The sequence below is a fragment of the Tursiops truncatus genome, chromosome 9 (genome assembly GCF_011762595.2).
Source record: "Tursiops truncatus isolate mTurTru1 chromosome 9, mTurTru1.mat.Y, whole genome shotgun sequence".
Lineage (NCBI taxonomy): Eukaryota > Metazoa > Chordata > Mammalia > Artiodactyla > Delphinidae > Tursiops > Tursiops truncatus.
Genome location: NC_047042.1, coordinates 16538498 through 16610586, shown reverse-complemented (window position 1 = coordinate 16610586; position 72089 = coordinate 16538498). Strand labels below are relative to the sequence as shown.

At 42.5% G+C, this 72089-nt stretch overlaps 1 protein-coding gene across 3 annotated transcripts; it reads left to right on the top strand.

The window, feature by feature from the left end:
• Positions 1 to 31165: 31165 nt before the first annotated feature.
• PIK3CG (phosphatidylinositol-4,5-bisphosphate 3-kinase catalytic subunit gamma) lies at positions 31166 to 67594 on the top strand. 3 transcript variants are annotated; one of them, XM_019940602.3, is made up of 11 exons: positions 31166 to 31295; positions 33381 to 35387; positions 38468 to 38533; positions 38646 to 38871; positions 40363 to 40466; positions 42913 to 43059; positions 44459 to 44549; positions 45472 to 45602; positions 46582 to 46693; positions 47889 to 48046; positions 63768 to 67594. In XM_019940602.3, the coding sequence occupies exons 2-11, from the start codon at positions 33393 to 33395 to the stop codon at positions 64044 to 64046; spliced, it is 3309 nt and encodes a 1102-aa protein (XP_019796161.1). In that variant the 5' UTR covers positions 31166 to 31295; positions 33381 to 33392; the 3' UTR covers positions 64047 to 67594. The 3 variants fall into 3 exon arrangements, with proteins under 3 accessions (XP_019796161.1, XP_073665680.1, XP_033718786.1); XM_073809579.1 differs by having other exon boundaries at positions 56122 to 63860; XM_033862895.2 differs by lacking the exon at positions 31166 to 31295 and adding an exon at positions 31366 to 31661.
• The last annotated feature ends 4495 nt before the right edge of the window (positions 67595 to 72089 follow it).

The following is a 72089-nucleotide window of genomic DNA, read 5'->3' as shown; positions in this document are numbered from 1 at the left end:
TAGGCAGCTGGGAATATATTGAATGAAAATGAAGTTTAGGGGAAAGGAACAGGGCAGGTAGATTTGAGATCACCTGAGCACAGGAGACAGGGGATGCCATGAGAGGATACAAGGTCTTGCACAAAAAGGCGTCGAGAAAGAAGAGAGCTGGTGACGGTAGCCAGGAGGAGGAAGCGCCCTTTAAAGGGCTGCCAGAGAAAAAGGAATCAAGGAGACTTAGGGGACAGTCAGAGAAGAAGGGAACCAGAGAAGAGCTTGTGTCAGATGAACCAAGGGAGGATATTTTCGAGAGAGAGAATGGCCAACACATGCAGATACAGCAGAAGGCTTGTGACAGGAGGACTAGTGAGGGGATGCCCCAAGGAGTTTCTAAAATGTTCCCATTGTGACATGTTTAGCAGTGTTTACAATTCAGAGAATTTGCTGTAATTTCTATGACTTGAGTCCTTGTTTTCTGCCAGCCTTAGAGTAATTAGATCCACAGATCTAGAGACCAAAATTCTATTTCTATAGTTGACAGCCTCTGTGGTCTCTATGAACAGATAAATCCATGGTAAAGGGATTTTAATAATCCAAGCCATTTTAATAATACCACAACTACAGACTACCTCAGCTGATTATTAGGCTGTACGCTCACTGGCTAATAAAATCCTGTCTTGGGTAATTAACCAAAAAAATGGAGTCTTTGTTTTGAGTATGAATTACAGATGCTAATAGATTGACTTCAATCTATTAGTGTCTGTAATTGACACTAACAGATTAGTTGATTGAAGTAAATGAGGCATTTCAAGGGAGCCAGCAGTGAACTCTTGGTTAAAGATGCTCAAAATTTTCTCGGAATTTCAGCCAATGTTTTTATTCCCTCTCCTTCATCCTCTCCTAACCACTGTCACCTCGATGTGACATCTATCACCCCCTGAAACTGTTCTCTCCACATCAGAACCAAACACTTCTGACCGAATTCAAAGATCCCTTCGAAGTTTTCATTGTCTGCTTCTCACCTGCTTGGCCACCATCTACCTTTACCCTCTCCTAGAATGCTCTCCTCTGGTTTCTCTGATACCAGGTTCTCCTGTTTCTCTATATATTTCTTCTTTATTTCTGTGAATGGCTGGATTTTCCTTCTTCTTCTGTCCCTAACTGTAGTTGTTTCCTAAAATCCCGTCTTCGATCTTCAATTCTTTTCCTAAACTCATCCTTGTCTCCTCTGCTTCTCTCTTCTACAGTTTTCTCCCTGGTCTTATAGTTTATATATTCTTTGAAAGATGTAGTTATACAGAACATCAGCACATATAATTATTCAATATATTATACACAATGTATTGGTAAGGACGCTGCCTGTTGAAGTCAATGGTCAGTTTAGAGAATCCCTTTATATTGGAATTAAAGAGGATATGCTGACCTAGGATATAGATAGACAAAGCATCTTGAGAGAGGCTATCTGAGGATTATCTAAAGATGAGATTGGGCAGAGTTTAACTCAGACTGAGGACTAGACTAGTTCAATTAAAAAAACACTTATATTCTATTATAATTATATTATACTAAAATTAAATTTTATTAGGACTAAATCGCTAATTTGGGGGCACTATGGTAGGTGCTAATGGACATATATAAAAAAGACAGTCACATTGAAGCTAATTAAAGCATCTCTACAATAGAATTCATCACAGAGGTTAAAGGTACATTATTTATTACACACATTTTCTTTAATAAGAATTTAATTTGTTTAATACTGCATAGGCTTATTTTGCTATGTATTTAAAGTTTATCGTTTGCCGCAAGCATTAAGATTCTTAAGTCTTTCAATAAATCTTTTAGAATCTAAAGTATAAGTATACATTATACATTGATAATATTACCAAATTTTCCATCCTTCCTATCAAATACTAAGTTGATCCCGGCACATGCTGTCAACGAATCCCTAGAGACAAAGTGAAACATTCATTTGTTTCAAGGAATGGATGAAGTCAGTTGAGCCCAGTTAAAAATAAACTTGAAGCCCAAATACAGTAAGTGATGTGAAAGAAGTTGGCCCTTCCATTGAATCCTTTTCCAACTTTTCAATTTCTGCGAAAAGTATCATGATTTGACTGGTTCTCAGGCTTGACACCCTGGAGATTCCTTTGCCTCTGCTCACGCCTTTGTTGCTTATCTCCGGCTTGTCTCCAATTACCACTCCTGCTCTTCCTTTATTTTCCGAGCCACTACCTGATCTAGACTGTGTACTTCAACGTGGAGAGTGAAACGGCTTCTTCATAGCGCTCCTGCTCCCAGTCTCCCACTGCTCCAGTTATTTCTTGCCTGGTGAATCTCTCATATGATCGCATAACTCCCCATGTTTAAGAGTCATCAAAGGCTTTCCTACAGTATGACCCAGCAATCCCACTCCTGGGCATATATCCGGAGAAAACTCTAATTCAATAGGATACATGCACCCCAATGTTCATAGCAGCACTATTTACAATAGCCAGGACATGGAAGCAACCCAAGTGCCCATCAACAGACTAATTCATAAAGAAGATGGGTATACATACACAATGGAATACTACTTAGCCGTAAAACATACACAATGGAATACTACTTAGCCAAGTATATTAGGAATATACGTAGGAATGAAATAATGCCAGTAGCAGCAACATGGATGGACTTAGAGATTATCATTCTACATGAAAGAAGTCGGAAGGAGAAAGACAAATACCATATGATATCACTTATATGTGGAATCTAAAATATGACACAAGGGAACTTATTTACAAAACAGAAACAGATTCACAGACATAGATAACAAATTTATGGTTACGAAAGGGGATGTGGGGATAAATTAGGAGTTTGAGATTAAGAGATACAAACTGCTATATATAAAATAGATAAGCAACAAGATCCTGCTGTATAGCATAGGGAACTACATTCAATATCTTGTAACTTATAATAGAAAAGAAACTGAAAAATTATATATATATAAATAACTGAATCACTTTGCTGTACACCTGAAACTAACACAACATTGTAAATCAACTATACTTCAATTTTTTTAAAAAAGAGCGATCAGAGGCTTTCTATTGCCTGTCATATGAAACCCACACTGAGAATCCAGGCTATGGTTTCTTCAATTGTAAAGTGGCCACGTTGTTCTTGAGGAGTGGTTTTCAAACTTTTGAGCAGCCCAAAACATAAACCAGATTAAAAGTGGGATGAATTTAGGAGATTAGGATTGACATATATACACCACCATGTGTAAAACAGATAGCTAGTGGGAACCTGTGGTCTAACACAGGGAGCTCAGCTCAGTGCTCTGTGATGACCTAGACGGCTGGGGGGTTGGGGAGGCAGGTGCAAGAGGGAGGGGATATAGGTATACATATAGCTGATTCATTTCATTGTACAGCAGAAACTAACACAACATTGTAAAGCAACTATACCCCAATTTCAAAAAAAGAAAGAAAGAAAGGAGAGCTGCTTAGACTAAAGCACACAAAGGAACAAAATCCTACCACTGCCACCACTGCTTTTTCCCCCTGCCCAGCAGCCTCCACAGAAAAATCACTGATCGGGAAGATCTCTAAGTTCCTTTCTTGCTGTTGTAATGCTCTAGGATTCTCTCCTGAACTTAGATTCAATGTCCTCTGTCACAAGGTCTTGTCTTCCCTTACCAAACTCAGGTTCCTCCATCCCCCTCAGCGTTCAGGACACAAGCCCAAACTGCCCGTGGACAGGGTGGAGATTCAGACAACTCAGAAGTCCAACCTCATCCAAAGAACTTCTTTCCATTTTTCCAAAGAAGCTAGAAATCTGGCTCTTCCTTTTAAAATCTAGAGGGGTTTTTTGATGTTGGTAGCTGTGATGGTTAACTTGTGTGTCAGCTCGGCTAGGCTATGGTACCACATTGTTTAGTCAAACACTAGTCTAGGTGTTGTCATGATGGTATTTTGTGGATGTGATTAACATTTACAGTCTGTTGACTTTAAGCAAAGAGATTACTCTCAATAATGTGAGAGGGCTTCATGCAATCAGTGGAAGGCATTGAGAGCAAAAATCTTCAGTTTCCTGGAGAAGAAAGAATGAGAAATTCTGCCTCAAAAACGTAACATGGAAATCCCATCTGAATTTCCAGTCAGCTGGCCTGCCCTACGGATTTCAGATACCATCCCCACAATCACATGAGCCAATTCTTAAAAATCAGTCAGTCTCTTTAGATACACACACGTGTATACACACACACAAACACACACACATATTGTTAAATAAACAAAATAAGAAATGAAAAAGGAGAAATGTCAACCGATACTGCAGAAATAGAAAAAAAATAAGAGAATACTATGAACGATTATATGCCAACAAATTTGACAATCTGGAAGACATGGGCAACTTTCTAGAAACATACAGGCTACCAAAACTGAATCAAGAAGAAACCGATAATTTGAGCAGACCAATCACTAGAAGTGAAATAGAACCTGTAGTATATACATATTCTTGGTTCAGTTTCTCTGAAGAACCTTGTCAGATAAAGTAACTGACTCAAATTTTTGTCAAACTCTATAGGCCAAAGAAAACATACGCATGAACCCTACTGGCAAGCCACCGCCACGTAACTCAGTTTCCTACGACACAGCCCATCTCCTCGGGAGCCACTGCTTCACACACACCCGGTCGTTGTTACTATTGTGCCCTTCTCCCACCAGGCCTTTCTTCCCATTTTATCTTCCCAACCAAATGCAATGCTTTTTAAAGGCACTAGGCTCAAGGCTCTTCTCTTTCAGGAAGCTTCTATGGTAATTTGATGCCATGGTGATCTCCACGCGTTACTTTTAATTCCGTCTACATTTAATGTTCATAAATAGGACATACTATGTTATGTTAGATTTATGATTTTTTAAATTGCTCTCAAAATGTTACCCACGTTGTCTTTCAAATAATAATAAAGATCTCACCTTTAGAGGCTGTCTGCCATCATTCTGCAGCTTGAACTTAAAACAAGTCACTGTGGAAATTAGGAGACATGAGTTCCAGTCTCATCTCTTTGGGAAGGTCACCGAGCATCTCTAGGCTGGATTTCCTTCATCTGTAAAACAGGAAAGAGCTAGTTAATGGCTAAAATTTACTTACTGCTTACCATGTGCCTGGCACTGTTCTATGAGCTCAACATATATTCATTCACTTAACCCTGAAAATTTTATGAGGTAGGTACAATTATATAGAATAAACTAAGACTCAAAAGTAGGAGGTAACTTGCCCAAGGCAGACTTGCAAGCACTGGAACTGGGATTTAGACACAAGCAGTCTGGTTCCTAAGTCCATGCTCCTAACACGAAACAGACTCATAATACATATTGCATAATTCCCAGCAGCTCTAAAACACTATGATTCTAATATCACCTTCAGTGTGCTCTTTATTATAAGCCACAATAAGGACTCATTAAATGTTTATTTAAATGAATCAACTACTTTTCAGTTCATTTGCATTTCATTACCATGATGGCCTGTCACGTTGTACAAGCGTGAGGGAGTAGATTTGACTGAGACCATTTTACTGGTCACTAGTGATACGTTCTAATCACAAGGACTGACTTGGCCACCAAATGTCCTCTCTATGCTTCATCCTATATGTAGACTTTAAATCACTCACAGCTCAGATTTTTTTGAACATGACTGTTTCCTGCAACGCAAGATGAACAGATGTCTTTAGAATTAATCTGTGAGCAAGCCTTTCAAAATGCATCACTACTGATCATACAGTCGGGATCAAAATAGGCAGTTCCAGCTGGTAGCATAACCCCAGAACAAGAGGTAACTTTTTGCCAATAAGAGCAGAAACAATGACCTTAAAAGATGGGAGTTAACTTGGATATAGCAGACACTGTCAATGACCCACTCGTATGCCCTTGGCCCACCCCCGAGGTCTTCAGGAAACAGTTCCCCAACACCAACATCTTCCAACCGCAGGTACCTGTCTCTCTCTGCCCAAAGACATGCTCACCCCAAGCATGGCATAGGCCAGAAATGCCAAAGAATTTATGCGGCCAGGAGCAACCCTCAACCAATGAGGGATAAATAAACAACTTCCTCCTCCGTCAGTAGGATGGCGAGGGGGCATGTTCTACACATTTTCTTGGAGCAGCCCAGAGGGTTTGAGCCCCCATGCCCAAGGTGGTCATCAGTATAGCGCTTACTGATTTCCCCCCCTACTCTGCCTGCCCATCTCGTTCTTTCACCGTGCTTCCTGGGATCATCTTCCAAATAAACTATTTGCACCCAAATCTTTGTCTCAGTTTTGGAGGAACATAAGTTAAGATATTGAACCTTCCATTCCAAGTTTCTTCACTCCATTATCTCAGTTTCTAAGGCTGCAATCTTCAAATCAACATGGCATCATACTCCCCATAGCAGCCGTCTAATAGTCAATCCTTTGAGTCTCCCACTTGGGGAAGCCAACAATTGTGCATGACAATGCTTTGTGGGTTTTTTGTTTTGTTTTTTAACATTTTCATTAGAGTATAATTGCTTTACAATGGTGTGTTAGTTTCTGCTTTATAACAAAGTGAATCAGTTATACATATACTTATATCCCCATATCTCTTCCCTCTGGCATCTCCCTCCCTACCACTCTCCTTTTCCCACTCCTCTAGGAGGTCACAAAGCACTCGAGCTGATCTCCCTGTGCTATGCAGCTGCTTCCCACTAGCTATCTATTTTATGTTTGGTAGTGTATATATGTCCATGCCACTCTCTCACTTCGTCCCAGATTACCCTTCCCCCTCCCCATATCCTCAAGTCCATTCTCTAGTAGGTCTGCGTCTTTATCCCCGTCTTGCCCCTAGGTTCTTCATGCCCATTTTGTTTGTTTTTTAGATTCCATATACATGTGTTAGCATACGGTATTTGTTTTACTTTCTCACTTACTTCACTCTGTATGACAGACTCTAGGTCCATCCATCTCACTACAAATAACTCAAATGCGTCTCTTTTTATGGCTGAGTAATATTCCATTGTATATATGTGCCACATATTCTTTATCCATTCATCTGCTGATGGACACTTAGGTGGCTTCCATCTCCTGGCTACTGTAAATAGAGCTGCAATGAACATTGTGGTACACAACTCTTTTTGAATTATGGTTTTCTCATGGTATATGCCCAGTAGTGGGATTTCTGGGTTGTATGGTAGTTCTATTTTTAGTTTTTTAAGAAACCTCCATACTGTTCTCCATAGTGGCTGTATCAATTTACATTCCCACCAACAGTGCAAGAGGGTTCCCTTTTCTCAACACCTTCTCCAGCATTTCCTGTTTGTAGATTTTTTGATGATGGCCATTCTGACCAGTGTGAGATGATATCTCATTGTGGTTTTGATTTGCATTTCTCTAATGATTAATGATGTTGAGCATTCTTTCATGTGTTTGTTGGCCATCTGTATATCTTCTTAGGAGAAATGTCTATTTAGGTCTTCTGCCCATTTTTGGATTGGGTTGTTTTTTTTTGATATTGAGCTGCATGAGCTGCTTATGAATTTTGGGGATTAATCCTTTGTCAGTTGCTTCATTTGCAAATATTTTCTCGCATTCTGAGGGTTGTCTTTTGGTCTTGTTAATGGCTTCCTTTGCTGTGCAAAAGCTTTTAGGTTTCATTAGGTCCCATTTGTTTATTTTTGTTTTTATTTCCATTTCTCTAGGAGGTGGGTCAAAAAGGATCCTGCTGTGATTTATGTCATAGAGTGTTCTGCCTATGTTTTCCTCTAAGACTTTGACAGTGTCTGGCCTTACATTTAGGTCTTTAATCCATTTTGAGTTTATTTTTGTGTATGGTGTTAGGGAGTGTTCTAATTTCATTCTTTCACATGTAGCTGTCCAGTTTTCCTAGCACCACTTATTGAAGAGGCTGTCTTTTCTCCATTGTATATTCTTGCCTCCTTTATCAAAGATAAGGTGACCATATGTGCGTGGGATTCCTTCTGGGCTTTCTATACTGTTCCATTGATGTATATTTCTATTTTTGTGCCAGTACCATACTGTCTTGATTACTGTACCTTTGTTGTATAGTCTGAAGTCAGGGAGTCTGCTTCCTCCAACTCCGTTCTTCTTTCTCAATACTGCTTTGGCTATTTGGGGTCTTCCGTGTTTCAATACAAATTGTGAAATGTTTTGTTCTAGTTCTGTGAAAAATGCCATTGGTAGTTTGATAGGGATTGCATTGACTGTAGACTGCTTTGGGTAGTAGAGTCATTTTCATAATGTTGATTCTTCCAATCCAAGAACATGATATACCTTTCCGTCTGTTTGTATCACCTTTAATTTCTTTCATCAGTGTCTTATAATTTTCTGCATACAGGTCTTTTGTCTCCTTAGGTAGGTTGATTCCTAGGTATTTTATTCTTTTTGTTGCAATGGTAAATGGGAGTGTTTTCTTAATTTCTCTTTCAGATTTTTCATCATTAGCGTATAGGAATGCAAGAGATTTCTGTGCATTAATTTTGTATCCTGCTACTTTACCAGATTCATTGATTAGTCCTAGTAGTTTTCTCGTGGCATCTTTAGGATTCTCTATGTATAGTATCATGTCATCTGCAAACAGTGACACTTTCACTTCTTCTTTTCCGATCTGGATTCCTTTTATTTCTTTTTCTTCTCTGATTGCTGTGGCTAAAACTTCCACATCTATGTTGAATATTAGTGGTGAGAGTGGGCAACCTTGTCTTCTTCCTGATCTTAGTGGAAATGGTTTCAGTTTTTCACCACTGAGGACGATGTTAGCTGTGGGTTTGTCATATATGACATACATGCCTTTATTATGCTGAGGTAAGTTGCCTCTATGCCTACTTTCTGGAGGGTTTCTATCATAAATGGGAGTTGAATTTTGTCAAATGCTTTCTCTGCATCTATTGAGATGATCATATGGTTTTTCTCCTTCAATTTGTTAATACGGTGTATCACATTGATTGATTTGCATATATTGAAGAATCCTTGCATTCCTGGGATAAACCCCACTTGATCATGGTGTATGATACTTTTAACGTGCTGTTGGATTCTGTTTGCTAGTATTTTGTTGAGGATTTTTGCCTCTATGTTCATCAGTGATAGTGGCCTGTAGTTTTCTTTCTTTGTGACATCTTTGTCTGGTTTTGGTATCAGGGTGATGGTTTCCTCTTAGAATAAGTTTGGGAGTGTTCCTCCCTCTGCTATATTTTGGAAGAGTTTGAGAAGGATAGGTGTTAGCTCTTCTCTAAATGTTTGATAGAATTCACCTGTGAAGACATCTGGTCCTTGGCTTTTGTTTGTTGGAAGATTTTTAATCACAGTTTCAATTTCAACTGCTTGTTATTGATCTGTTCATGTTTTCTATTTCTTCCTGGCTCAGTCTCTGAAGGTTGTGCTTTTCTAAGAATTTGTCCATTTCTTCCAGGTTGTCCATTTTATTGGCATATAGTTGCTTGTATTAATCTCTCATGATGCTTTGTATTTCTGCAATGTTAGTTGTTACTTCTTTTTCATTTCTAATTCTATTGATTTGAGTCTTCTCCCTTTTTTTCTTGATGAGTTTGGCTAATGGTTTATCAATTTTGTTTATCTTCTCAAAGAACCAGCTTTTAGTTTGATTGATCTTTGCTATTGTTTCCTTCATTTCTTTTTCATTTATTTCTGATCTGATCTTTATGATTGCTTTCCTTCTGCTAACTGTGGGTTTCTTTTGTTCTTCTTTCTCTAATTGCTTTAGGTGTAAGGTTAAGTTGTTTATTTGAGATGTTTCTTGTTTCTTAAGGTAGGATTGTATTGCTATAAACTTCCCCCTTAGAACTGTTTTTGCTGCATCCCATAGTTTTGGGTCATCGTGTTTTCACTGTCATTTGTTTCTATGTATTTTTTGATTTCCTCTTTGATTTCTTCAGCGATCTCTTGGTTATTAAGTAGTGTATTGTTTAGCCTACATGTGTTTGTATTTTTTACAGATTTTTTCCTGTAATTGATATCTAGTCTTATAGCATTGTGGTCGGAAAAGGTACTTGATACAATTTCAATTTTCTTAAATTTACCAAGGCTTGATTTGTGACCCAAGATATGATCTATACTGGAGAATGTTCCATGAGCACTTGAGAAGAAAGTGTATTCTGTTCTTTGTGGATGGAATGTCCTATAAATATTAATTAAGTCCATCTTGTTTAATGTATTATTTAAAGCTTGTGTTTCCTTATTTATTTTTATTTTGTATGATCTGTCCATTGGTGAAAGTGGGGTGTTAAAGTCCCCTACTATGATTGTGTTACTGTCGATTTCCCCTTTTATAGTTGTTAGTACTTGACTTATATATTGAGGTGCTCCTATGTTGGGTGCATAAATATTTATAATTGCTATATCTTCTTCTTGGATTGATCCCTTGATCATTATGTAGTGTCCTCCTTTGTCTCTTGTAATAGTCTTTATTTTAAAGTCTATTTTGTCTGATATGAGAATTGCTACTCCAGCTTTCTTTTGATTTCCATTTTCATGGACTATCTTTTTCCATCCCCTCACTTTCAGTCTGTATGTGTCCCTAGGTCTGAAGTGGGTCTCTTGCAGACAGCATATACACAGGTCTTGTGTTTGTATCCATTCAACCAGTCTATGTCTTTTGGTTGGAGCACTTAATCCATTTACATTTAAGGTAATTATCGACATGTATGTTCCTATTACCGTTTACTTAATTGTTTTGGGTTTGTTATTGTAGGTCTTTTCCTTCTCTTGTGTTTCCTGCCTAGAGAAGTTCCTTTAGCACTTCTTGTAAAGCTGATTTGGTGGTGCTGAATTCTCCTAGCATTTGCTTCTCTGTAAAGGTTTTAATTTCTCCGTCAAATCTGAATGAGATCCCTGCTGGGTAATCTTGGTTGTAGGTTTTTCCCCTTCATCATTTAAAATATATCCTGCCACTCCCTTCTGGCTTGCAGAGTTTCTGCTGAAAGATCACCTGTTAACTTTATGGGGATTCCCTTGTATGTTATTTGTTGTTTTTCCCTGCTGCTTGTAATATTTTTTCCTTGTATTTAATTTTTGATAGTGTGATTAGAATGTGTCTTGGCGTGTTTCTCCTTGGATTTTTCCTGTATGGGACTCTTTGTCCTTCCTGGACTTGATTAACTATTTCCTTTCCCATATTAGGGAAGTTTTCAACTGTAATCTCTTCAAATATTTTCTCAGTCCCTTTCTTTTTCTCTTCTTCTTCTGGGACCCCTATAATTCGAACGTTGGTGCATTAAATGTTGTCCCAGAGGTCTCTGAGACTGTCTTAAATTCTTTTCATTCTTTTTTCTTTATTCTGCTCTGCAGAAGTTATTTCCACTATTTTATCTTCCAGGTCACTTATCCGTTCTTCTGCCTCAGTTATTCTGCTATTGATCACTTCTAGAGAATTTTTAATTTCATTTATTGTGTTGTTCATCACTGCTTGTTCGTTCTTTAGTTCTTCAAGTTCCTTGTTAAACGTTTCTTGTATTTTCTGCGTCTATTTCCAAGATTTTGGATCATCTTTACTATCATTACTCTGAATTCTTTTTCAGGTAGATGCCTATTTCCTCTTCATTTGTTAGGTCTGGTGCGTTTTTAACTTGCTCCTTCATCTGCTGCATGTTTCTCTGTTTTCTCATTTTGCTTAACTTACTGTGTTTGGGGTCTCCTTTTTGCAGGCTGCATGTTCATAGTTCCTGTTGTTTTTGGTGGAGGGGACTGGTGCCTGTGTTCTGGTGGATGAGGCTGGATCTTGTCTTTCTGGTGGCCAGGTCCACGTCTGGTGTGTGTTTTGGGGTGTCTGTGGCCTTATTATGATTTTAGGCAGCCTCTCTGCTAATGGGTGGGGTTGTGTTCCTGTCTTGCTAGTTTTTGGCATAGGTTGTCCAGCACTGTAGCTTGCTGGTCGTTGAGTGAAGCTGGGTGCTGGTGTTGAGATGGAGATCTCTGGGAGATTTTCACCATTTGATATTATGTGGAGCCAGGAGGTCTCTGGTGGACCAGTGTCCTGAACTCGGCTCTCCCACCTCAGAGCCACAGCCCTGATGCCTGGCTGGAGCACCAAGAGCCTGTTATCCACACGGCTCAGAATAAAAGGGCGAAAAAGAAAGAAAGAAGATAAAATTAAATTAAATTAAATTAAAATGTTACTAAAATAAAAAATAATTATTAAAAAAATTTTTTAAATAATAAGAAAGAAAGAGCAACCAAACCAAAAGACAAATCCACCAATGATAACAAGTGCTAAAAACTATACTAAATAAAAAAAAAAAGGACAGACATCCCTAGGACAAATGGTAAAAGCAGAGCTATACAGACGAAATCACACACAGAAACATACACATACACACTCACAAAAAGGGAAAACAATATGTATACCGTTGCTCCCAAAGTCCACCTCCTCAATTTGGGATAATTCGTTGTCTGTTCAGGTATTCCACTGATGCAGGGTACATCAAGTTGATTGTGGAGCTTTAATCCGCTGCTCCTGAGGCTGCTGGGAGAGATTTCCCTTTCTCTTCTTTGTTCGCACAGCTCCCAGGGTTCAGCTTTGGATTTGGCCCCGCCTCTGCGTGTAGGTCACCGGAGGGCGTCTGTTCTTCGCTCAGACAGGATGGGGTTAAAGAAGCCGCTGATTCGGGGTCTCTGGCTCACTCAGGCCGGGGGGGAGGGAGGGGTAGGAGTGCGGGGCGAGCCTGCGGCGGCAGAGGCCGGCGTGACGTTGAACCAGCCTGAGGTGCGCCGTGTGTTCTCCCGGGGAAGTTGTCCCTGGATTCCGGGACCCTGGCAGTGGCGGGCTGCACAGGCTCCCCGGAAGGGGCGTGTGGATAGTGACCTGTGCTCGCACACAGGCTTCTTGGTGGCAGCAGCGGCAGCCTTAGCGTCTCATGCCCGTCTCTGGGGTCCGCGCTGTTAGCCGCGGCTCGCGCCCGTCTCTGGAGCTCCTTTAAGCAGCGCTCTTAATCCCCTCTCCTCGTGCACCAGGAAACAAAGAGGCAAGAAAAAGTCTGTTGCCTCTTCGGCAGGTCCAGACTTTTCCCCGGACTCCCTCCCGGCTAGCCGTGGTGCGCTATTCCCCTGCAGGCTGTGTTCACGCCGCCAACCCCAGTCCTCTCCCAGCGCTCCGGCCGGCCGACGGAAGCCCGAGCCTCAGCTCCCAGCCCCGCCCGCCCCGGCGGGTGAGCAGACAAGCCTCTCGGGCTGGTGAGTGCCGGTCAGCCCTGATCCCCTGTACGGGAATCTCTCCGCTTTGGCTTCCGCAGCCCTGTGGCTGTGCTCGCCTCCGCGGCTCTGAAGCTTCCCCCCACCCACCCCCGGTCTCCGCCCGCGAAGGGGCTTCTAGTGTGTGAAAACCTTTCCTCCTTCACGTCTCCCTCCCACTTGTGCAGGTCCCGTCCCTATTCTTTGGCTCTGTTTATTGTTTTTTCTTTTGCCCCACCGAGCTACGTGGGAAGTTTCTTGCCTTTTGGGAGGTCTGAGGTCTTCTGCCAGCGTTCAGTAGGTGTTCTGTAGGAGTTGTTCCACATGTAGATGTATTTCTGGTGTATCTGTGGGGAGGAAGGTAATCTCCGTGTCTTACTCTTCCGCCATCTTGAAGCTCCTCCCTATTGTTTTGTAAGATTATAAAACTACACATGGTGCACACACACAGAGGTTGAAACCAAGCAGGACCCGCGGGGCCTTTCCTGGGACAAACCCCTGTGTCCCCTGCCTCTTGTCTGTTGAAAAGCTTTAGCCTCCTAAAGCTTTTCTTCCCTGATTTCTAAAAGTATGTTATCAGAGAAGTAAGAAAATGCGGAAACAAAGGAAAATAAGCAGGACAAAATAATAATAATTTAGCCATAAAAAAAAAGTCAAGGGCTTCCCTGGTGGCACAGTGGTTGAGAGTCCGCCTGCTGATGCAGGGGACACGGTTTGTGCCCCGGTCCGGGAAGATCCCCCATGCCGCAGAGCGGCGGGGCCCGTGAGCCGTGGCCGCTGAGCCTGCCCGTCCGGAGCCTGTGCTCCGCAACGGGAGAGGCCACAACAGTGAGAGGCCCGCGTATCGCAAAAAAAAAAAGCAAAAAAGTCAAGGACCTTTAGTTCCTCCTCAAGGACTATAGATAATATTCTGAGCCACGTTCTTTGAGCTGTTTGGCAGGTACTGAAGCCCCCACCAGGTGGAAGAAGTTAGCTGCCCACAAGCATGTAGACCCCAGACTGGTTTGAGCCAGAAAACTGATCATTGAGATTTGCTAAACATCACCCTGTTACCTCATACCAATCAATCAGAGGAATGTCCACGAGCTGATCAGGCACCCTGTGACCCTCTCCCTCACGCTGTGTTGAAAACTCTTCCCTGAAAGCCATCAGAGAGTTCTGCTCCTTTGAGCATAAGCTGCCCGTTCTCCTTTTGGCCCCAGTTTGGACGCCTTGCAATAAATGCTGTACTTTCCTTCATCCCAACCTGGTATCAGTAGATTGGCTTTATTGTGCGTGGGCAAGTGGACCCAAGTTTGAGTCAACAACAGGAAGATGCAAAATAATGTGGGGCAACATTTCCCAAAATGTACTGCCGAGAACAGTAGTTTCTGCAGAATTTTAATAAATTTTACTTGAAAAAACATTTTAATGTCAAATATATTTTGGAAATTCTGGGTTGTTTACAAGGTACGGGAATATATTTATAGACCATGATTCTGTTGTGCAAAGAAAAAAAGGTATCTCGTTCCTATAACTGAATTATTTTGCCTTTGAGCGTCTACTTCCACCAACAGGGAAAAACTAACTTGCCAATTAAAGTCCCTCAGTCTTATCAATTGTAAAAAGTCTCCTTTGGGTAAATATTTAGTTACCTCGAAGCTCAAACTCCCTATCAGAGAGTCTCTCCTCTTGAAGAGTCTCACCATCTCTCACATCCCAAATGGTTTATGGGCACATGGAAGTGCCCTTATCCTCACCACAGAGGAAGGGCAGGGAGGGCATGCTGCCCTGTGCTGGCCTCTGGGGTCCCCTCTGGCCTTTGCTGAGATGGACCCAGCTGTCCACCAGAATCAACTGGAGAGATTGTTAGAAATGCACATTCCCAGGTCCTTTCTCTGGAAGTTTTGGTTCACGGAGACTGGAGTGAAACTAAGAACCCACATTTTGAACAAGTCTCCCAGAGGGTTCTGATGTTTTCTGACCCTTGGAAAACACTAGCATAGCCCTGTTTCCTGCCAAGTTTTGAACTTCCTGCTGTCCTGTAAAATAGGAAGGTCTCATAACCTACTGCCTCACACTAAGGTGGATGCAAATGGTTTAGTATTGTCATCATCTCTGCTATCGTGAGGCATTTTGGAGCAGAGGATATAAGGCATCCATGGTGAATCTTGGCACTGGTGGCTAATAGACTGATATTGCAATTTAAATATGGTAATCATAGGATTTTTAAAGTAGAATTGAGGAAACAAAAGAAGAAGAAGAGCCTCTGGTATGAATTCCAGTTATTTCAATACCATTAAGAAGGAGGAGGTTCTAAGAAAAGCCACACAAAATCTCTGAGGAGAAAGAGGAACAGTAGCTTAAAAAAAGACAGAATTATATGAAATCTACTTTTACTAAAATCTACATTGAAACCTCTGATGATTATATCTTATTTTAAAACAGCTAGAAATAGAAATCAGCTACTTTTTGTCTATAACTGTGTAGCTTAAACATTAGATAAAATGTTTGCTCTTTCTCTGATATTTTATATAATAAAGAAGTTTAGGGGGACCTCCCTGGTGGCGCAGTGGTTAAGAATCCTCCTGCCAATGCAGGGGACACGGGTTCGAGCCCTGGTCCGGGAAGATCCCACATGCTGCGGAGCAGCTAAGCCCGTGTCCCACAACTACTGAGCCCACGCTCTAGAGCCCGTGACCCACAACTACTGAGTCCGCGTGCCACAACTGCTGAAGCCTGCACACCTAGAGCCCACGCCCCGCAACAAGAAAAGCCACTTCACTGAGAAGCCCGTGCACTGCAACAAAGAGTAGCCCTCGCTCGCTGCAACTAGAGAAAGCCCATGCACAGCAACAAGGACCTAACGCAGCCAAAAATAAATAAATTAGTTAATTAAAAAAAAAAAGTTGGGGGACTTCCCTGGTGGTGCAGTGGTAAAGAATCTCCGTCCAATGTAGGGCACGTGGGTTCGATCCCTGGTCGGGGAACTAAGATCCCACATGCCGCGGGGCAGCTAAGCCCCTGCTCCACAACTATCGAGCTCGTGTGCCTCAACGAGACAGCCCACACGTGCCGCAAAATACAGAGCCCACGCGCTCTGAAGCCCGTGTGCCATAACAAAAGATTCTGCATGCCTCAAAGAAGATCCCGTGTGCCGCAACTAAGACCCAACACAGCCAAAAAAATAAGGAAAATAAATAAATAAAAACTAAAAAATGAAGTTTATAGCATCACTTTTGAAGCATTTTAAAATTAAATATTGTATTTTAATGAATAGGACTGGTTCATACCACTTAATGTTGATATCAACAAAGTCTTCCACCCAAAGCAAGTTTAGATTTCAAACCCCATAGGGTGATGTTTAACCTTTTAAAATCTGATGCAAAATCTTATGTCAGCCTATTTTTTCAAGAAGAGCCTTTACCTGATGTAACAGTCAGAACATACTAGGTTGGACTACAGTTACAAACCACTCCGAGATTTCAGCAGCTTGACTCACCACGAGTGAACTGGAGAGTTCTGCTGATCCCAGTCTTTCAGGGGCCGGGTTGACAAGGTTCCATCTCGACATGTGCTTCCAAGTTCTCCACAGCACAGGGAAGGAAACATGGCAACCTGTGACACACTTCTGCCCACATTCCATTGGTCAAAGCAAATCAGTGATCATCCTAACTTCAAAGGGGGTGGGGAATATCATCTTACCGGCCGCCTCCTAGGAGACTGGAGCGTTTGTCACCAGCCCGACTGACTATCACATCTGCTTTTGCCTTTTACCTCCTTTGGACCTTTGTGCCGCATAACAATCTACACTATCTATCCCCCTGTTTGGGACCCATATTATCAATCCAACAAATTTATATTGTCAATCCAATGACAACAGAGCATTTCATTCTTTTAGAACCACAGTATTCAAGCAAGGTCTCTGTTGTTTCTTGAAACCACCATCCTTAGTACAGCTCATTTTGTCAGGGCAAGGGTGCTGCGTGTAAGTTTAAAGAAAGAGAAGCTGGTAGCCCCACTGTGGCAGAGGTGACTTGTTCACCAAAGACTGATGACCCTCCCTCCACCACATAGGATAGAGTTGCTGAGTTGCAGCAGGGCCTGTATTTCTCAGACCCTTGCAATAGGTGGGGTTACATGACTGAGTTCTGACCAATGAAATGGAGATGGAAATGCCATTTACCACTTTCAGGTCCAACCCATAAACATGCCCCATCCACTGCTCTCATCTTCTGGCTGGATGTTGATGCTTGAGGCAACCTAGAAAGCCCCATGTTGGAGACGGCAGAGCCTTCAGCCTGGTCTTCAAATGACTACACGACCCAGACCTTCCACCAATCACCCACCCTGTTGATGATACATATAAACTTTTTATTAAAAATAGTTTTCTTTTTCAAGTTTATGAAAATGAACTTTTATTATGAGAAGTAAACTCTAATAGTGATGGGGTAGTAGGATAAATGGACAAAACGCTACTCCAAAAATGTGAATTTTTTGGTTGGCCTTGACAATGACAAAGTCAGCTAATATAATTCCTTAGCTTTCTACTAATCTCTCCCCAGTCACCTCTGTGTATCCTCTGGATTACTGCCCTGTCTGACTAGAAGAGAATTTCCCAGCGAGTGAAGAAGGAACTGAATTATTATAGAGGAATTTGGAGACAGCAAGAGAGAGAACTGCCAGTTTCTGGTTCTGTAAAAGCCTTTAGTTATCACTAACCACTCAACATAGAAACAAGATATAATCACAACATCAATGACTGCCTAAGGCTGATGGGTCATATCCTAAGTGTCTCATGATAGAAATCATTCATAATGCATGAAATTAGATATACGATAGCACTTAAATTTTATCATGCTCATCAAAGCCCTATCATCTCTAATATATTGTGGCAAACATAGTGCTATGGCTTGGCCAAACCTACTTTCTTTCCCCCCGGGCACACGGATAGGCTGTATGTCCCAGCCACCCTTCATGTTAGGTGGCTCACATGACAGAGTGCTGGCCCATGGAACGTGGGCACAAGAGATGCGGGCCATTCTCAGACCCAGTGGAGGACTCAAGACCCAAGGCGAGAGCACAGCCATGAGCTGGAAGGAGCTGGGTCCTGAACGAATACTTAGAATACCACCTGCCCCACCCAGCCAGCTTGGGGCTATGATGTGAGAAAGAAAGAAACCACTGAGATTTTGTTATAGCGACTAGCACAGTTATCATACCCACATGGATACATCAGGACTGCTGCATTTGCATCAGAGAACCATGGGAAAGGTTAAAACTGAACGGGATGCTGTGTAATCAAGTAATCCTCAATAAAGCTGTTAATCGAAAGAAGAAAGACCAGGGGCCCCTAAAGATGTACTCTAACCCTGCCCCTCCCCCGACCCTGTTAAATATGGCTCTTCCCAATTGTTTTAACACCTTCTCCAGAATGTTTCTTGCCAGGGCCAGGGCAAGAGTACCATGACTTGGCCACAACTCACCCTCTCTTGGCCTCTTCTCCCATTCTGGACTACTTGAAGAAATGTCATTCTTCTGAGCTTTGACCGCCATATATTATTCCTTCTGCCGGACGGCTCTCACCCCCCACCTCTGCCTGTGAGCTCTACCCATTCTGCCTACCACCCCGAATGAGGCCTTCCCTTTGGAAGGCTTGGTTGGAAAAGACAGGCTCCTGCTGCCAACTGCTATTACCCTTTTCCTGTGCAGCTCTGAGGGTCCAGCTCATGTTCCCCGCTGCAGGATGATGACAGGTGGACATCCTGTCTGCCTGCTAGGTTGCAAGCTCCTTGCAGACAGAAATCCATGAGCCAGCATTTGGTTAACATTCGATAATAAATGTTGAATGAACGCATGAACAAATGGCAATGAACGCACAAGTCAATGAATAATTAAGTGGAATTCCACACAGCAGCTTGGATCAGAGACCCCTTTCCCTCCAAATGAGTCCACATGGGACCATGTTTCCTTTATGACATTCTGCCCCGCCCGAGGGCCCTCCACTATATAAAAAGATGGAGTGTTTGGGCAGAGGTCACTGCTTTGAGAGGCAGACACGATGGTCCAGCACCGGCCTCCAGCTGAAATATCAAGATTCAGATAGAGAGGAGTCTGCAAGAATGTGGAGAAAAAAGAAGGAAATAAACCCCCAGTAATTAAGAAAACAGGAGAAGTCACTTAAACTTTATACATTTTTAAGTAAAAATAATTTTGGTAAGTACTAATTTTTGAACTTTTACTGATGTATAACACACATACAGAGAAGTGACCAGCTTGGGGACAGTTCACAAATTGGTCACACCATGCATCCAGCACCTCATCAAGAAACAGACCATTATCAGCAGCACAGAAGCCCCTCCCCCTCGAGTCAGTAAATACTATTTTAAAAGAAAAGGAAGGAAGGAAGGAGAGAGGGGAGGGGTGGCCAGGCATCCACTTTAAAAGAAAAGGAGAAATGCTGCGGCGGGCAGGCGGGGAGCCTAGGGGACGCTGGGGGGGGGGGGGGGGGCGGGGACTCACGGCCTCACTGAGATACACCCATCAGGGCTTCTCCCAATCTGCTGAAAACTGTCGTGGCATTAAACATACCCACAACATGGGTAACTGCAGCAAAAGCTGGCTGAGCTTTGGAAGGAAGAGGATTCCTCCCAGGTACAGAGCAACGGAACGCGTGCCACCGTGTCCCTAGCCAGGAAGAAGCTGGCTCGGGACCCACGCCCCCAAACCCTTCCCACCCCCAGTCCGTGCCCCTGCACCCTTTCTCGAAACCTGGAGAGGCAGGGCACCCTCTGTGCTTCCTTCCAGCGGGATGTGACCCCTGCCAGACTCTATGCCAGGATCCAGGGCTTTGGAAGGAACAACATCCTGTATAATGGCCAGAGAAGCAGCTTCTATTGATAGTTGGTCACCTCTGGAGCCTCAGGACCAGGGCTTTGAGAGCAGGCTCCATCCAAGCCGGTCTACTAAGTCTTCCCCTCTCCTAGGACTCTGTGCTCTGCCCTTGAACAGGAAAAATCCCAGGAATGAAGGAACCGTCCCTGGCTTAGAAACTTCACTCCCTGTGTATTGCAAACAGCTTTGTCTCTGTCAGGATCATGGGACGTGTCTAAGAGGTAGATAGAGAAGAGGTAGGTGATTGGACAGGTGTGTAGGCAGACAGATTAAAATTATAGACAGTCTGCTGGTAATTCAGAAGGCAGAGTCCCAGGGATGGGTCTGGGTATCCATTATATGGGAGGATTTCTTGCTCACAAGGATGTGGTACAGGCAGTTTTCAGTCTTATATTTCTGTCACAATTAATAAGGGAACAACAAAGAGAACTAATAAACTGGATCAGGCAAAGGGGCTATAAAGGGAATATTTCTCAAGCATTGTATTGAACAGTTCCTTATAATTAACATTAGTCAAACTGGGGTCCTTCCCAAGTTCCATACTCTACACACCATTATCCTCGCAAGTTTTCTGTGCTGAGGTTTTAAGAGCAGGTAGATTACAGGGCTTTGGGTTAGGAGTTTCCATGGGAGGGAGGGGATGCCTGGGTTTCTGCTGATCTGGGAGGCTTCAGGGGTATCATCCAATATCCCTGTTTCTTCCTGTAAATTCAAGGGAATCCACTGACTTTCCAAGAAGAGATATTCTGTGCAGATTATCTAATCCACAAATAGTTACTGAGGCCATCACTTTGCATGTGCCAAGCACTATGTTAGGCCTGGGGAATTCCGTGGTGAACAGAGCGCTCACAGCCCCCAAGAACTCACAACCTCGTGGAGGAGGCAGCCCGGTAAACAGCTGTCACCCCGGAGAAGCGCTATGACAATGACCTCTTAGCAGCTGTGGGACCTGGGGCAAGCCACTGAACTCCCCTGTGCCTTACTTTCAACATCTGCCCGTGGGCGTCATAGTAACGCCCTTTTCCTTGGAATGTTGTGAGAATTAAATGAATTAATATTAAAGTGCTTAGAATAATATAAGACACGTGGAAAGAGCTACGGAAGAGTTTGTTCTTGGTAGTGTTGATGTTACTGTTACTTCTGTGGTGATCACAAATGGAGGAAAGCTTTCCTAACCCTAATCTAGAAAGCCCTCCCAGGGGAGGTTATGCAAACTGCATACAGTGGTCTGTCGGTATCCTCAGGGCACTGGTTCCAGGACCCCAGCAGATACCGCACTCCAGGGATGCTCAAGTCCCTTAGAGAAAATGGCGTAGAACAGTCGATAGACTCTAAGGGATGGATCATAAAGGGTCTGATGCATCACGCCAAGGAATGTGGGCTTCTAAAAATCAATTTACAGAAAAATCTTTTCTGGAAATTTGTCAAGCGCTTACTAAACTTTATCAGCCAAGTTGAGCTGAACAAGGAAACCGAGAAAAGTGCCCTCAGTGGTCGATTTCTGATAATAAGAATGGAATGTCCCCACAAGCACCGGGATCTGACTGTAGATCCCTGGGGTTGCACTGACTGTGACTGATTTCCTGTGGCTTCTTTTCTCTAAACTTTTACTATGATTTTTAATCACAGTCTCAATTTCAGTGCTTGTGATTGGTCTGTTCCTATTTTCTCTTTCTTCCTGGTTCAGTCTCAGAAGGTTGTGCTTTTCTAAGAATTTGTCCATTTCTTCCAGGTTGTCCATTTTATTGGCATAGAGTTGCTTGTAGTAATCTCTCAGGATCCTTTGTATTTCTGCAGTGTCAGTTGTTACTTCTCCTTTTTCATTTCTAATTCTGTTGATTTGTCTTCCCCCTTTTTTTCTTGATGAGCCTGGCTAACGGTTTATCAGTTTTGTTTATCTTCTCAAAGAATCATCTTTTAGTTTTATTGATCTTTGCTATCATTTCCTTCATTTCAAACATCTGAGGCTGAACTAAAAAATATGAAAAGATGGATTCCAATCCTTTGTCAAGCTGCGAGATACCCACATGTCTGAGTCAGATAGCTACTCTACCCAGGAACAATAACCAATAACAGCTTCCCAACAAGTGTACCTCAAAGGCAACCCAGGCCCTTGGAGATACAGGCATTGTCTCATGCTTTGAGAAACCTCTTCACTTTATCCCAGTGTCACAGTCAGTTCTGGCTGCTATAACAAAGTCCCATAGACTGAGTGGCTATAAACAACAAATTTATTTCTCACAGCTGAGATAGTCCTCCATCTCAGTCCCTAAGAATCTGAGATGAGGGCACCAAAATGGCTGGGTTCTAGTGAGGGTCCTCTTCTGGGTTGCAGACTGCTATATTCTCCTTGTGTCCTCACAGGGCAGAAACACAGCAAGAGAGCTCTTTGGGGACCCTTTTATAAGGGCACAACCCTCATGACCTAATCACCTCCCAAAGGCCCCCCCCTCCTAATAGCACCACATTGCGGGGTTAGGATTTCAGCATACAAATTGGGAGTTGGGGGGACACAAACATTTAATCCACTGCACCCAGTGTACCACACAAATGTTGTTACTATTTACATGTGCCAAGACATGAAATAAGTTTGAGAACACAGGCCTGCCTTCCTATGTCTTTCCCATATCTCCCAATGCTGTCTTTCAAAAACCCTCCAGTTCAGGGAACTGATCAGTTCACTGTCCCTCAAATACTTTTTGGCTTGAAGACTTTCCCCGCTGATTCCTCTTGCCTTAAATCCTGGACCTCCCCTTGCATATTTAAAATGCTTGAAATCCCACCCCAAGTGACCTCCTCCAGTAAACTATTGTATTATGTAAGGACCGTTACATAATACACTTTCAAAACCACTCGGCCTATACATACTATCACATTGTACATTATTGTTTTCATCTGCATATCTTGTCTCTCTAACTAGACCACAAATACTTTCTCTGAAGGCTGTCACAAAGCAGACTTCCTCATAGCAAATAATTCATTCTTCATCTGTTTCTAGACTGTTGTCACCTCTTACTCTGTTCTTATTTTCTAATCTGTTTGATCTCATTGTTCCCATGATGGTTGGATGTGATAAAGATGGTCAGGCTATTTGATTGCATTATTTCCAGTCAAAATGTTGTGTATGTCTACTACATGGAAAACATGGTGCTGGATGTATGGAGATTCCCAGAAGAGAAAAAAAGAAGAAAAGAGAAAAACACAGTAATAAAACAAGATAGTGATAAGGCTGAGGGGTTTTCTAACCTGAAAAATCTGGGGATACAAGAGGCCCCAACTAGTAAAGAATTCTTCTGCATGGAGGAAACATCCACATACAGGAATGAGAATCTGGCCATTATTTCTCCCCTGAAACATTTACTACATATAGTCAAATTTTAGTGGCTATATTAGGATTTGGGGAAGAGCAGGGTACTTAATCTCAAACCACCAAAAAAGCATGAAGTATCTGCAAGCTTAGTCATAGAACGGACAATCTTTGCATAATTGGACTTAGCTAAGTAGTTCCTACAGAGGCAAGGAGACCCAAGAGCTGGAGTCTAGCATTTCTGAAATAATTAGTGTGTGTGTGTATGTGGTGTCTGGTTGGGACTTGGCCTCCTGGGTGTGACAGAGCCAGGGCAGGGAAGGAATCTGTTGAATGATCTGTGGAACAGAGCTGGACAAGCTCATGGTCCTGTGGTCAGCCCTACCAGCCCCAAACTCCCACCCAGCCCACCTATCCCTCCCATTCTGGGTGAAGTACAGCTTGGCAAACTTCTAAGGTGTGGCTCCCTAGTCCCTCCCTTGAATCAACCAAGAATGCCAACTTCAAGGCTTCTAAAGCCGCCAGTTTCCTGAGCGTGTATTCCTATATACTTTGGGAAACTGGTAAGATCGCTCTAAATATTTGGGAGGGAGGCAGCCTTTGAGTTAAATAGTTTGCGTGCTGATGTCAACTATTACAGCACTGTTTGTAGAAGGCTAAAATCCAAGAGGACTACTGTGAAAGGAAATAGATCAGATGAGACAATCATTTATCTTGATGTCAGAATAACTGAGAGGAACTCTTAATTATCCATCTCCAAGAAACCAGTGAGGCCAAGGCCATTCTCCCTGTTGTCCTGGGCCTCAGCTGGAGTTCATAAGAGCCTAGGTTGGAGGATGAACTCTAGTATAGGAAATCCTGGGATGAAGGAGAGGGGATACTGGTTCAGGATCCAGAAGGAAGAGAGGTCACCTGGGAGATACAGAGCTGCTGTAAAAGTGATGGAGGATGGCTTTTCTATGGATTCTCTACTCACCTGGGAATCAGGATCCCATCTCCCAGTGACCCTCTGGCTGACAGTGGGGCAGTGCTCAGCCCCCAATCCCCGGGACACCAAGAAACCTCCTTCTATTTTGTCTGCAGTCAATCATTGCTCTCAGTAAGTCTCCACCCCTGGCAGACACACAAACACATGCACACTGTACTTTCAGTCTGAGCCAGTGATATTTTGGAGACCAAATGCTTTGAAAAAATAGAGAACTGTCTCACCAGCCTAAGGAAGTGAACTTCCAGACTTTGTATTTGAAAACGTTCAGCTTCATAACTCAATCCCCCGGATCACTAGGTTTCTCTTCCCTTATCCCTCTGTTACAGGGAAGAATAAGGAGTCACGTGCACTCCCATGAGGGAAAATTAATTGATGGGCTTTGCAGGACTAATGGGTTTAATTTGGCTCTTTAAAAATATTCCCACACCCTCCCCATAAGGATAACAGCTGATCTTTCAGCAAAAACTCTGCAAGCCAGAAGGGAGTGGCATGACATATTTAAACTGATGAAAGGAAAAAACCTACAACCAAGATCACTGTACCCAGCAAGGATCTCATTCAGATTCAACAGAGAAATTAAAATCTTTACAGAGAAGCAAAAGTGAAGAGAATTCAGCACCACCAAACCAGTTTTACAATAAATGCTAAAGGAACTTCTCTAGGCAGGAAACAAGAGAAGGAAAAGACCTACAAAAACAAACCTCAAACAATAAAGAGAATGGTAATAGGAACGATATATCAATAACTACCTTAAATGTAAATGGATTAAATGCTCCAACCAAAAGACATAGACTGGCTCAATGGATACAAACCAAGACCCATATATATTCTGTCTACAAGAGACCCACTTCAGACGTAGGGACACATACAGACTGAAAGTGAGGGGATGGAAAAAGATAGTCCATGAAAATGGAAATCAAAAGAAAGCTGGAGTAGCAATTCTCATATCAGACAAAATAGACTTTAAAACAAAGATTGTTACAAGAGACAAAGAAGGACACTACATAATGATCAAGGGATCAATCCAAGAAGAAGATATAACAATGGTAAATATATATGCACCCAACATACGAGCACCTCAATATATAAGGCAAATGCTAACAGCCATAAAAGGGCAAATCGACAGTAACACAATAATAGTAAGGGACTTTAACACCCCACTTTCGCCAATGGACAGATCACACAAAATGAAAATAAATAAGGAAACACAAGCTTTAAATGACAAATTAAACAAGATGGACTTAACTGATATTTATAGGACATTCCACCCAAAAACAACAGAATACACTTTCTTCTCAAGTGCTCAAGGAACATTCTCCAGAGTAGATCATATCTTGGGTCACAAATCAAGCCTCAGTAAATTTAAGAAAACTGAAGTCATATCAAGTATCTTTTCCAACTACAACTCTATGAGACTAGATATCAATTACAGGAAAAAAAAAACTGTAAAAAATACAAACACATGGAGGCTAAACAATACACTACTTAATAACCAAGAGATCGCTGAAGAAATCAAAGAGGAAATAAAAAAATACCTAGAAACAAATGACAAAGAAAACACAATGACCCAAAACCTATGGGATGCAGCAAAAACAGTTCTAAGAGGGAAGTTTATAGCAATACAATCCTACCTCAAGAAACAAGAAAACTCTCAAACAACCTAACCTTACCCCTAAAGCAATTAGAGAAAGAACAAAAAAAAAAGACCCCAATGTTAGCAGAAGGAAAGAAATCATAAAGATGAGATCAGAAATAAATGAAAACAAAATGAAGGAAACAAGAGCAAAGATCAATAAAAATAAAAGCTGGTTCTCTGAGAAGATAAACAAAATTGATTTTCTTGACTCATCAAGGAAAAAAGGGAGAAGACTCAAATCACCAGAATTAGAAATGAAAAAGGAGGAGTAACAACGGACACTGCAGAAATACAAGGCATCATGAGAGATTACTACAAGCAACTATATGTCAATAAAATGGACAACCTGGAAGAAATGGACAAATTCTTAGAAAAGCACAACCTTCTGAGACTGAACCAGGAAGAAAGAGAAAATAGGAACAGACCAATCACAAGCACTGACGTCAAGACTGTGATTAAAAATCTTCCAACAAACAAAAGCCAAGGACTAGATGGCTTCACAGGTGAATTCTATCAAACATTTAGAGAAGAGCTAACACCTATCCTTCTCAAACTCTTCCAAAATACAGCAGAAGGAGGAACACTCCCAAACTTATTCTAAGAGGCCACCATCACCCTGATACCAAAACCAGACAAAGATGTCACAAAGAAAGAAAACTACAGGCCAATATCACTGATGAACATAGATGCAAAAATCCTCAACAAAACAGTAGCAAACAGAATCTAAGAGCACATTAAAAGGATCATACACCATGATCAAGTGGGGTTTATCCCAGGAATGCAAGGATTCTTCAATACACGCAAATCAATCAATGTGATAAACCATATTAACAAACTGAAGGAGAAAAACCATATGATCATCTCAATAGATGCAGAGAAAGCTTTTGACAAAATTCAACACCCATTTATGATAAAAACCCTCCAGAAAGTAGGCATAGAGGGAACTTTTCTCAACATAATAAAGGCCATATATGACAAACCTACAGCCAACATCGTTCTCAATGGTGAAAAACTGAAACCATTTCCTCTAAGATCAGGAACAAGACAAGGTTCTCCACTCTCAGACCTATTATTCAACATAGTTTTGGAAGTTTTAGTCACCACAATCAGAGAAGAAAAGGAAATAAAAGGAATACAAATCGGAAAAGAAGAAGTAAAACTGTCACTGTTTGCAGATGACATGATACTATACACAGAGAAGCCTAAAGAGGCTACCAGAAAACTACTAGGACTAATCAATGAATTTGGTAAAGTAGCAGGATACAAAACTAATGCACAGAAATCTCTTGCATTCCTAAACACTAACGATGAAAAATCTGAAAGAGAAGTTAAGGAAACACTCCCATTTACCACTGCAACTAAACGAATAAAATACCTAGGAATAAACCTACCTAAGGAGACAAACGATCTGTATGCAGAAAACTGTAAGACACTTATGAAAGAAATTAAAGATGATACAAATAGATGGAGAGATATACCATGTTCTTGGATTGGAAGAATCAACATTATGAAAATGACTACACCACCTAAAGCAATCTACAGATTCAATGCAATCCCTATCAAACTACCAATGGCATTTTTCACAGAACTAGAACAAAAAATTTCACAATTTTTATAGAAACACAAAAGACCCCAAATAGCCAAAGCAATCTTAAGAAAAACGGAGCTGGAGGAATCAGGCTCCCTGACTTCAGACTATACTACAAAGCTACAGTAATCAAGACAGTATGGTACTGGCACAAAAACAGAAATACAGAACAAGATAGAAAGCCAAGAGATAAACCCATGCACATTCGGTCACCTTTTTTTTTTTTAACTAAACAAAACATTTTTATCTGGTCCATTGGAGCCTGAGTCTGGAAACACCCTTGGAGAATCATCCTACAGGGATGGCACTGACAATTGATAAAATAGCCTCTGTGTCAGAAGAGCTGCCGTATGTACAGGGTTAAAAATATCCACAGCTCAGAGTAGAAGGAGGAATATAAAGGAGGCCCAAAGGGGAGTCTAGTGCTCTTGGGTGCTTCTCCAGGTGTAAACCAACCCCCCCACAAGCCCCATGGGAAGCCAGAGGCCATAGATTTGGCCACCTGCTGCCTAGGGGCTGCAGGGCAGTGAGGCCAGGTGGCCCAGGAAGCCGGCCTCAGTCATCCTGGGGCAGACACAGAACTCAGGGCTGAGCAGCCACAGGGAGGACGCTGGGCTTCTGAGGTAGGGCGGGGCTGGGAGGGGCTACACCCTGCATGTGCCTGGACAGGGCTGGCCAAGGAGTTCTCCTGGACTCTGTTCCTCCCAGCAGAGGTCAGGTGATGCTGAGGACAAACCCCTTCACCAAGCACAGGGCTGGGCCCAGGCTCAGGTCCACCTGACCCGCTGCCACAACCCCAGCCTGGGGCATGGCTTCCATCCTGGCTGGCGCTCCAGGAATAGCAGAGTGCCCCTCCCCAGCCCTGCTTGAGCCCATGGTCACCAGGCACCTGCCTCCTGGGACACTGCTGGGACTCCAGGAACCCCTGCTTGCCTCATGAGGGCTTGGGGGGAGATGGGACCTAGGGGCAAACTGGGGAGAAAAGGCTCCTGACCTCGTGCCCCACAAAGGGGGTGGTCCCTGTTCTCACCTGGAGTTCTGGCCTCTGACCTTCCCAAGAGGGTGGTCCTTGCTCTCATCCTGGGGTCCTGGCCTCTGACCCCCCAAAAAAAGGATTGTCCCTGTTCTCACCTGGGGTCCTGGCCTGACGCCACAAGGTGCGGGGGTGGTCCCTGCTCACCTCAGGGTCCTGGCCTCTGACCCCCCAGATTTGGTTTTGTGAATGGAGCTCTTGGCTGCCTCACCCGGGCAGGAGGCCCCAGGCCATGGGAAGGGGCAGTCTTACCTTGGCCCTGGCAGTCTGAGCCAGACCTCAAGGTGGGCTGGTCAGAGGAGCTGGCACACAGCTCCCTCGAGCTAGAGGCCGCTTCGAGGTATTCTGCTTGGTGGCTGTGAGCCCCTGGGTAGGAGGGAGGGGCCGGAAGGAAGGCCCAGGAGAAGCTGCGCCATGCCGCTGGCGCTCCCGGGGTGGGGATCCTGAGATTCCGGTTCAAGCATCCTGTGTTGGGGTCTCCCTCGTAAAGTGTGTATGGGGGCAGGCAGGGTGGTCACAGTGGCCAGGGCCCATGGAGGCCAGTGACCTTGGGCGTGAATGGGGGGCTGTGGCTGCCCTCGGAGGCCGTCCAGTCACTGAGGGAGGCCTGGGCCGCCTTGCAGTGCACCAGGCGGTGGGTGATGGAGGAGCCGGCACACTGTCCTGGGTGCACAGGCTGCCACGCGTGGACACCACGTTGAAGCTGTCTGAGCAGTAGCGTTGCACGTGCAGGTAAGACTTGGGGTGCTGGTTCTCCACCACCATGATGAGCCCCACCGAGCCGTGCGTCAGGTCACCTTATCTTTGATAAAGGAGGCAAGAATATACAATGGAGAAAAGACAGCCTCTTCAATAAGTGGTGCTGGGAAAACTGGACAACTACATGTAATAGAATGAAATTAGAACACTCCCTAACACTATACATAAAAATAAACTCAAAATGGATTAGAGACCTAAATGTAAGGCCAGACACTATAAAACTCTTAGAGGAAAACACAGGCAGAACACTCTATGACATATATCACAGCAGGATCCTTTTTGACCCACCTCCTAGAGAAATGGAAATAAAAACAAACAAATGGGACCTAATGAAATGTAAAAGCTTTTGCACAGCAAAGGAAACCATAAAGAAGACGTAAAGACAACCCTCAGAATGGGAGAAAACAGTTGCAGACGAAGCAACTGACAAAGGATTCATCTCCAAAATATACAAGCAGCTCGTGCAGCTCAATATCAAACAAACAAACCAACCAACCAATACAAGTTTGGGCAGAAGACCTAAATAGACATTTCTCCAAAGAAGATATACAGATTGCCAACAAACACATGAAAGAATGCTCAACATCACTAATCATTAGAGAAATGCAAAGCAAAACTACAGTGAGGTATCACCTCACACCAGTCAGAATGGCCATCATTAAAAAATCTAGAAACAATAAATGCTGGAGAGGGTGTGGGGAAAAGGGAACCCTCTTGCACTGTTGGTGGGAATGTAAATTGATACAGCCACTATGGAGAACAGTATGGAGGTTCCTTAAAAGACTAAAAATAAGACCCAGCAATCCCACTACTGGGCATATATCCTGAGAAAACCATAATTCAAAAAGAGTCATGTACCACAGTGTTCATTGCAGCACTATTTACAATAGCCAGGGCATGGAAGCAACCTAAGTGTCCATCGACAGACGAATGGATAAAGAAGATTGGCGCATCTATACAATGGAATATTACTCAGCCATAAAAAGAAACGAAATTGAGTTATTTGTGGTGAGGTGGATGGACCTAGAGTCTGTCATACAGAGTGAAGTAAGTCAGAAAGAGAAAAAGAAATACCGTACGCTAACACAAATATATGGAATGTAAAAAAAAAAAAAAAAAGGTTTTGATGAACCTGGGGCAGGACAGGAATAAAGATGCAGACGTAGAGAATGGACTTGAGGTCACGGGGTGGGGAAGGGTAAGCTGGGATGAAATGAGAGAGTGTCATGGACATATACACACTACCAAATGTAAAATAGATAGCTAGTGGGAAGCAGCTGCATCACACGGGGAATCAGCTCGGTGCTTTGTGAGCACCTAGAGGCGTGGGTTAGGGAGGGTGGGAAGGAGATGCAAGAGGGAGGGGATATGGGGATATACGTATGCATATAGCTGATTGACTTTGTTATACAGCAGAGACTAACACAACATTGTAAAGCAATTATACTCCAATAGAGATGTTTTAAAAAAATAAAAATATAAGTAAAAATCTTCCCACCGGGCTGTTTCTCTAATATTGTGGCTATGAGGCCTTTCCTTCTACTGTGAACCAGCCAGAAAGACATTTTGTGTGTTTGTGTCTCATGAATGTATTTTTGATTTAGCTCTACATCATTTTAATTCATTTCCACTCTCACACTTTTTACAAAATTAGTTCAAAGAGTAAAAACTATATAGTCAACTTAGCTCACGTTCGTGCTGGGCTGTGTGTGCTTCAACAGGAAGTGCATTTCTGACACTTTTTAAATGAGCAATCACACGTATAATCAACTTGGTTAAAACTTCCTTCCTGGTAACTGCAACACTTCCTCTGCATCTGGATATGAAGGGAGACCCAGAAAAGCGGAAGAGTTTAGAAGCACACTGGGTAGGTTTGAATTTGTTTTGTTTTCAGAAATTAAACAAATGATCCTTCAACATCATCACCTCCGCTGCTTTATCAGGTATTGCTTCCTTCTATTTTTTGCCCTTTGTTGGGTCTGACTCGGCATAGTGACACTTCCTTCTCAGCCAGAAGATTTGTGTCTGGAACTGTTGTCGTTCATCTGATGATACTGCCACTGAATGTCTGTTTCATTGTCTAGTCCAACCCCTGTGTGTGGATATCCACAAGGTTCCGGCAATAGCTTTGCAGGTGCATCGGTCCTTTTTTGTTTTTGTTTGGGAGGAAGAGGGAGGGCACGGGGGGCTGTGTCAGCAGCCTTCACGTTCTTACAAGTGCACTCTTCGCGATTAGTGTACTGAACAGTGTTTCTAACATCTTCTCGTAAAAGGAGAAAGCTTCACAGCCTCAACCATGAAGGAAAGCAGTGAGTATTGAGTCAGCCAGTTTTCTTCTGCACCTCGTATCTTGTAAGTCTACTTGATGTCATGGAGGCAGAAGTGATTGCTGTGTATTTGCATGTTGCCTAAATTTGGACCTATTTTATTTCAAGTTAGTGCCAATATTCACATAACTTACAGTTCTCTTCTTTGTTATTATGTAAAGTAGCAAAAGAGCAAATAGTGAAGGTCTTAAGCTGTAAGAGACAGTCCTTTGGGACAGTTGATTTCATGTGTTTACTAAGTGTAACTTCATAATATTTTCAGAGAGGGACTACTGACTTTAGAAGTAAGTTTAAGCCGAGTACAGAAGTTTGGATCTAATGAAACCTGCCTTTCTTACCCTTTAATCAAACTCTCCTTTCTGGTATGTGTCAAATGCTCCACTATTTCTTAAGGAAATAAGTATATATGAGTGTCACTAACATTAGTCCTTTAAGAAGTAAATAATATTTTCTGAAACATTAATTTTTGTTTCACTAGTTGATTCTTATTTAGAACATCTTACAAAATGTTAAAGGATACTAAATAGTAAAGTCAAAATACCTTACTCATATCTCAATTTTAAGATGTTTAGCATGTCAATCCTTATTTGGAGAGTTTCTTACTGCAATAAGTCACATTTATACTTAAATGCTTTGTGAAGGTACAGTGGATAAATTGTTGAGAATAAATTGGTGAATTCTCGTTATAGAGATGAAAATATTAGAGCAAAAAGAAGTTAAATAATCGATTGGGGCCCAAAAGCAGGTCCTTCCTTCCATCCTGTGGTTTCTCCAGAGGCAGATGGGATGAACTGGTTACAAAGTTAAAATTATCTGAAATTTCATATTTGGAAAGTACAGCCCTGGGGACTCCCCTAAGATACTGCCCTAACGGAGCAGTGACAGCCACGATGCTTACACATTTCATGATTCACAGTTTTAAATATCTGCAAATGTTCTTGAGCGCAACTTCACCAATTCTGATCTTTCTGAGTTTTATCAATGAAATGACTACCTCTCCTAACAAGAAAGAAAAAAATGAAAAGAAAACAAAAACAGGAAGTTGACTAGGGAGGAGATACCTGATCCAGAAAGTTTGAAAAGGGACTGAGAGGCCAGTTGGGTAAGGTGTCTGGGTCCCCTAGGAGACAAATGAGACTAAACGAAGAGGAAATAAGTCAAAGGCCTCTTTTCAGAGGGGGGTTTTCAGCACCTCACATTGCACCTTATAAACCAGGACATGATCCTTTAACTGGATAATCTGACTCATCCATGCAATTCAGCATGCTTAACAACAATTACCACTGAGAACTACTACAGCAGGTCAGACACAGTGCGAGATCAGTGCTTTACCTCGCTCTTTTAAAATTCAATTTTCAAACGCAATGAAAGCACAGAGAATGATTATTGAATCCCCATCGACCCATGGCCCATACTCAACAAGTATATTACCTCATTTAACTGTCACCTTACTCACCCCTCTGAGGCACGGCTAACCCCATTTGACAGACAGGAAACAGGCTCAGAGATTATTTAAAGGGCTCATCCCCCAGATTCTAAGTGTTGGGGACCAGGATTCCTGGGCCCCGACTCCAAAGCCCCGGTATCCTCGTGCGCACGTCCTTGTCATTCGTCTACACCTTCTCCTTCTGCCAGCTCGCGGGAAACCATAAAGGGCAAGTACCTGCCCTGTGACCGAGCCCTCTGTTTCTCTGCTCCCAGGTCGCAGAGGGCATGGAGCTGGAGAACCATGAACAGCACGTGGTGCTGAGAGAGGACAACCGCCGCAGGCGCCGGAGGATGAAGCCACGCAGCGCGGCGGCCAGCCTGTCCTCCATGGAGCTCATCCCCATTGAGTTTGTGCTGCCCACCAGCCAGCGCAACACCAAGACCCCCGAAACGGCGCTGCTGCACGTGGCTGGCCACGGCAACGTGGAGCAGATGAAGGCCCAGGTGTGGCTGCGCGCGCTGGAGACCAGCGTGGCCGCCGACTTCTACCACCGGCTCAGCCCCGACCACTTCCTCCTGCTCTACCAGAAGAAGGGGCAGTGGTACGAGATCTACGACAAGTACCAGGTGGTGCAGACCCTGGACTGCCTGCGCTACTGGAAGGTGCTGCACCGGAGCCCCGGGCAGATCCACGTGGTGCAGAGGCTCGCGCCCTCGGAGGAGACGCTGGCCTTCCAGCGCCAGCTCACGGCCCTCATTGGCTACGACGTCACCGACGTCAGCAACGTGCACGACGACGAGCTGGAGTTCACACGCCGCCGCCTGGTGAGCCCGCGCATGGCTGAGGTGGCCGGCCGCGACACCAAGCTCTACGCCATGCACCCCTGGGTGACGTCCAAGCCCCTCCCCGAGTACCTGCTGAAGAAGATCACCAACAACTACATCTTCATTGTCATTCATCGCAGCACCACCAGCCAGACCATCAAGGTCTCAGCCGATGACACCCCGGGCACCATCCTCCAGAGCTTCTTTACCAAGATGGCCAAGAAGAAGTCCCTGATGGATATCCCTGAAAGCCAGAACGAACAGGACTTTGTGCTGCGCGTCTGTGGCCGGGATGAGTACCTGGTGGGTGAGACGCCCATCAGAAACTTCCAGTGGGTGAGGCAGTGCCTCAAGAACGGGGAAGAGATTCACCTGGTGCTTGACACTCCGCCGGACCCAGCCCTGGACGAGGTGAGGAAGGAAGAGTGGCCGCTGGTGGACGACTGCACGGGAGTCACCGGCTACCACGAGCAGCTGACCATCCACGGGAAGGACCACGAGAGCGTGTTCACCGTGTCCCTGTGGGACTGTGACCGCAAGTTCAGGGTAAAAATCAGAGGCATTGATATCCCTGTCCTGCCCCGGAACGCGGACCTCACGGTTTTTGTGGAGGCAAACATCCAGTATGGGCAGCAAGTCCTTTGCCAAAGGAGAACCAGCCCCAAACCCTTCACGGAGGAGGTGCTGTGGAATGTGTGGCTTGAGTTCAGTATCAAGATCAAAGACTTACCCAAAGGGGCTCTGCTGAACCTCCAGATCTACTGCGGCAAAGCTCCAGCTCTGTCTGGTAAGGCCTCTGCGGAGACTCCCAGTCCCGAGTCCAGAGGCAAAGCTCAGCTTCTGTATTACGTGAACCTGCTGCTCATAGACCACCGGTTCCTCCTGCGCCACGGGGAGTACGTGCTCCACATGTGGCAGCTATCCGGGAAGGCGGAAGACCATGGCAGCATCAATGCTGACAAGCTCACGTCTGCCACCAACCCGGACAAGGAGAACTCAATGTCCATCTCCATTCTTCTGGACAATTACTGTCACCCCATAGCCTTGCCTAAGCATCGGCCCACCCCTGACCCGGAAGGGGACCGGGTTCGAGCAGAAATGCCCAATCAGCTTCGGAAGCAACTAGAGGCGATCATAGCCACTGATCCCCTTAACCCTCTCACAGCCGAAGACAAAGAGTTGCTCTGGCATTTCAGATATGAAAGTCTGAAGGATCCCAAAGCGTATCCTAAGCTCTTTAGCTCAGTGAAATGGGGACAGCAAGAAATTGTGGCCAAAACGTATCAACTGTTAGCCAGAAGGGAGGTCTGGGATCAAAGTGCTTTGGATGTTGGATTAACAATGCAACTCCTGGACTGCAACTTTTCGGATGAAAACGTAAGAGCCATTGCAGTTCAGAAACTGGAGAGCTTGGAAGACGATGACGTGCTACATTACCTGCTGCAGCTGGTCCAGGTAGGGGGATGCACTCATCTCAAGGGGTTTATCTGCATATGCACAGGTGCCCCATTCAGCTGTCTTCCAATGCCCCTCGTCTAGAGAGTCACGACCAGTCAAAGGAGATCTAATGAAACTACCTCAAAAAGTAGTAAACTGTTCCACTTACTTTTTTACTGTCTTTGAGGGCTTGTTGACAAGCATTTTGATGACATTAATATTTCTGCTTTTTAGGAGAACCGTTCCTGTGGGAATACTTTGTTCTCATTTACTGTATCAATGATAGACTTGACTTATCGAATGCTCCCTTGTGCCAAGGCTGCAGGTGACCTACATGCTTTTCGTGTATTATCACATTTAACTCTCCCAACAACGATGATAGAGGTCAAGTTAATATTTGCATTTTATATATCAGGAAACTGAGGCACAGAGAGGCTAAGTAATGTGCCCAAGGTCACGTACTTTGAAAGTCAAATTCAAACCCAGGAGGTCTGACTCCTGGCCCTGCTCTTTTCACTGCGTCCCAATATCTGGCATCAACCCAGCAGTGTCAGGATAGTGTGTCCTAGAGGAAAAACGTCATACTCTCTGATTGTCTTTATCACAATTCATAGAGTAACATCTCATATCTGCATGGGACCTTGAAAGCCGCTCTCTTTAGATAGGTCTGGTACTGTGTGTCCACTGCTCTCCACATGCCTTTCCTTGGGGTCCAGAGAGACTAAATCATTTGCTAAACCCTCGACTAAATTATCAAGGGTTTCCTTAGGACGTTAAAGAAAGGAGGAAGAGTTCTCTTGCTCACGATAGCCATTCTCAAATCATATTGTGCTGCTTGACAGGAGGAAGGAAAGGACTTGGAAGGGAATTCAATTTTAGAGAGCAGAAGTGTTCATTCATGAATTCAACAGCACAGACTGAATGCTTCCTGGGTTCTGGTTGCTGGATATAGAGCAGTGATCAAAACAGGGCTGGACTCTGCCCTAGTGTAGCTTGTGGTGCATGAAGACCGACACCAAATGAGTACACATACAGGCAGATATTGAGTAACACGTTGTGACAGACACTTTGGGGAAAAGCTACAGAGTGTTATGAGAAAAGAGTCAGGGGTGCTGGGGACACTTGATTGAGACTGAGGAAGCCAGGGACAGTTCTGAGTAGGTGATGTTTGATCTGAGATGGTTAGGATTAGCCAGGCTGACTGGTGGACACCAAACTGTCTAATCATTATCTGTATTTATAGGAAGTTTCTGAAGTTTTCTGATGCGAATTTTGGATACTCTCAACTTTGAATCTTCACCTTCCCCTTAGGCAGATACTTGAAACGTTATATTTGGCCTTTGCTTTCATCTATCAAATAGAACCGATATTTTTATCTTCCATGAGTTCAGAGGCTGGCATAAACGCTACTGAAAATTTTAGAAAAATCAAAGTCTCCTCAGTTTTCTAGCTCTCCATGACAAAAAGAACATGAAACAAATTTGCACGAGATCTGTTCCAAGTCCCAAGGCGATCATGAATTATTTTCCACTGTCATTTTCACAAGTAAACTTTGCAGAGTTGGAAAATGAATAGTGTTCTTCTTGGAAATGTTTAAATGAAAGAGGTCAATAAGTAATATTAACATTGAATCTGTGGTCCTAAATTTGAAGAAGTAGTCATTTGTAAAACTATTTGAGACACTGCAGATATGGCCAAATGACTCATTCATTCCTAATTAAAATGGTCTCCTGGTTGAGATCTTCATCATCTTTACAGAAGTGAAACACAAAGAATGTCAGAAAGACTCACGTTTGGGTTAGAAACTTAACATTTCTGAAGTGACTACTGGTGGCTAACTAGCCACAGGCTCAGAATGAAGAGCTTAGCTGCAGCTACCGTGGCACCAATGAGAGCACACCTCACCTTTGAAAGCATGGGGATAACTGAAATATTATCCAGTTAGGATTGTTCTGATCATTTCCAAACTGAAAAACCAGAGTAAGGATTGGAAATCATACCCAAACGCCCCCAGTCCCTAAAACATAAAGTGGAATGGGAATATCTCTTATTTCTTAGGAAAACAGGATAGACCGTATCTATTTATAAAGGAGATACTCTGAGATATTTAATTTTAAACCTCTCTTTATGCTTATACATGACATCTACCCTATAATTTTACATGTGCATGTCTAATAATCAATTTTTGTGAGTCTTACTGCTTTTAAAATGATGAACTATTGCAGACTTGCAGAAAAGTAGAGACCGGTGTAACAAATACCCATGCACCCACCAGGATTTAATTCTTTTTTATTTTTAATTGGCTAGGCTGCAGCGGGCGGGGGTGGGGGTGGGGGGCGAGCTGGGGACAGCCACCCACCTGGGCCCTGTTCTCGGTCCAGCCCCTATTTTTCACTTGTCATTGGTTCTTTTTCCTCAGTCACAGAGCTGCCACCTATGTGACTATCTCTGTTATTAGCCAAGTGATGTGAAAACTACTACACACTGCTGAACCTGAGGAACCAGATAAAACAAGAGATTTTCAGACCAATAGCCCTGTATGCACTGCATCATGGCAGGGAGTAATGACCAGTTGCAGTAAGAACCTGGGAGGCAGCACAGTGACTTGCCAGTGAGAGGCCAACCACACAACGTGAGAAGAGAAGCTATAGGATTTTTAGGATCTCCACATCTAACAAACATTTCTCTCTCTGCATGTACAATATCCCCACTGTCTATTTTCTTTCCAACAACCTTTCTTCCCTTCCACCTTTATAGATGTGTTATAGCCATCTCCATCTTTCCCTTCTATCTTTCCAACAAATCAGGTAAGCCTTCATGGGAACAAAAGCCCTCACCTCTTCACCTCTGAAGTCATCAAAAGCACGTGATTGTGAGTCAGGAGTTCTGGCTTCCAATCCTGGTCCTTCCGCAAGTGGTTCACCCTGGCCCAAACTGTCCTTGAAAAGAAAGGATTGAACTTAAGTGACTGCTCAGATTCTCGTCGCCCTATCCATACAAACCCACTAAGGCAGAGCACCAGTTTTTCTCCCTTTCCTGTTTCCCGATTAATCAATGGAGAATGCAATCCCACAAATGCCAATGTGTTCTTCCTTTAGGCTGTGAAATTTGAACCATACCATGACAGTGCCCTTGCCAGATTTCTGCTGAAGCGTGGTTTAAGAGTAAGTACTTCCATTTTGATAAGAGCGTGACGTTTAAAAAGTTACAGAGAATTGGCTGATAGATCTAGAGCGTTAGTCGTAATAATGGCAACCTTCCTGGTTTCATCCTCAGAACAAACGAATTGGTCACTTCTTATTTTGGTTCTTGAGAAGTGAGATCGCCCAGTCCAGACACTATCAGCAGAGGTTTGCAGTGATCCTGGAAGCCTATCTGAGGGGCTGCGGCACGGCCATGCTGCACGACTTCACCCAGCAAGTCCAAGTAATTGACATGTTACAAAAGGTCACCATGGATATTAAATCGCTCTCTGCAGAAAAGTATGACGTCAGTTCCCAAGGTACGGTGGCTCTGTTCTCTTGGTTCTCTTTCCAAATGCCTTTGTCTCCAAATGCCATCGTTCCTGTGATCCTTCTTCCTTCTGGAACGCAAGTCGCACCTTCCTCAAGGTAGCCAAGGATACATTTTTTAATCTTCTGTCTTCACGGAGTCAGCAAATTTAAAGTTCCCCCTTTACAAGTTAATATTTTTTAAAACTACATATATATTTTAATGATGTACGTATGATAATAGATGTTAAACTCTTTGAAAACTTAAAACAGCATTATGCAGATGTAAGATGTATTTTTCAAGAGCAACTATGCACACACAAAAAAGATTAGTTATTTCCAAATATCTTTTCTTCCCCATCTTTCAATACATGCATCTAATTTTCAAGTCCTCAGTCTTTTAAAGTAATGAATTATTGAGAAGTTATTTTAAATTTTTTGTGTATATGTATACATATACATCATATATAGCTATATGTACATATATTTTTTTTATATATGTACTTTCTATAAAAACATACATATCACCTCCTCTGTGTTCCAATGTTGTCTTCTTATCCCTAAGAAATCCTGTCCCTCAGCCCCTGCTTTAGGAAAGTTAATCACTCTTTATCTGTATTCCCATAGGTTTTGGTTGTTACTGCATTAAATTAAACTCATTAACACATCTTTCTGGTCTGTTAAACTGTATGAGCCTTGAAGCTAGGAATTATCTCTTATTCACGTTTGTATATCTCGATCCACCACTATGGCTCATAATGGACACTCACAAGCATACTCAGCGAGTATTTTAAACTTCTGAATATTTTGACTTGCCATTTTTGCCTTTGAATCTTTTCCAATAAACCAATAATGGTCTCTTCTAAAAATAATAATGGTAATAATAATCTTGCTTTTATTTTTATTGTAAGAAAGAAAGAGCAACATTTGTACCAGCCTCCAGTCTGTCTGGTACCCAGGCAGTAATTTTATTCTTTTTTAACATCTTTATTGGGAATAGGCAGTAATTTTTAATTTATGTATTTTGCCTTCACAATTTTGAGACTATCATATTGCCTCCACACAACCTAACTTCCTCTTCTGAAAAGAATTTCCCAAACCCTAACCGAATTCCATTTAATATGGTCTTCCGATACCTGTTTCCCAAATCAGATGGCAGTTTAAAGCTTCACACGTTGGAAAGAAAACTACAGTAATTCCTTACCATTATCCATAAAGCATCCTTCTCCCTCTGACTGTCTGGGTATCCCATATATATTCAGATATTTCTGTCCCCTGTTGTAATGTGTGTACGTGGCTCTGTTGCTCCCAGGAAGCCTGACTTACCCTGCCACCCTCAATGGTTAGTTCCTCAAAGACAGAAACCTACCCCCTCTTCTTCTGTTCCTCACCCTACCAAATATATAGAATGTTGTCAATACCTGCGGCCTCAGGAAATGTTAGAGATGATATTGGTGATTTCTTGAACTCATGTAACTCTTGTGTGCATTTGACAATTACAGTTATTTCCCAACTTAAGCAAAAGCTTGAAATCCTACAGAATTTGAATCTCCCCCAAAGCTTCAGAGTTCCATATGACCCTGGACTGAAAGCAGGAGCCCTGGTGGTAGGTATCGCGTTGATGTCTCTCCCTGGTCTTTATGTCTTGACGATGGCTCTGCCTGCTTTCCTGGGCCTAGTGGATAAAAGCTGACGTTTATAGAGAGACAGGGAAGGTGGAAAGTCCCCAGATGGGCTTCCATCAAGCCCTTCCCTAATTGCTAGATACTAAAAACCTCAACACCAGGCAATCTTCCATCCATTTTGTTTTAAATCAGCTTTCTTGAGAAAACATTTGTATACAATAAAATGTATCCATTGCAAGTGTACAGTTCAAGGAGTTTTGCCAAACGTATACAACCATATCACCACAATGAAGATATAGAATATTTCCATAGAAATTTATAGAAAAAATTCTTTCATATCCCTTTGCAGTTAGTCCCTTCCTCCTTCCATCCTCCATCCCGGATGACGGATCTGTCTTCTATCGTGTAATTTTGCCCTTTCTAGAATGTCATGAAGTGGAATCATACAGTATGTAGTTTTCGTATATGGATTCTTTTACTTAGCATAATGCTCTGAAGATCCATCCATGTTGCTGTGTGTCTCAGTGATCTGTCCCTTTTTATGACTGAGTAATATTCCCTTATATGGTTATACCACAATTTGTTTTCCATTCACCTTTTGAGTAAATATTTAACAGTGAGATCGTTGGGTCAGAAGGGACGTGTGTGTTTATAAGATACTGCCAAACTGGTTTTCCATTTTATAATGGCAACCGTGCCATTTTATCTTCCCACCACAATGTGTGCAAGTTCTGATTGTTCCACATCCTAGAGAACACTTGTTATCATCAGTCTTCTTAATTTTAGCCATTCAAATGGGTATGAAGTGGTACTTCACTGTTGTTTTTATTTGCATTTCCCTAGTGATGCTGAGCATCTTTTCATGTGCTTTTGATAAGTTTCCATCTTCTTTTGAGAAGTTTCTATTCATATCTTCCATTCACTTTTAATTTAGGTTACCACCTTCTTCTTATTTACGAGTTATTTATATATTCTGGATACAAATCCTTTATCAGGCATATAGTTTACAAATATTTTCTCCCAGTCTGCGGCAGAAGGTTTTAATTCTGATTAAGTCCAATTTATCACTTTTTCTTTTATGCTTCATGAATTTCGTGGCCTAAGAAATATTTGCTTCATCCAGTAACCAGGGGTGGACCTCCACCTCCTCCACCAAGGGGTATTTGGTAACGTCCAGAGACATTTTTTGTTTTTGTTTTTGTTGTTTGCGGTACGCGGGCCTCTCACTGTTGCGGCCTCTCCCATTGTGGAGCACAGGCTCCGGACGCACAGGCTCAGCAGCCATGGCTCACGGGCCCAGCCGCTCCGCGGCATGTGGGATCCTCCCAGACCAGGACACGAACCCGTGTCCCCTGCATCGGCAGGCGGACTCTCAACCACTGCGCCACCAGGGAAGCCCGAGAGACATTTTTGATTGTTACAACCGGGAGAATGCTACTAGCATCCAGTGGGTAGAGCCCAGGGGTGCTGCTAAATATCCTACGATACACAGGACAGTCCCCGCTGCAACAAACAATTATCCAGCCCCAAATGTCAGCAGTGCCAAAGTTGAGAAACACTGCCTAATTCAATGTAGCAAATATTTTTTCCTAGAAGTTTTAATCTCACATTTAAGTCTTTGATCCATGTTTAATTTTATATACAATTAGCAGTAAACTCGCTCTCTAGCAAAAGCACACACTATCCACTGTCCTTTTGAAGTCAGAAATTGGTAGGAATAATGATATATTAATACAGCTTCAAATTGTGTTTGTTTGTTTTTTTAAAGACCACGTCACATTTTTGACCCTTGGTGAATTCACTTTCGGCTAAAACTCCTAAGATTTTCTCTTTTTGAATGAGTGGCTGCTAAACCACCTTTCTCCCACCTTGAATTTATTTCGACCTATGGGGGTTTGGGGGAGGGGACAGGCATTGTGCCGGAGTGCTAGAGTCTCATCTATTGCTGTTAAATTTCATCTTGTTGCATTTGGCCTGGAATTAGACTGCATCTGATTTTTGACAACCATTTTTAGACACTATGGTAGCAATAGAACTCTTTTTCTTTTTCAAACTAATTCTTAGAGGGAGGCCAGATATGTATAGACAAACAACAGCACAATTGCTCTTTGTTAGAGGGGACAAGAGTCCTACGGGAGGGGGGTATACAGAGGATGGGATATGCCACACCTCTTAGGCACCCCCACAGATGCTTAGGGTTCCTTGCAACACACTTTGAGAACCACTGGTTTAAGTGTTGTAACTTGCTCTCACTAGCATTTTTGGATTTGGTGAAAATGCCTTCTGCATTTTTACCCAAATCATTGAAAATCCTTTTCCAACTGGGACTTTGTCCTAGATGTTTACAGAGATGCTTTGCAAGAGGGTGTGCATCTCCACAATGTGTCTTCAATTGTGTGTGGGAAACATGTGGCTGTCTTCTTACAGATTGAAAAATGTAAAGTGATGGCCTCCAAGAAAAAGCCCCTGTGGCTTGAGTTTAAATGTGCCGACCCTACAGCTCTGTCAAATGAAACAATTGGAATTATCTTTAAACACGGCGACGATCTGCGCCAGGACATGCTGATTTTACAGGTGCGCCGCTGTTAAGGAATTTTTTTTCAGCTATCTGAAACAAGAATTCTGTACTAGATCTAAAAAAGTGCCTTCTACTGACCCTGTTCCATTCTCCTATTTTGTATGATGAACAGTGATCAAAGGTGACATAATAGAGTTTTCACTGGGGGAATATAGCCGTGGACCATTAGATACGAAATCTAGTGAGCCTCACAGTTCTGTCCATTCCTGAGGAGATGCATACCCAGCATTCCCAAATAGCCAGATGCACTTCCCTGCCCTAACCTCTTTCTTATACAACGCATTCCTAGTGTGGCAACATGGAATAGAAGCCTATTTTACCCCCAAGTATCCACTTTATTCATATCCACAGACATAGCCACACACTCTCAGATGCTCTCCTTAGATACATCACCTTTGGTACACATCCACATACACAAACTGAAGTGAATGATGTGATAGGAAGGAGGGAGAAGGTGAACAGGTAGGTGACTGCAGAATTTATGCAGTTACGTAACAAGGGCGAACAGATTACTAGAACAGAAGATGGATGGTGAAGGTATCAATGCTGATCATTTTCATATTATCTAACATAAACTTTAGCTTTGCAGATTTGTAAAGTAATATTCTCTATACCCTAGTTTAATACTGTAAAGTAACACCGTTTCTAATATTTCATGTGATTTATTTAAAATAGGCAAACCATGGAATCTAAAATATGATACAAATGAACTTATTGACAAAACAGAAATAAACTCACAGACATAGAGAACAAACTTACGGTTACCACAGGGGAAAGGGTAGGGGGGATAAATGAGGAGTTTGGGATTAACAGATACACACGACTATATATAAAATAGATTAACAACAAGGACCTACTGTACAGCACAGGGAATTCTACTCAATATCTTGTAATAACCTATAATGGAAAAGAATCTGAAAAAGAATGGGAAAAGTAATCATACCCACACTAGGGGGTTAATAAAAAGGATCAACATAAAACAGTCCTCGGTGAATGTCAGCTACCATTATCATTGCCGTTACTGTTGCCTTGGTTGTAGCCCAAGAGTGCCTTATGGATAAAAATGTGTAAAGATGTTAGAGTGGAACTTTTTCTATTGTGGTAAAATACACATAACTAGGAACATTTGAATAATAGATAAATCATGGCTAAAACCTACGCCCAGAGAAATCCAACTATTCTCTTCCCCAAGGTGCCTCTCAGGGACCGAAATTAACAGGCTCCCGAGGAAGGGAAACATTAGAGTATCAGGTTGATAAATAAAAGTACATTTGTTACTTACATATTTTATGTTCACTTCAATATTTTGTGTTACCAGAGAAGACTGTTGTTGTTTTTAACAGAGAAGAATAATACATATTTATAATGGAAACGTTTTTGTGTTTTGATGCCCAGATTCTACGAATCATGGAGTCCATTTGGGAGACTGAATCTTTGGATCTGTGCCTCCTGCCATATGGTTGCATTTCAACTGGCGACAAAATAGGTACGTGGGGACCTCAGAAGATGAATATACTGCTCGTCTTATTTTAAAAGACCGCCATCCCATGGGACTTCCCTGGCAGTCCAGTGGTTAAGACTTTGCACTTCCACTGCAGGGGGCACAGGTTCGATCCCTGGTTGAGGAACTAAGATCCCGCATGCCAAGCGGCCATCATCCCTTCAGTGTTGGCATTTAATAACAGAAAATTTACAATCATAATACATATAAAAAGGAAGAAGATGTTCCAAGGCTGGTGCATGTGACTCAGTTTAATACGGACATGTTGAAAATATATGAATGCCTGATTCAACTCCTTGTGACTGACTGTACATGGAGGTGATTTTAGTGAGAACTTGTTCCTTCCTCTTGACTTCTCCACCGCTAAATTTTCACTCTTTTCATTGCACAGTAAACTTCTCTCTCACAAATAACATTTCAAAGTAGAGGGAAAGACCTGTCACTTGTTTCACCATCCCAGACTTTACATTATCAAAGCTATTCCATACTCTCCTCTTAGGTGCTTTTACAGACATTTCACATTTTAATTTCAGTCAAACCGATTTTTAGTCAAGTTTCCAATTTGAGAAGTAGAGAACATCATTCCCATTTGACCCTGAAATTTAAAAAAGGAAAAGGCAAAGGTTGCCAAGGGAAGAAGGATGTGTTCGGCACATTAATGCTTTTGCTTATTCAAAACCAACCCTTTCCTCTTTTCATCCAGGGATAGTGAAAGCAGGTCCCACACAACTTCCCTATCCGCCTCCTTTTCTTTCTCTTCCTCCTAAGAAAACCACCAGCACAAACGTGGAAAATAACCCTGTGGTTAAGAAAGCTCTCTGCCCTCCACTCAACAAAGACACAGCCATTCCTCCTCCGGGTCAGGCACTCAGCCCCAGTTCACATCAGACTCTGCATCTTCCCGCAGGAATGATCGAGATCGTGAAAGACGCCACGACGATCGCCAAGATTCAGCAAAGCACAGTGGGCAACACGGGCGCCTTTAAAGATGAAGTGCTGAATCACTGGCTCAAAGAGAAATGCCCTATTGAAGAAAAGGTGGGCTCCTGCTTCTCCCTACTCTGAAGGCTCCTGACAAGTTATCATGATACAGCAGAATAATGACATGTTTTTAAGGGGTCTACCAGTGCCATGCCTCCTGACTCACTGGTGAAGCACCTTCCTCCTGCGCTCCTTGGGGTTTAAGCAATTTCCCCTGGTGACACAGCAGATCTGTGCAAAACAGAGGTGCTCACTCAGACCTCGCTGAGCATTTGCTTCTCCTTTGATTATCAGGCCTGCTTTGCATAAAATTTGGTTCTGGGAAATAACTTGTTAGCATTTTTTATGACCATCTATTTCTGTCGTTCAGCAGAAAAATTTAGTTACCACAGATAAACTCTTTACTACCTGGAAACACTACAGACCCTAAAAAGTAATTTATAATTTACCACTGCACCCTAATTTAAATGGTAAATTACGGATGCTCAAAATGTCACTTCCATTCCTCGGAAGTACATCCGCTGAGTCCTTCACAAGCTGTTCAGCTGCTGGTTAAAATTCTGTTGTAGAGGATTAGCACTTCTCATTTGCGTGGGTAGCAGTCTTTCGGGGAGGAAATATAATTAGTAGCATTTATTAGTCTGTTAAAATGTGGATTTGTGAACCCGTGCGTACTTTTAAGTGGTCACAAGCAAAACATATGTTCACCAACGAAGGAGGAATCATTACAGGTTCTGTGTTGGCGTTGGCAAGCGATGCATGGAAAGGCAGTGAACCCTTTGATTAAAGTACTGTTGTCCTTTGACTGTCGTTTCCTCCTCATGCTACTGTGATTCATTGTATCTTCACCTAACATGTAAGCAGAGCAATGAGCAAGTTGGCTCCTAATAGATAGAACATTAACGATATGAGGTACCACTAACTTGCTCTCTGAAAATGATTCCCAGAACAGTGTCTTTTCGGGAGTCCTTTGTAACAGACTCATGCTGCTCTTTGTAGTTGGGACACGACTAATATTTGGTTGCATTTTAACTAGTTTCAGGCAGCGGTGGAGAGGTTCGTTTATTCCTGTGCTGGCTACTGTGTGGCAACCTTTGTTCTTGGAATAGGTGACAGACACAATGACAATATTATGATCTCAGAGACAGGTGAGTTTGTTTTTGATAGAGTAATGTTTTTTGATTGTGGTAAGATATGCATAACATAAAAGTTACCCTTTTAACCAGTTTTAAGTGTGTACTCTAGTGACATTAACCGCACTCACATTGTTGTACAACCGTCACCACCATCCATCTTCAGAACTTTTTCATCTTCCCCAATGGGACCTCTGTACCCACCAAACACTAACCCCCCATCCCTGCCTTCCCCAGCACAGAGTAATTTTTAAATGGAGCTCAAGGTTGGAGCAAAGATCTAGAGGTCATTATTGTATAGCGACACAGAGGCTGTGACCACCCTACGGAGGACCCAGGAGTGAGTAACAGAAGAAGATGCAGCAAAGGAGAATTAAGAAGGACAAGCCAGACAGGAGCTAGAAAGCTAGGAAGGTGGGCGTGATCAACAGTGCCAGATGGTGCAGAGAAGCAACAAACAGAGTCACCTTTTCTTGATACCCTCCAATCTGAAGTGCCGTGCCTTCCTCACTGGGTCACTGTCCATTCTGACAGTGGTCAGTACTGGTTGCATACCATGACATTTTCCTCTAAGAAATCTGGACCAATTTAAGAGTAGAGTCTGGAAAAAACACCATATCGGGGTAAATCGCTAACTCTCTGTGGGAATCAAGAGATAATGCATTTATGGAACATTCATACGATAGAGAGCTCTGTAAATGAGAAGAGAGGAAGGGAATTGTGGTGGTGATGGTGACAGTGGTAGAAATTGACCCAAAGGAGATTCAAAATGATTTATTTCTAGCCTGCTACTCAAAAATAAAAGGTGACTGCCCCTCCCCCAAACAGAGCAAAACATCAGTCTCTCCTGAGTTACAGAAAGAGCCTAAGAGAGTCTTGGGCATAATGATGACATATAAGCCAGAGAGTTTTGGTTTATATTTGTAAGAATAATTCTGAGACAAGAATTTTTTTAATGGTGTTTGGCTGTCATTGAAAGAACACCAGAAGGATATCAAAACTACGCTTGTTTCGAAGAGTGCTTTGTGGCCACTACTACACACACCTGCTAAGACAAAATACATCACAAGCAAAGAGTAAAAATAGCTCTCCCACCCAAGATAGCTCATTTTCAGGCAACTTCAAAATATTTCAAGAAGTGAACAAACCAGGGTGTTGTTTGCAACTGCTGAGGCCAGTATAATGACGTCAGACATTTTCTTCTCTTAAGGAAATCTGTTTCATATCGACTTTGGGCACATTCTTGGGAATTACAAAAGTTTCCTGGGCATTAATAAAGAGAGAGTACCATTTGTGCTAACTCCAGACTTCCTGTTTGTGATGGGGACTTCTGGAAAGAAGACGAGTCGACACTTCCAGAAATTTCAGGTAATTGGCCTCCCTCTCGACCACCTACTGGGAACATCAACCAGATGGTGCCTGCAGCCCTCAACTCTGCCCACCCGCTTCGGGTGTGACCCACCCCCTGCCCCCAGTCGCCTCTGTTCCTTCCCCAAGTGCAAAATGATGCTTCTCGGTAAGCCCCTCTCCTAAAACCAGACAGCAAATAGAAGAATTCCATAATCAGTGAGACTGGCAAATACAGAACAGCAGGATGACACAGCCCTGAAGGACAGGGCTTTAAGGAAGAGCTCCTGGCAGGCAGGTTTAGCCTTTGAATATTTACCTAATCAGGACGTTGCCTAGAAGATGCAAATTTACGTATATTTTTCAGGACTCGCCAATGATGGTGAGCTTCTCTTGATTTTTGCTCCAGGTGTGTATTTATCAGTTACTGACACAGGAAATGCTTGCTTGTCTCTTTTTGTAGAGGAGGGTCCCTTCTCTCATTTGAAACCTCGTTAGCTCAACTACAGGTTGTCCTGAGAGCCCTGGCTTGTCCCACCTCACCTGTCCACCAGCTCCTCCACTGGTCTCCCAGCTCCCTGGGTGGGGGGCGTCCACATTCGGCTTTCTCTTTCTATTCCTTCCTGGTCTGCGTTCACTTTTGACTATCAAATGGTATTTCAAATACCCAAGGAGTAAAATGTTCACTGTTGCAAATTTAATAACTGTGAATGAACGTAACTCAGAAAAGTCGCCATTGCTACCGCAATATACCTATTTTAGAGCCATATGAACACAAAACAGATCAGTCGAGGCAACAAGTGATTACTTTACATGCACATTGGTCTCGGGCTCCCTTTAAATAGCCCCCTCCCTTAGCGCCTCTGAAACATGGTTTGATTTGTACCAGCATTTCAGGACTGACTCTTCCTCCTGCGTGTCTACTTGAGGACCATGTTAACCTTGAGAGATGACATGCGCCTTGACCTTCAGTGGAACAGGAACTGGGATGTATTGTTTTGAAACCTATCTGTGCTTGTTTGTTCTCCTGGCTGATTTTCGTTGTGGTGGTTACCACACTTCCCCTCTCACAGCTCCAGGGGTGGTTGTCAGAGAAACTGAGATCTCTGTGGCCAGATGGTCTTAGGATTTTTAGTGTGTTTTTCTGCGTAAACTCAACTGGGTTTCAGACTATTTCCAGGGATTTGACACGTTTCAGTCCTGTGTTTCTTTAAGGTTAAAAGTCACACATTGTGACAATTTCCTGGAAGAGAAAAATGGTTACATACACACACACACACACACACACACACACACACACACACACACAAACCTGGAAGAGTTTTACCATTTAAAGGGGAGGTGGGAAATACTAAATTCTCCTCTCATGGAGGTGGGGTTCATCTCCTTTGAACAAACACAGCAGCAATAGTGCCATTTGAACATTCAGGCAGACACGAGGTCTTTTTGGCCAGTGGTTTTCTCCAGAATGACTGCCCATCTGTCCTGTTGTTGACAACATTCCCATAGACCCTATAGTACCCGTGTCACTCCTAAAATCCCAGCAGTACTTTTCCTGTAGTCTTTTTTGTTGTCATTTTAAGTTTCAAAATATTCTTTAATGAAAAGATTGGGGTTTGGGGAGGCCCCCCAGAGGCCTCCCCATCTGGGCAGCTTCCGCCCAAAGCAACAACTCTTTGCAGGGAGTCTGTCCTCTCCGTCTGGGAGCATGTCTCCATCCTTTTTGTGACCAAAGCTTGTTTCTTTAGCATTTAGAACCTCTTTCACTAAAGCAACATCTAGGCAGCATGTGTACTGCCAAAAACACCCCTTGGTAAATTTTATTGTACTTATATATGTCTATGCTTTGCAGTGTTGGCATACGCTTTGATTGAATGTACGGACTTTAGCCTTAAACACAGATCAGCCCGGCACTGTAGTTGAAAGGATGGGCTTCAGAGCAGATCAGCTTGAGCTTGAATCCTGGCTCTGCTGCTTAATCGCTATGGATGTGATGCAAATTGCTTATCCTTTCAGAACCTTGGTTTCCTCATCTGTGCGGTGGGAATTCTAAGGCCCACCGCATGTGGGGGTTTTTTTAGGGATTTTTTATGTGAAATATGTAGAAAGCTTGGCCTAGTGCCTAGTCCACAGCAGGAACTCTATCAACGGAGCTTCCATCGTCATATCCATCACGGGGGTCCTCAGACTTTGAAAACCTTTAGGTTGAGAAGCCCTCTATGAAATGAGACCTCAAGCAGGTCTGTAATACATAAAACACAACGAAGTAGCATTGTTCCCGTGGAAGAGCAAGTGAGGGGTTCAGGCTCTTTCTCCCCCACCTGCCCCCTTATCTGCTGGTCTCCAAGCCTTTCCCACCCTCCTCAGTCACATCAGGAAAAAGGCTGAACACATATACATATATGTGTACAATGCTACATCTGCAGAATTTCTAAAGTTTCTAGCTTGACAAAGATGAGCAGCGAGTTTTTTCATCTTTTGACTCAGATCTGCTGACAGTTTTTTTTTACATACTACTAAGCCTTCCAGAAGATATTCTGTTTCTTCGTCTTGTGCTCTCTTTTTGAGATGAAGTCCTTCAAGGTCAGGGAGCGCGTCTCTCAACTCCCTAAATAGCATCCCAGTATCTTGGATAACAAAGCTGCCATTTCTAGGTAGGCTGGAAGATGTTGTTTGAATGAAAGGTATCCTCGTTTCCAGCAACGCTAATTTTGCATTGATAAGGTTCATGAATGCACGCAGCATATTTGAATCACCTGTTGGGAAGGGTGGAGAAGAGACAGCCCACTTTTTGTTGAGCATGAGGGGAGCCTTCTCCACAAAGACTTAAAAACCTACCCAGCTCGTGGTAAGAGGATAGCGTCAGGGGAACTGAAACAGGAAAGTGTGACTCTGTCCCGCCTCCCTCTTCTTTCCAAGGTAGCTCGGTTAGCCTAGGACCAGATTCATGAGCTATTTCTAAAGAGGGCAGAGTTCACAAACAAGCCATGATAAGACAACAAGACATAAAAGCAAAGCCTACTATTTGAACCCAAGATTATCTGTTTGCCTTTAGAACAGCATCCCGCACACAGGGTGCTAAACAGACATATCGCAATGATGATGATTTTGATAAATCAATTCTCTATAGAAAAAAAATCTCTCCCTTACTAAAGAGAGAAAAAATTAAACAATGGTTTTCCCACTGGTCATGTATTTTAGAACCACTTTATTTGAAATGTCCCTGACCAATTATAGAACACACTCACATGCAAATACATTGATATCATTGGCAAATGAAATTTGGCTTCTCATTTACTTTTATGTAAGAACGTGGGGGTTTTTTTCCCTCAATTTTAAAAGTAGCAAATGCTTCCTTTAAAAAACAAAGCCAGCAAAATATTAAAACTATCAGGATATAAAATACCCACTATCCCAACTTCCAAAAATAACACGGTCAACATTTTAGTGGTTTTCCTTCATTCTGTAAATATCTGGTCTTTTACCTAAATAAGCTCTTTCATCAGTGGTATCACTGTAGCTTTAAATGTTCAAACTCTGTACTTCTCACTTGTTGTTTTGATTAGGAAAGGAATGAAGAGGGGACATCATAATTGGAAAAACTCTGAATTTGAGTTTGAATCTGACTTCTAATCCCATTTCAACCACTATCACCTTAAAGACCAAATTAATCAGAATTTGGTTAAAAACTGAACTTAAACAGCAGACACAATGTTACTCCCTTACTTTAAACCATTTAGTGGCTTCTCATCTCGTTTTGAATCATATCTGAACATCTAAGCTCACCCTACAAGCCCCTGCCCCCTCTAGCCTCTCCCCATGGCACCAGCCTTCCTTCTCTCACTGGGTCAGGGCGGCCTTCCTCTGCACCTGCCCCCAGTCCGGGCCTCCTCCCTGGAACGCCCTTCACTGCCCTCTGCCCAAATGTCATTCCTCAGAGCCCTCTTCTAGATGAGGCCCCTCATGTTATCCTGGCCACAGCGCGCCGCGTGTTGCCTTCAGAGCATCCGTCACAGCAGGTAGTTCTCGGCACCATCTGCCGCTTGTCTCTCCCTTCCCAGAGGCAGCTCTGGGCAGCAGGGCCATTTCTGACCTGCATCCCGCACATGGGTCCTGAGACCTAGGATGCCCTCAGTAGGTACCAGTCGGTAGAGGAGCAATTCCTTCCCCGGGGAGGAGATGAATGAGACTAGAGAGCCCCTCTGGTTTCTTCCTTCCCCACAATACATCGTATTCTGTGAGTTTATGAAGTGGTAACTCACACACAGATTGACAAGCTGCCATTGCATGGCTGTTAGTTAATAAGCCTTCAAGATGCGGTTAAATGCCACACATCCAGAGAGGAAGTAAGTCTAATTATGAAATCTAATGTTTTGGTAAATAATACAGACCTGTGTCACCTGGTGCCTAGTCATATTTGTGTGGCGATTTCCTTAGTGACATAAACATTACTTGTTTTTCCCCAGTCAGAGCAGTAGTCATGCCGATGGGGCATTCAGGATAAACCTATAGTGTACATTCAACATAGGACAGTTTGCAAGGAGTGTGAAACTTGGCCTTGTAGAAGCAAGCAAGCATTTTGAAGATGTTCTTTGCACACAGTAGGAACTAAGCAAATGTGTGTTGTCGGATGGAGCTGAAGAAATCAGGGGAGTCAAGTAACCTCTTCGCATGCACAGCTCTGCACAGTAGGCGGCGATGAGCGTGTTTAAAAGGCACTTGCCCCTAGATGTCACTCTTTTTTTTTTTTGGTAGTCTTTCAGTTTTTTGGGTTTCTATTAATTTTTTTTTTTACATCTTTATTGGAGTATAATTGCTTTACAATGGTGCGTTAGTTTCTGCTTCACAACAAAATGAATCAGTTATACATATACATATGTTCCCATATCTCTTCCCGCTTGCATCTCCCTCCCCTCCACCCTCCCTATCTCACCCCTCTAGGTGGTCACAAAGCACCGAGCTGATCTCCTTGTGCTGTGCGGCTGCTTCCCACTAGCTATCTACCTTACGTTTGGTAATGTATATATTTCCATGCCTCTCTCTCACTTTGTCACAGCTTACCTTTCCCCCTCCGCATATCCTCAAGTCCATTCTCTAGTAGGTCTGTGTCTTTATTCCTGTCTTACCCCAAGGTTCTTCATGACATTTTTTTCCTTAAATTCCATATATATGTGTTAGCATACAGTATTTGTCTTTCTCCTTCTGACTTACTTCACTCTGTATGACAGACTCTAGGTCTATCCACCTCATTAAAAATAGCTCAATTTCGTTTCTTTTTATGGCTGAGTAATATTCCATTGTATATATGTGCCACATCTTCTTTATCCATTTATCTGATGATGGACACTTAGGTTGCTTCCATCTCCTGGCTATTGTAAATAGAGCTGCAATGAACATTTTGGTACATGATGCTTTTTGAATTATGGTTTTCTCAGGGTATATGCCCAGTAGTGGGATTGCTGGGTCATATGGTAGTTCTATTTTTAGTTTTTTAAGGAACCTCCATACTGTTCTCCATAGTGGCTGAACCAATTCACATTCCCACCAGCAGTGCAAGAGTGTTCCCTTTTCTCCACACCCTCTCCAGCATTTATTGTTTCTAGATTTTTTGATGATGGCCATTCTGACTGGTGTGAGATGATATCTCATTGTAGTTTTGATTTGCATTTCTCTAAGGATTAATGATGTTGAGCATTTTTTCATGTGTTTGTTGGCAGTCTGTATATCTTCTTTGGAGAAATGTCTATTTAGGTCTTCTGCCCATTTTTGGATTGGGTTGTTTGTTTTTTTGTTATTAAGCTGCATGAGCTTCTTATAAATTTTGGAGATTAATCCTTTGTCAGTTGCTTCATTTGCAAATATTTTCTCACATTCTGAGGGCTGTCTTTTGGCCTTTCGGTTTCCTTTGCTGTGCAAAAGCTTTGAAGTTTCATTATGTCCCATTTGTTTATTTTTGTTTTTATTTCCATTTCTCTAGGAGGTGGGTGAAAAAGGATCTTGCTGTGATTTATGTCATAGAGTGTTCTGCCTATGTTTTCCTCTAAAAGTTTGATAGTGTCTGGCCTTACATTTAGGTCTTTAATCCATTTTGAGTTTATTTTTGTGTATGGTGTTAGGGAGTGTTCTAATCTCATACTTTTACATGTAGCTGTCCAGTTTTCCCAGCACTACTTATTGAAGAGGCTGTCCTTTCTCCACTTTACATTCCTGCCTCCTTTATCAAAGATAAGGTGACCATATGTGCGTGGGTTTATCTCTGGGCTTTCTATACTGTTCCATTGATCTATCTTTCTGTTTTTGTGCCAGTACCATACTGTCTTGATTACTGTACCTTTGTTGTATAGTCTGAAGTCAGGGAGCCTGATTCCTCCAGCTCCGTTTTTCGTTCTCAAGATTGCTTTGGCTATTCGGGGTCTTTTGTGTTTCCATACAAATTGTGAAATTTTTTGTTCTAGTTCTGTGAAAAATGCCAGTGGTAATTTGATAGGGATTGCATTGAATCTGTAGATTGGGTAGTAGAGTCATTTTCACAATGTTGATTCTTCCAATCCAAGAACATGGTATATCTCTCCATCTATTTGTATCATCTTTAATTTCTTTCATCAGTGTCTTATAATTTTCTGCATACAGGTCTTTTGTCTCCTTAGGTAGGTTTATTCCTAGATATTTTATGCTTTTCGTTGCAATGGTAAATGGGAGTGTTTTCTTGATTTCACTTTCAGATTTTTCATCATTAGTGTATAGGAATGCCAGAGATTTCTGTGCATTAATTTTGTATCCTGCTACTTTACCAAATTCATTGATTAGCTCTAGTTTTCTGGTAGCATCTTTAGGATTCTCTATGTATAGTATCATGTCATCTGCAAACAGTGACAGCTTTACTTCTTCTTTTCCGATCTGGATTCCTTTTATTTCCTTTTCTTCTCTGATTGCTGTGGTTAAAACTTCCAAAACTATGTTGAGTAAGAGTGGTGAGAGTGGGCAACCTTGTCTTGTTCCTGATCTTAGTGGAAATGCTTTCAGTTTTCACCACTGAGGACAATGTTGGCTGTGGGTTTGTCAATATATGGCCTTTATTATGTTGAGGAAAGTTCCCTCTATGCCTACTTTCTGCAGGGTTTTTATCATAAATGGGTGTTGAATTTTGTCAAAAGCTTTCTCTGCATCTATTGAGATGATCATATGATTTTTGTCCTTCAATTTGTTAATACGGTGTATCACATTGATTGATTTGCGTGTATTGAAGAATCCTTGCATTCCGGGAATGAACCCCACTTGATCATGGTGTATGATCCTTTTAATGTGCTGCTGGATTCTGTTTGCTAGTATTTTGTCGAGGATTTTTGCATCTATGTTCATCAGTGATGTCACTCTTAAGAAGGGTTTGATAGAAGTCTGGAGCCCCTACACGGTGTTGCTTTAATCTAGGAGGCCAGTTTCATCAGCCCCAGCCGGGTCACCACCATGGGCAGGGTTGTCCCCAAGCCAGGACGTCCCCAGGCCCCTCATCCAGCAGGCTCAGCCCTGCCCCCAGTCTCTACACAGAGTCCTGGCTCGGGTTCCGACGAACCTACATTCAGAGTCCATCTCTGCAGTGGTCTCGCTCTCACCTCAGATGCCAGGCTGTTGTAACTACTTCTGCCTCAGTTCCTCCTATTAACCTATTAACCCTGCCTGTTAACCTGCCCCTAGGCCTGAGGCCCTGCTGCCTCCTGCCGTTCACCTTGCTGGAGACTCCCGTGCTCTCCCTAACCCAGACACGGGGACCGGGGGGCCACGGAGACTTTACCTCTGACACTCTTCTGTTGTACTCCCCAGTCCTAGGCTCTGACTGCCCTTACTCGCCTGCACGTGTATATACCTCCAACTGCCTGTACCTGGCGCCTGCCTGGCTGGGCTTTCTCAGCCTCCTGCCCCATCCTGTTTGAGTCACCAGACCCTGTTTGTCCCTATCCAACACGGCACAGCCAATTCAACACACGACTACCTCAGAGGTAGTCGACATGAGCCCAGGGAAGGCTCATGTCTTTACAGTTGAATTCCCTTCAGATATGACTGTTCCCTAATTCACCCTGATTTTTTTTTTTTTTCTTGAGGCACGCGGGCCTCTCACTGCTGTGGCCTCTCCCGCTGCGGAGCACAGGCTCCGGATGCACAGGCTCCGGACGCACAGGCTCATCGGCCATGGCTCACGGGCCCAGCCGCTCCGCGGCATGTGGGATCCTCCCAGACCGGGGCACGAACCCGTGTCCCCTGCATCGGCAGGCGGACTCCCAACCACTGCACCACCACGGAAGCCCTTCACCGATTTTAAAGCAATGAATCTTGCCCCACATTGACCTTGACTTCGGCACATGAAGCATTCATTCGTCCTGCATTTGCGGATTATCTATGGTGTGGCAGACACACTGCTGGACCCAGGTGACGCGAGCAGGGGCGTGGCCCCAGAGCTCAGCCAAAGAGATGCGCACATAGCTCTGTAGTGCGGATTTCACCAACGGTTTGCGGAGGGAGCAGTGATTCCTGTCCTGGAAGGTAGAAGAGAGCCGTGGAGTGAAGGGAATGTTTTTATCCGGGGCCTTAAGGTCCGAGTTCATCTTCATTTTTCCTGGCAGATGCAGGAAGTCAGAAAGGAGAACATGAGCGAGGGCATGACGTTAGGATTTAGTATCAGTATTTTAGGAACAAAGAGTACAGTCGTCCAGAATGGATGGAACCTAGGTATACGTGGGCGTGTGGAGTGGAATTTGAGGCGAGAAGGGAAATTTGGATCCAATTTGAAGCAGTGCATGGGCTGCATTAGGGGGTAGAGAGCCAAGCAAAAAAGTCACTTGGAGCTCAAATGATTAATCACAAATTAATGTAATGAAGGCCTATTATAAGTCAACAGGGAGATGAGTTTGTTGAATTGTTCCTAATATATTGAGTTGTTAAAGGATTTGCATCCTCTTGGGATTTACATCCTGGCCCACTAACGAGGTCGAGCTCAGCCTCCCGTGTTCCAGTACTGAAGGCTCCAGTACTTCCTCCTCTCTCCACACTCTCCATCAGAAGATGCCTTCAGAGAAGTGTCCGCATCAGCCATGGGTAGAAGCCTGCATATGTCAGCGTGATTTCTCTGCCAGCTGCAGACTTGCGTGGGCTTGTAGAATTGTTAGGACTTAGATAAGCTTGCCAAATTTTATCACTTTTCTGGAAAACATATGAGCACAAGACTGGAAACGTGGCCTTGGACTGGATTTGTGCCTTAATCCACCAGCATGCGGTGTCACTCGGTTCCTAAGATTAGACCCCTGTTACTTTTAAACATCTATCGAGATTAACCTTCTAACTGGCATCCTTCTCACAGTGTTTAGTTTCTCTTAGAGAATTGTTTTGTCTTGTAACAGAATATTATCGAGGACATTATTCACCACGTTACAAAGTGTACTTTTTATAAAGATCCTCTTGCAAAAGTTCTATCAGGTCTTAGAAAAGTTGTGCTTCTCCTAAACAAATAGATTTTTTAAATCTTCTGAACATTGGATGAAGTAACTGATTCGATTTCCCTTTTGGATGAAGATACATTTGAAGGCCACCCTTAGCAAGAATATAGGATGTGTGATGTATAGCTTTAGTCTCTTTTCCAAACCCATTGTGGATCCCTTTACTTTTTCTACCCACTTCTAATTAATGTTACTGTGACTTTTTTTTTTTTTTTTTTTTTCCGGTACGCGGGCCTCTCACTGTTGTGGCCTCTCCCGTTGCGGAGCACAGCCTCCAGACGCACAGGCTCAGCGGCCATGGCTCACGGGCCCAGCCGCTCCGTGGCATGTGGGATCTTCCCGGACTGGGGCACGAATCCGTGTCCCCCGCATTGGCAGGCGGACTCTCAACCACTGCGCCACCAGGGAAGCCCTGTTACTGTGACTTTTGTGTATCCAAATATTGCACCTTCAACCCTTTTTGGAACAAGGCACAAATAAACACACACACATACATACAGTCTGTTTAGAACAGTTGACTAAAGTAGAACTGTTTAATTGTACCCTTAGGTTTCTAATGAGCTTCTAGCTAAACACTTGAGAAGATGGCAGTACAGCCCTTCCCCCTGGTAGACAGAGCTAGTCTGGGAATCATTTCTAAGTCCTTAAAGATGGCAATCCTAAGTCAAACTCCACAAATGCACGTCCAAGCGTCGGACACACTCTTCTTTCAGATTTACCAGATTCCAGCATTACTAGGTCCTAACCATTGACCTTCTCTGTTTTGCCAAAATAACTTCTAAAGGCATTGCTTAGCCAACTCATTGATTTTTATTAAAAAAATGAAATTCTCTTTGATAAATCTTATTTTTTCTCCCCTGTCTCTGAGGAAGGAGACAGGGGAGAAAAACTAATAGTAATAGTAATGTGGCAGACAGAGGCTGCATTATTATTTAGGAAAAGTAGGTGGCTGAGGACATTTCTTCTCATTGATGAGTATATGTGAGTGTTGTCTCTCCCTCCTCTCAGCCTGGATTCTTTTTCTGGAGTTTGTGTTTTATGGCCCTGAGGTTACTTCCTTATTTTTGTAGCTGTGTACACTAATATTTCACTTCCACTTTGTTTCTAGATGAGAATGGAGGCGTTTGGTTTTAAGAAAAAGTAGGACTATTACACATGACCTTGGACTGTCTAAAGCAGCCACAGTTCATTGGTGGTTAAAAAATTAATAGACTGTGCATAGAGAGGACTTTGTTTTCAGTATAGTAAACTGATAAGTTGGGACAGTGAACGAATCAAGTCAAAGTGTTGACCCTGAAATGGTAATAGTTTCCTTTGTTCTTAAGACTTAGGAGAGGGGTAGCTCTGTAAAAAGCAACCTTTCCTTTGGTACTGGTTGCTGCAATTAAGGCATTTGAATCAACTCTGAAATAAAGAGCAGATTGCCTACTATGTAGGCTCAATCTACTTATTAGCTACTAATGGGTAGTGGTCCAGCCAATGACAGTAACAATGTTACACTGTTCCCCACATTCACACTAGTTAACAAGTATCTTAAACCAAGTCCTGGACATCAGGTTCTTCCTTTCCCCCTTCTTCTCTGCTCCATAGTACAGAGCCGCAACCGGCAGCTGAGAAGGACAGGATGAGGTTGCATGTGGTCAGTGGCCGGCAGCCCCGGCAGAAGGGAAAATTCTGTTGCTACAGCCAGTAACTTCTGTGTTCTGTGCTTCCCCCCGAGCTCCCCAAGCCATATCCCCACAGCCCCTCAAACCACAGGCCTCTGCTGAGGCAGCACAGTCAGGAAGCTCAGACAGACCCTATGGCTGAGTCCAAGGGCAGAAATGAAACCCCTGGGGCTTGAGCAGGCAGAGCAAGGGCCCACCTGGGCCCCTCCTAGCGAGAGAACCATCTGCTATGTAGCCAGTGTGCTATATGCTTCCACCATCCCCCTCACCTCCTGGGGCCAGCGTCAAGACACCCCCTCCATTGACTCTGGTGGGAGTGGGGCTCATCTCTGTCCTGCCCTGGCCCAGCCCACCCCTAGGTCTCTGCTGTCTGAGGGGACTTTTTGGACAGGTGGTCTAGATGGCAAGGTGACCTCCTCAGTGATGAGAAGTGTGTGACTTCTTACACTGTCAATAATAATAGCCAACCCTTTACATAGCCCTTGAATCTCACCACAATCCCGTGACACGGGTACTGCTGCTATTATTATTCTGATTTTAAGATGAGGAAACCAAGGTCCAGAGAGGTTAAGTAACTTCTCTGATGACAACCAGCTTGTCGATAATAAAGCCACGAGTTGAGTCCAGGCAGTGAGGTGTGACTGCGTGCTTTTAACCCCTGCTCCACACACCTTTAAGCAAAAGATAATTAAGTCTGTACCACGTCTCTAAGTCTGCACCGCCGAACAGAATTTACACAGTGTGTCTGACCAGTATGGAGCGTATGGTTAAATTTGGAGGTGAAATTTCGTTCTCACAGAAGTGACCCTTGGGTGTGAAAATTAGAATTAACCGAATAAATTCAAGCCAGCAGAAATTCTTTATATAGGAGAGGTGGCCTTGGAGAACAACAGGACAGTTTCTTCCCTTTCATACGTCTCTCTGTGGCTACAGCGATTGGTGAATCGGGGCATTGCCACTTAAATATTTACTGAGCACCCATGGATTGGTGTTATAATGACTTGACCCCAGATTAATTTTCCTCCTCAAAATGTTCTTGTTAAAGAGTTTGACCACACAGTGGGCTCAGACCGCAGGGGATCTGCCCGGAGCCCCCAGTGTACAGAAGGCTAGAAAATAATTAAAAATCAGAATGTCCTCTAATTCAAAATCGAAAGGCATCCCCCTATCTGCCCTTGTGAAAATTGTGCGAGTTGGCCAATTAATGAGACTGTTGCCTGGGGTGAAGTCTGCCCCTAGCCTGTGTAATTGCCAAGAAATGAGAGAGACCTCAGTGGGTCCTAGGGATGAGCAAAAGAAAATGATTTCCGGACGTAAGTGGAATCATTAAGAATGCAAGGGCGCTAATGCACCACAGCCGCTTCCAGGGCGCAAGAGTTGCCTGGACCAAGGCAGGAACAGCCCAAATAGTGCTGAGTCTCCTGCTCTGTGGTAAGTAAGCAGGGAGGAGATGCAGAGTTCATCTCCCCTCCAGGCAGGGAAGGGAGAGGACTAACATTTACTGAATGCTCCTTATGTACCACCCTCTATGTTGAGCATTTTATATATATTGTCTGACTTAAAAAATGCCAGAATAGTCCATGGGTTTTTGTACCTGGACAGGGTGATGCGTACACAATCCAGTCTTGACATACAGAATGACACAGGCCTGACCCCCACTATCATTGGGGTTACCCTGCCACGTGCAGATGACACAGACAAGATCATCTAAAAGCAAAATCACTATTAAAATTTTGACCGGTAAACTTATATTCTTTATTCCTATGTAAGTATTTTGTGTCCATTTACCAAAATGGGATTGTACTGCATGTGGTGTTTCATACTTGCTTTTTAAAACTTGCTTTTACATGCTTATTAAATACTCTTCTACAGGATAATTCTAGTAGTTACAGAGCTGTGTAGGTACTTTCATAAACCCTTTTTATCGATCTCCGAGTGTAGGATATTTAAGTTGCTTTCAAGTTTCCACAATGTTAAACAATGTTCTAATGAACATTCTTGTAGATAAATCACTGCAAAATTATCTAAATTTTTTAAAGGTAAATTCCTAGCCTGGAAATTGCTGGGTAAAAGGATTCTGACATTTTTTAAGTCAAGTTTATTGAAGCATAATTCAGAGAGAACGGAATTCAGCCTTTTCAGGTGTACAGTGCTTTGAATTTTGACAAAGTTATGTAACCACCACCACAATTAAGTTATATAACATTTATAAGTATTTTAAAGCTTTTGATGCATGTTGTCAGTCATCTGCTAGGAAAAGTATACCATCTACCATCTAGTCCCATCTACCATCAGGCTATGAAAGGTGAACATTAGAGATTATCCTTAAACATTTAAAAAAAAAAAAAAGATTTTCCAATTTGGTATGTGAATGTTTCCATCTCATGTTCAGTTACATTTATTTGATTACTAATGAGGTTGCATATTTTTTCATATGTTTGCTATCTGGTTTTATGTCTTATAGTATGATATACTATATCTTTGGTCTACATTTCTAGCCCACTGTTTATCTCTTTCTTATTGCTTTGTAAGAGCTATCGGGGGCTAGGGATGAAGAAGTGATCTGTCATGTTGCAAATGTTTTCTGTTGTCATTTGCCTCTTTTAATATTGTTTATAGCTTTTTTTCCTCAAAAATTTGAAGTTTCCGTAATCTATCTTTTCCTTATGGATTCCACCTTGGAAATCAGCTTCAGAAAGTCCTTCCTTTCTCATTCCATGATTATTTAAATATTTTCCCTTCTTTCAAATTTATTTTGGTATATCACATGGGAGAAACTTTATTTTCCCCCCAAATTATGAGCCAGTTGTACCACCCCTGGTGATCAAATAATCTTTTCCCCCACTAATCTGAGTCACCTTTATTATATATTTAATATGTACTTAGATATGTCTCTGAACTTTCCATTGTGTTCCACAAAATTTCTTATCTTTTTTGGAGAAGAATAGGTACTATATCACAGTTTTAAATATTATAGTTTTATAATGTGCTTTAATATCTAGGATGGCAAGCACTGTTTTTCGTTACTATATTTTTTCAGAATGTTCTCTCAGGCCCTACTTATCCCAGATGAACTTAAAAACATATCTGGGTTTAAATATCCAATAGGAATTTTTATTCAATTTCATTATATTTATAGATTAATCTGAGAAAAATTTTTATCTTTATAATAGTTTTATCACTGAGGAACATGCCATGTCACTCAACATGTTCAAGTTTTCTTTTACTTACTTCAGTAAATGTTTACAGTTTTTAAAAAATGGGTTCTGCATGTTTTGTGTATCTCAGGAATTTATGTATCTCAGGTGTTTATCTCAGGAATCATGGGGGTTTTGTTACCGTTATTCACAGCATCCTTCTTTTTACTTTCTAACTGGTTGCTCCTACTTATAGCATTCTATTTATTAATTTTATAAAAAGCTAGTTTAATAAAAACTAGTTACAATAGTATTTTAATTTTCTTCCCCTTCAGTGTTCCTAGAAGACAATGGTTATTTGTAAATACTAATGATTTTACCTTCACTCTTCTGATCTTATACATTTCTTTTTCCCAGACTCATTATTCAGAATGATTGTGACTGGTAATGTCAGATCATTCTTCACGTCATTTCATTTTTGTCACATGTTAAACTACATGTTACTTTTATAAAAATCAAAAGTGTGTTTTTATCCAGTACCTTACGATGAACTACTCTTGCAAGTTTCTGATAAACCCTAGTTGCCTATGGAGTGTTATTCTCTTAACATTTTACTCAGTATTTTATTTGAAATATTTAAACCTGTAATCATTCATTTCAGTTTTCTTTAATATGCCATCTTCGCCAAATTATGATATTAAGGTTGGACTATTCTGATTTTGTAAAATTGGGAACCTTGCAACTTTTTCTTCATGTTGGAACTATTTAATTGGCATGAGCATGCCTGTTGCTTCAGAAGTGGGCTTAACTCACCTGTCACCTACTCCAAGGCTTTTAGAGAAGGCACCAGCCATAGCATTGTTGAAAGCCCTCTCTCACTCGGTATTCAGAATTTATTTTAAATTTCCAAAGGTCATTCAACAATTTTGAGAGTCAGACAATGAAAGACTAATTCATCTGTTTTCTTCGTATAGGACACATTGGAAAATAAAGATGAAAACTACCTAAATCTCAAACACCACATTTCCATCCCTTCTTTGGATTCCGTTAGCTCTTGGCAAACATTATTTATGCTTACATAAAGTTATGTGATGCCTGGCTGGTGTTCAAAAACTGACTCATTCCTCTTCAGGGACTACAGAAATTTCCACCCTCATTTGCCTAGAAAAGAGATGGAAGTAAAAAGAGTAAGAAATAAGATGAAACTTACTGTATCAGTTAGTTTTCCTTGAGCACACCCTGGGTGTATGCAACCAAGCTACGTTTCTTCAGAGATTATAAAAGCAGTCTGTGTTCTCAAGTTTTTCATCTGAGGCAGGGGACCTGCCTTGCTTGTGATGATTTCCTCGCAGGGACAGGATAATGTCATGTAAATTGCAAACCATCCTGCTGGTCTTCAGCCTACTTCGATGCCATAACAACAGTTAACAGCGTTTTCTTTCCCTTTATCCAGGATGTCTGCGTCAAGGCTTACCTAGCCCTTCGTCATCACACAAACCTACTGATCATCCTCTTCTCCATGATGTTGATGACAGGAATGCCCCAGTTAACCAGCAAAGAAGATATCGAATACATTCGGGACGCCCTGACAGTGGGGAAGAGCGAGGAGGATGCTAAAAAGTATTTTCTAGATCAGATTGAAGTTTGCAGAGACAAAGGATGGACTGTGCAGTTTAACTGGTTCCTACATCTTGTTCTTGGCATCAAACAAGGGGAGAAACATTCTGCCTAATACTTTGGGCTAGAATTTAAAAGCTTTAGATCTGTACGGCGGTCATCAAACTTGATTTAAAATGTCCTAGGACATTATGAAAGCTGCCACTTGAGAAATATAGCTCTTTCTCTGGCTGAACTCTTCACTGGAGAAAAATATTGGCACGTCTGATTGTTTAGGTGATGTTCAATTTCAGCCTTATTTGCAGGTTTGTTTTTTTCTCATTTGTCTCCATGATGTTGGAGAACATTCTAAGTTTAAACAGCCTAATTCCTCCCTCATTGTGGCTGATGTTTTGACTATCATACTATTGAGTACTTCTGGAAATTCTTTAGAGTAATTGGTAACATCTCTTTTCATCTGGGCTTCTTCTCAATTTGGGTTATCCTTGTGTTTCTCAAACTCTTTTCAGAAGAAAAAAATATGATCATTGTAACCTTTGTCTCATTCCGTAAATGACGCTTCCGAACAGCCCCTCCATGGCTGCAGATGTTAGTGATGTGCTAAAAGTAAGCAAAGCAAGCTAGTCTTTTCAGGGTCTTTTGTAGTTAGGTTCTCTTACCACTGAGACTCACAAACACAAAATGGAACATCTGAACCTTTGTGCCCTGGCCCTTCTCCGCTGGTCTGGTTCCAGGGTTAAGAAGAGCAAAATTTGTCTCTACTCTGCCCACAGAGCAAACTTTCAAGTGCAATTATGATAGCCTGCTCAGCACAGAAACAGGAAATAACTAAAGGGACTCATTTGGGGCCTTTATATTTCCCCCCCACACTGCCTCTCTTCTTCTTCACTTTCCACATTCTCACAGCTCTTTATGCAGAGTTGTGAAACCTTCAAGAATACCTTTACCCTAGAACTCAAAATTAGTTGAAAAGAATTTCTCCTCTAGGGATACTAGAATTTTAGGTACTTATTTGTAAAGATGTTTGCTGGAGTTTTTAAAAAGTACATTATTAAAGGAGACATTCCTGAAATTATGGATGTTTCCAAATGCCTTCATTTCAAATTTTGGTCTCAGCAGTTTTTTCTTTCTTTTTTAATGGAAGAAGATATTTAATACCTAAAACAGTTCTCCAAGTTAGGAAGAACACTACTTGCCCTAAGCATCTTGCAGTTTAAAGGACTTTTACACTCCAACACATTCTTCACATTTTCTAAAAGTAATTCAAATGTCTTCTTTAAAATCTATTTTCATCTCTTAAATATTTTCTATTTATTGGAAGTGTTAACAGAGAAAGATCATTAAATTATTTATAAAATATCTTAAAATGACCTATAGTTAATACTTGACCTAGAAATAACTCTGTTAATGGTGTCTATGTTTTAAGTTTAATGAGATATAAATATATATTTAATTTTTAAGTTTTCTAAATAGATACCTGTTGGACTTTGGTGTAGCCCAAACCTTTCCTTTTGAGTATGCAAAAGCCCAGTGGTTCTTAACTCTGGCTGCAAATCAGAATCACCAGGGTTACTTTAAAAATGTACCCTGCCTGAGCACCCACCTCAGCTTGTAATCCATTAGTTTGGGATGAGGCCCAGACATCAGTGTTCGCCTAAGTACTCCAGGTGATTCTTATATGCAAGCAGGGTTCAAAAGCCCTGCACGACCCTTGAAGGTGCAGGTGACACTGCTTCCTTTTCTACTGATCCTTTTCCCAGCTCCTAAGGTATCCAGAAAAAGCTCCTCTTCCTTGACAACTCATCCTTTTAAAATTACACTTATCACTCTGTACAGAGGACCATGCCTGTAATGAAATATTTATTCCTCTGTGTTAATGGAGAATAGACATTTTGTAGCATTTTTAAACCAACTATTCCCCACCATTCTTTTTTTTTTTTTTTTTTTTGCGGTATGCGGGCCTCTCACTGTTGTGGCCTCTCCCGTTGCGGAGCACAGGCTTCGGACGCGCAGGCTCAGCGGCCATGGCTCACGGGCCCAGCCGCTCCGCGGCATGTGGGATCTTCCCGGCCCGGGGCACGAACCCGTGTCTCCTGCATCGGCAGGCGGACTCCCAACCACTGCGCCACCAGGGAAGCCCCCCACCATTCTTTTGAAGAACAAAAGGAATGATGCTTTCTCATTCAGAAGAGGATGTTTCTTTGTTCTTACATAGCACAGTCAAGCTCAGACCTTGCACAAATTCCACTTGTTATTTGAGTTGCTCAAGAAATCATCTCAATGACAGAAGAATGACAGAGGATTGTATTTATATTTAACCTATTGGTGCATGTGTGTACAAATTTGCTCTTCCAAAGAACAAGTTCTTTTGTTACGCTGTTTTGTATATATATGTATCACATTGGGGTTGATTCTTCCATATTCGAGTGAAGGTACAATTTTAACTCTGTAGACATACAAATAAACAAAAATCACCTTTGTGTGCTTCCCTCATCATCCCCAATGACCCACAACTTCTGTATCTTTGAAAATGTGGTAGAACCTGGGTCATCTTGCTATCGGGAAGAGATGTTGGGGAACTGCGCCTACTCTATCTTCAGTGCCAGATGAAAACAGAGATCACAAGTCAGATGGTTCAGGTCAAAGCAGCTTATATGTGTATCCAGGATGGGTTACATAATTTGCAAACCCAGGGCAAAATGAAAACACAGGGGCCGTGGTTCACAAATCATTACAAAATTCAAGACAGCAACAGCAGAGCACTAAACCTTCTGAGCGTGCGTCACTACCCAGCTCACAAGCCCATGGAGCTGACACTGGACACGTGTGAACGATGGCTTTGGTGCTCAGCTTACATTTAGACCACGCCTGTGTGAGTGCAGGTTAACGTTCCAGATCAAAATGTTGCTTCTGCTCTAATTGAAATACCTCATCTCTACGGCTGTACGTGAAGTCCTAAAACACAGGCCCATGGCTTTGGAACTATGGCCACTAAAGGAAAGCAAAGGGGATACTGTAGCCCTAGTCCCACATGACTGCATTTGACTGGCTTTGGTGATTCTTCGGTGAGAGTAGGGGGAAGTGGAAACTGCAATAAAATATATCAACTCCTAGAGCAAACTCTTAATTTTAAAAAATTAACTTTGTTAAATATATCATTTACAAGAGTCGAATTATTTTTTAAAGAAAGGTTAGATGTCGGAATTCTGTACAATTTGGAGGCTGTTAGTGCTATATAAATGGAAATTAGTTATTTTTGGAAATGAGTCTGAAATATAATTTAGAAAGTAAGTTTCTGCAGCAAATCCTGGCCTTTATGTGGTAAGTGAGGCTCTCTTTGACTTGTGAGATAAATTGTCAATTATATTTTACTATGTAAAGAAAAAAGAAATTTGGATTTTTAAAGTTTCTGCTGTATTATTTTCTGTTTAATCCAACCGAATAATTCAGGTCATGAAATCTGGTTCTAGTCTGGGTGCTTGTCTGCATTTGCCAAAAACTCATCTTCAGGACAGATGCTGGGGAACTAAAGCACACACCTTAGCTTAAGTGAGCCCAGAGAGCTAGCCACTCCCTCTTCCGGACAGTCTCATCCTCCCCACTTGCATTTATATTTTCATTGCAAATTGTTAAATGTAAATTTAAATAAAAGAAGGAATCTGACATTGTGTGTTCTCTGCATACATTTTTCAATGTCTGAAGGTTCAGATATTCCTAAAATTCAAATTTTCTTTCAAGGAATCTTTACTGAGTGCCCACTACTTACTAGACACTGTGTGATGTATTGGAGATGACCAACGATATCCAATACTAGACCAACCCAGTCCCAGTCCTTAAAAAGTTTATAATTTGCTGGTGAGAGTAGACACTTCATGATGGGGGTTGCTGTGGGTTACATTGCGTCCCCCCAAAACATATGTTGAAGTCCTAACCCCTGGTATCTGTGAATGTGACCTTGTTTGGAAATAAGGTCTACAGATGTAATCAAATTAAGATGAAGTGGGCCTTACATATACCTGGACAAAACTGTAATTCAAAAAGATACATGAACCCCTATGTCCATAGCAGCACTATTTACAATAGCCAAAACATGGAAACAACCTAAATGTCCATCGACAGATGAATGGATAAAGAAGATGTGGCACATGTATACAATGGAATACTACTCAGCCACAAAAAATGAAATAAGGCCATTTGCAGCAACATGGCTGCAACTAGAGATTCTCATACTAAGCGAAGTAAGTCAGACAGAGAAAGACAAATACTGTATTATATCACTTATATGTGGGACCTAAAACATGACACAAATGAACTTACCTATGAAAAAGACTCACAGACATAGAGAACAGACTTGTGGTTGCCAAGGGGGAGGGGTGTAGGGGAGGGGTGGACTGGAAATTTGGGATTAGCAGATGCAAACTATTATATATAGAATGGATAAACAACAAGGTCCTACTGTATAGCACAGGGAACTATATTCAGTATCCTGTGATAAACCATAATGGAAAAGAATATTAAAAAAAGAATGTAAAAATTTTTTAAATAAAAATAAAAAAGATGAGGTGGGGGCTTCCCTGGTGGCACAGTGGTTGTGAGTCCACCTGCCGAGGCTGGGGACACAGGTTCGTGCCCCGGTCTGGGAAGATTCCACATGCCGCAGAGCGGCTGGGCCCATGAACCATGGCCGCTGAGCCTGCGCGTCCGGAGCCTGTGCTCCGCAACGGCAGAGGCCACAGCAGTGAGAGGCCCGCGTACTGCAAAGAAAATAAAAAAAAAGATGAGGTGGGCCCTAATCCATTATGAGTGGTATACTTAACAGAAGGGAAGGAAGAATGCCTTGTGACGGAGGTAGAGATTATAATCATGTGTCTACAAGCCCCAGGAACTCCTGGGGCTACCAGAAGGTAGAACAGGAAAGGAAGCCTCCTCCCCTAGAAGCTTCCAAGGGAGCATGGCCCTGCCAATGCCTTGGTTTCAAACTTTCTAGCCTCCAGAGCTGTGAGAGAATACATATCTATTGTTTTAAGCCATTCAGTTGGTGATTCTTTTTTATGGTATCCCTAGAAAACTAATACAGTGTCAATAATGAAAATTTTTGTGGGGGTTTTTTGGGGGTTAGGGGATCACACAGTTTAGGTAAGTAAAACTGTTTGATATTTTCTGCTGTTACCAACAAGATTGAATTGTGAGCAAAATACATAACAGAGTGCTAATATTCTTAATATATTAAAAATTTATAATAATTCAGTAAGTAAAAGATAAATACCTCATTGGAAAATATTCAATTCACACACAGAAAATGCATTGTGGCCATTAAGCATATGACAGCAGACCCCAAATCACTGTTGATTAAACAAATGCAAATTAAAACCTAAGTTCCTCTTCCCCATTAGATAAGCAAATATTGGTAATGCCCAGAGATCGTGATACTTTGAAAGAGCAGTCTATCACACTGTTGAAAGCAGAGTATGTTGGTAAATTCATGCCTGGTATTTTGTCAAAATTTAGAAAATGAAGAAGGTATCTATTCTCTGAGCCAGCAAGTCCACATCCAAGAATTTATCCTTCAGAAATTCTTGGACAAGTACGCAAAGACTTATGGATAAAAACAGTTGCCTGCACTCTTTGTAATAACCAAAAATTGGAAACAACTGAAAAGCCCCTCCTCAATAGCACACTGATTAAATCATATCCATATGCTGGACTGCAGTGAAGCCCTTGAAAAGGCAGATCAAAATCTATTGACATCCAGGTACATCTATGACCTGCTGAGGAGTGAAACAAGGTGGTTACAGGACAGTGTTACATCAAAGTTACGTTCAAGCTAACATGTAGGTTTGCACATGCATTAAAGGCTGGGGGATATACTCACACCAAACGGTTAGTAGTGATTTTTTTTTTTTACCTTGCATTCATTTTTTCTCTTGCATTTTGGGGAATTTGACTTTCTATTAGTTGAATTTCTTAACAAGGGATGAAAAATTAAGTCTTTCAGTTTTGGGGAAAAAATGCAGTCTGCATGATAATCTTATCCTTTAGCTTACATGGAGCCTCATTAAAAGCTCAGAAAATTTTGTTTCTCAGAGGGAAAATAATCATGTAAAGTCAATAATTATCAAGCACTGACATCAAAGCTGTTGTTGGAATTTCTTGGCATCAAGACGACAATGGCGAAGTCTCCTGTCTTACAGGACCCTGCCTGATTGTGATCTGTTTACGCTAAGGCTGTCAGTGCTTTTGGAGGGGGGCCTCCAGCGCTGCTCTCTTCAATCATTAAGCAATGCTTTGCCCGGCTCAGTTCTTCTCAGCTCTTCAAACCTGTGCAGCCCGTGTGGCCATGCTGAGCTCTCTAGCTCATGGTTAAGGCTCCCCTTGGAGGTGCAAACTGCCTCATTTTCACTTCTCGTGAATGTCAGATTTTTTTTTCCTACATGTTTGCTTATTAGTGCAGCTTAAATCTCACTACCTGCTGCTTTGGTAAGAATTTTCTCTTCTGGGAGCTGGGCTCTGAGTCTGAGTTCATCATGCACGGGTTGATCTAACTTGGAGGATGTAATGGGGATGGGGACCTGCCAAGGAACATAAAATCCCCTTGCAGCACCTCAGAAGCACTCCTCTGTGTTTCACAGCAGATGGCCAGTCATCGGAGAAGTTTTATACTCAGAGAATGAAACTCAGAATTCTTTTGATTACACTGAAGAGGTAAAATAGGTCCCTACTGTCTGCAGAGATGCACCCACCATTACCTCCACCGTTTCCAGCCACGTGCAAGGTCTGTGGCTGAACAGCACCTCCCATCGCCAGATGTATAACACCAGCTGTTAGGGACCAGTCGGGCCTCCCACCCAGCAGCTTGCCTTTGCATCATCACCAAGCACCTGTGCTACAAAACAACCAGCCTGTGGCTACTGAGGGCTTCCACTGGGGAAATCCCATGTCCACAAACCACTGCCAAACCGCTGACCTCTCTCCAACTCATGGTTCTGGAAACCAGAGAAGATAATTATTGGAAGCACCTCCAATTGCTTAGACAATCTTTTTTTTTTTTTTTTTTTTTTGCGGTATGTGGGCCTCTCACCGTCGTGGCCTCTCCCGTTGCGGAGCACAGGCTCCGGACGCGCAGACTCAGCGGCCATGGCTCACGGGGCCCAGCTGCTCCGCGGCATGTGGGATACTCCCGGACCGGGGCACGAACCCGTGTCCCCTGCACTGGCAGGGCGACTCCCAACCACTGCGCCACCAGGGAAGCCCTAGGCAATCATTCTTCACGGTGACAGAGAATATTCTGCAGGTTTCGTTGGGTAGATGTTTTTGACTCCTTTAATCTATGGAGACTGAAAGGAGTCTGAGCCTTGAGAGCTCCTAGTGGAAATGCTGGACGATTAGCCAGTACCTTGGCGGTAATCCTTTCGAGAGTCTGTGCCAGATGTTGCAGGAGAAGTCTGGAGTAGGTGCGGCAGTAAAGAGAGTAGTTAAGTGGCTTTGGCATTAGACCATTCCAAATTCAAGCACTGATTGTCACTTGAAAAAACTGTCTAATCTCTCTAAATGTCAGCCCTCTCCTCTGTAAACTGGGAGGACAGCAGTACCTCATTTGCAGGATTACTGTGCAGAGGAAATGAAATAATGAAAGTGAAGCATTAAGTAGAGTGTCTGGCTCTACATTACTGTTATTGCTCAATAAATGAAAGCTGCCCTTTCTCTGCTCCTTTTCAAGGAAGGCTGAAGAATCTTGAGAAATCGAAATGAAAAGTTCAATTGGCATCATCCTTGGAGTAAATACTCCTCAGGAGTATTTACAGTGATGGAAATCTTAACAACTTTCTAAGTATGGTGTCTTCCGAGTAGGACTTCAAAGGAGAAATAATTTCTATTCTATGCCAACATCAGATACCAAGGAAATCTAAATAGCATCTTTCTCTGATGAGTTATTCTAATCAATGGAACTTAGTCCCTGGGTTCTTCTGAGCCTAAAGCGAGTCAGACCAACTGGAATCAACTGGCAAGGCTACTAATTCCTATTTACCTTTTTCCACCAGCTTTATTGAAGATTAATTTACATAAAATAAAATTTACCACGTTAAATGTGCAATTTGATGAGTTTTGACAAATGTATATACCCATGTATCTACCACCACAATCAAAATACAGAACCGTT

What these genes read in the sequence shown, in the direction of transcription:
- PIK3CG (XM_019940602.3), top strand. Translation starts at nt 33,393, where the DNA reads ATGGAGCTGGAGAACCATGAACAGCACGTGGTGCTGAGAGAGGACAAC. An exon ending in TGAAAGCAGGAGCCCTGGTG is followed by an intron (nt 40,467 to 42,912) that starts GTAGGTATCGCG and finishes GTCTTCTTACAG; the next exon opens with ATTGAAAAATGTAAAGTGAT. An exon ending in TATTATGATCTCAGAGACAG is followed by an intron (nt 46,694 to 47,888) that starts GTGAGTTTGTTT and finishes TCTTCTCTTAAG; the next exon opens with GAAATCTGTTTCATATCGAC.